The sequence below is a fragment of the Salvelinus fontinalis genome, chromosome 4 (assembly GCF_029448725.1).
Source record: "Salvelinus fontinalis isolate EN_2023a chromosome 4, ASM2944872v1, whole genome shotgun sequence".
NCBI classification, from domain to species: Eukaryota; Metazoa; Chordata; class Actinopteri; order Salmoniformes; family Salmonidae; genus Salvelinus; species Salvelinus fontinalis.
Genome location: NC_074668.1, coordinates 82,256,781 through 82,328,869, shown reverse-complemented (window position 1 = coordinate 82,328,869; position 72,089 = coordinate 82,256,781). Strand labels below are relative to the sequence as shown.

Below are 72,089 nucleotides of genomic sequence, written 5' to 3'. Positions count from 1 at the left end.
GATCTTTTTTAATACTTGACCCCTGACCCAAGATGGCCTCCCTTCACCTCCATGCCCCAGACTGGGGGGGGGGGGGGGGCGCTGATCAGTGCAGCAGCACAACGAGGAAAGTTCACATTTTATCTTTTAATTGAAACATTTTGTCTTCTGATTTGGGTGACCAAGTTCCTCACACAGTACGTGACTGTGTGATTGAGTGGGTAACATTTCCCAAAACATTTACTATTGAATGAAAATCATCATCAATCAACCATTTGATTGTACTGTATGAGAGACAGTCTGACAAAACATTTTTGTTGTGTGTTTTGATGTCGCCTCGTACATGTACTGAAACAACAATGAGTGTTTTCACAACACTCTTCTTGAAAACACAATGAGCCATATTGAAGAACCACTTTGGGTGTTTCAGACGACTTCCCTTCTGTTTAGAAAATCAGAACACTTTTCATTTTGTTTACATTGAACCTCCCTCCCAACACCAGATCTCAGCTGAACCACTTTTCATTGTGTTTACATTGAAACTCTCTCCCAACACCAGATCTCAGCTGAACCACTTTTCATTGTGTTTACATTGAAACTCTCTCCCAACACCAGATCTCAGCTGAACCACTTTTCATTGTGTTTACATCGAAACTCCCAACACCAGATCTCAGCTGAACCACTTTTCATTGTGTTTACATTGAAACTCTCTCCCAACACCAGATCTCAGCTGAACCACTTTTCATTGTGTTTACATCGAAACTCCCAACACCAGATCTCAGCTGAACCACTTTTCATTGTGTTTACATCGAAACTCCCAACACCAGATCTCAGCTGAACCACTTTTCGTTGTGTTTACATTGAAACTCTCTCCCAACACCAGATCTCAGCTGAACCACTTTTCATTGTGTTTACGTTGAAACTCCCAACACCAGATCTCAGGTGAACCCCTTTTCATTGTGTTTGGACTGTTGTCTATTGTAACAGTGTTTCATTGTGTTTGGCCTGTTGTCACTTGTAACAGTGTTTCATTGTGTTTGGACTGTTGTCACTTGTAACAGTGTTTCATTGTGTTTGGCCTGTTGTCTATTGTAACAGTGTTTCATTGTGTTTGGACTGTTGTCACTTGTAACAGTGTTTCATTGTGTTTGGACTGTTGTCACTTGTAACAGTGTTTCATTGTGTTTGGACTGTTGTCACTTGTAACAGTGTTTCAGACTCTTTTTATATTTCAACCCAGACGAGGCCTACAGTCAGTCAGTCTTACTCACGGACACTTGGCAGGGAAGTGGACACCCTCTGTTTTTACATGCAGGAGGAACAGACGGGACCAATCCAGTCTGTGTTCCTCCATCAAAAACACAGTCTTACAGGCAGACAGAGCATCATGCAGAAGACAGAGGAGGAACACACAGGACCAAATCAGGAGGAACACACAGGACCAAATCCAGTCCGCGTCCCAAATGGCACACTCTTGCCTATGTAGTGCACTACTTCTATGGGCTCTGGTCAAAAGTAGTGCACTAAATAGGAAATGGGGTGCATTTCGGAACACCGCCCTAGTTTCTACCTGCGCAGCCGGAGTATCTATGGTAACAACACTCCCCGCCAGGGTTTCCCAAATTGGGGCGGAGCTTCCCGTGAAGACACCCCGCTCACTCCGGTCCTGAGGTGGCGTTTCACTGAGGACGACTCAACATGAGCCCACAAAGCAGCAGCTTCTTTTTCTATTAAAAAGATCTCTCTCTCTCTCTCTCTCCTCTCTCTCTTTCTCTCCTCTTCTCTCTCTCTCTCTCTTTCTCTCCTCCTCTCTCTCTCTCTCTCTCTTTCTCTCCTCTTCTCTCTCTCTCTCTCTCTCTCTCTCTCTCTCTCTCTCTCTCTCTCTCTCTCTCTCTCTCTCTCTCTTTCTCTCTCTTTCTCTCTCTTTCTCTCTCTCTCTCTTTCTCTCTCTCTTTCTCGCTCTCTTTCTCTCTCTCTTTCTCTCTCTCTTTCTCTCTCTCTTTCTCTCTCTCTTTCTCTCTCTCTTTCTCTCTCTCTTTCTTTCTCGCTCTCTCTCTCGCTCTCTCTCTTTCTCTTCTTCTCTCTCAATTCAATTTCAATTCAATTTAAGGGCTTTATTAGCATGGGAAACATATGTTAACATTGCCAAAGCAAGTGAAGTAGATAATATACAAAGGTGAAATAAACAATAAAAATGAACAGTAAACATTACACTCACAGAAGTTCCAAAAGAATAAAGACATTACAAATGTCATATTATGTCTTTATACAGTGTTGTAACAATGTGCAAATAAATATGGGTTGTAATCTCTGCACCAAAGCGACTGAGAAAAACTGTATGTCTGTATACAGTGTTGTAACGATGTACAAATGGTTAAAGTACAAAAGGGGAAATAAATCAACATAAATATGGGTTGTATTTACAATGGTGTTTGTTCTTCACTGGTTGACCTTTTCTTGTGGCAACAGGTCACACATCTTGCTGCTGTGATGGAACACTGTGGTATTTCACCCAGTAGATATGGGAGTTTATCAGAATCGGGTTTGTTTTCAAATTCTTTGTGTATCTGTGTAATCTGAGGGAAATATGTGTCTCTAATAAGGTCATACATTTGGCAGGAGGTTAGGAAGTGCAGCTCAGTTTCCACCTCATTTTGTGGGCAGTGTGCACATAGCCTGTCTTCTCTTGAGAGCCAGGTCTGCCTATGGCGGCCTTTCTCAATAGCAAGGCTATGCTCACTGAGTCTGTACATACTCAAAGCTTTCCTTAAGTTTGGGTAAGTCACAGTGGTCAGGTATTCTACCACTGTGTACTCTCTGTTTAGGGCCAAATAGCATTCTAGTTTGCTCTGTTTTTTATAAAACTCTCTCTCTCTCTCTCTCTCTCTCTCTCTCTCTCTCTCTCTCTCTCTCTCTCTCTCTCTCTCTCTCTCTCTCTCTCTCTCTGTCTCTCTCTGTGTCTCTGTCTGTCTCTGTCTGTCTCTCTTGCTCTCTGTCTCTGTGTGTGTGTGTGTGTGTGTGTGTGTGTGTGTGTGTGTGTGTGTGTGTGTGTGTGTGTGTGTGTGTGTGTGTGTGTGTGTGTGTGTGTGTGTGTGTGTGTGTGTGTGTGTGTGTGTGTCTCTCTGTCTGTCTGTCTCTCTGTCTCTGTGTCTCTGTCTGTCTCTCAATTCAATTCAATTTGATTTATTGGCATGATGTAACAATGCACATATTACCAAAGCTTACTTTGGATATTTCCAATATGAAAATAATTAGAATCAAAATTGTCAACGGGACAACAGTAACAACAATAACCAAGGGTCAAAATAACCATAGATTGAACAATAACAGTAAGCATACAGTAGAGGACATGTGCAGGTTGAAATTTGGGGAAATGACACTCTCTAATTGTTTTATATTTTTTACATTTTGTCAGGAAATGCAGCTCCGTCTCAGGTTCTGCTGTGGTGCAGTGGTTGCACAGCCTTTCCTCTACAGGGAGCCAGGTTTTCCTGTGTCTACCCTTCTCAATGGCAAGGCTGTGCTCACTGAGCCTGTACTTTGTCAAGGTTTTTCTAAGGTTTTGATCAGTAACCATGGTCAAATAGTTAGCCACGGTGTACTGTCAATTTAGGGCCAGATAGCACTGCATTTTGCTTTGTGCTTGTGTTTCCCAATAAGCAATGTAGTTTTGTTTTGACTGTGTTGTAGTTTGGTTTGTTCTGATTGATTGGATGTTCTGGTCCTGAGGTTTCGGTGTTAGTAGAACAGGTTAGTGAACTCAGCCCCAGGACCAGCTGGATAAGGGGACTGAGGCTTCAGTGTGTTAGTAGAACAGGTTAGTGAACTCAGCCCCAGGACCAGCTGGATGAGGGGACTGAGGCTTTTTTTTTATTATTATTATTATTATTTTTTTTTATTTCACCTTTATTTAACCAGGTAGGCTAGTTGAGAACAAGTTCTCATTTGCAACTGCGACCTGGCCAAGATAAAGCATAGCAGTGTGAACAGACAACACAGAGTTACACATGGAGTAAACAATAAACAAGTCAATAACATGGTAGAAAAAAAGAGAATCTATATACAATGTGTGCAAAAGGCATGAGGTAGGCAATAAATCGAATAATTACAATTTAGCAGATTAACACTGGAGTGATAAATCATCAGATGATCATGTGCAAGAAGAGATACTGGTGTGCAAAAGAGCAGAAAAGTAAATAAATAAAAGCAGTATGGGGGGTGAGGTAGGTAAATTGGGTGGGTAGTTTACAGATGGACTATGTACAGCTGCAGCGATCGGTTAGCTGCTCGGATAGCAGATTTTTAAAGTTGTTGAGGGAGATAAAAGTCTCCAACTTCAGAGATTTTTGCAATTCGTTCCAGTCGCAGGCAGCAGAGAACTGGAAGGAAAGGCGTCCAAATTAGGTTTTGGCTTTAGGGATGATCAGTGAGATACACCTGCTGGAGTGCGTGTTGCGGGTGGGTGTAGCCATCGTGACCAGTGAACTGAGATAAGGCGGCACTTTACCTAGCATAGCCTTGTAGATGACCTGGAGCCAGTGGGTCTGACGACGAACATGTAGCGAGGGCCAGCTGACTTGGGCATACAGGTCGCAGTGGTGGGTCGTATAAGGTGCTTTAGTAACAAAACGAATGGCACTGTGATAAACTGCATCCAGTTTGCTGAGTAGAGTATTGGAAGCTATTTTGTAGATGACATCGCCGAAGTCGAGGATCGGTAGGATAGTCAGTTTTACTAGGGTAAGTTTGGCGGCGTGAGTGAAGGAGGCTTTGTTGCGGAATAGAAAGCCGATTCTTGCTTTGATTTTGGATTGGAGATGTTTGATATGAGTCTGGAAGGAGAGTTTGCAGTCTAGCCAGACACCTAGGTACTTATAGATGTCCACATATTCTAGGTCGGAACCGTCCAGGGTGGTGATGCTAGTCGGGCGTGCGGGTGCAGGCAGCGAACGGTTGAAAAGCATGCATTTGGTTTTACTAGCGTTTAAGAGCAGTTGGAGGCCACGGAAGGAGTGTTGTATGGCATTGAAGCTCGTTTGGAGGTTAGATAGCACAGTGTCCAAGGAAGGGCCGGAAGTATATAGAATGGTGTCGTCTGCGTAGAGGTGGATCAGGGAATCGCCCGCAGCAAGAGCAACATCATTGATGTATACAGAGAAAAGAGTCGGCCCGAGAATTGAACCCTGTGGTACCCCCATAGAGACTGCCAGAGGACCGGACAACATGCCCTCCGATTTGACACACTGAACTCTGTCTGCAAAGTAGTTGGTGAACCAGGCAAGGCAGTCATTAGAAAAACCGAGGCTACTGAGTCTGCCGATAAGAATATGGTGATTGACAGAGTCGAAAGCCTTGGCCAGGTCGATGAAGACGGCTGCACAGTAATGTCTTTTATCGATGGCGGTTATGATATCGTTTAGTACCTTGAGCGTGGCTGAGGTGCACCCATGACCGGCTCGGAAACCGGATTGCACAGCGGAGAAGGTACGGTGGGATTCGAGATGGTCAGTGATCTGTTTGTTGACTTGGCTTTCGAAGACCTTAGATAGGCAGGGCAGGATGGATATAGGTCTGTAACAGTTTGGGTCCAGGGTGTCTCCCCCTTTGAAGAGGGGGATGACCGCGGCAGCTTTCCAATCCTTGGGGATCTCAGATGATACGAAGGAGAGGTTGAACAGGCTGGTGATAGGGGGTGCGACAATGGCGGCGGACAGTTTCAGAAATAGGGGGTCCAGATTGTCAAGCCCAGCTGATTTGTATGGGTCCAGGTTTTCCAGCTCTTTCAGAACATCTGCTATCTGGATTTGGGTAAAGGAGAAGCTGGGGAGGCTTGGGCGAGTAGCAGCGGGGGGGGCGGGGCTGTTGGCCAAGGTTGGAGTCGCCAGGAGGAAGGCATGGCCAGCCATTGAGAAATGCTTGTTGAAGTCTTCGATTATCACGGATTTATCGGTGGTGACCGTGTTACCTAGCCTCAGTGCAGTGGGCAGCTGGGAGGAGGTGCTCTTGTTCTCCATGGACTTTACAGTATCCCAGAACTTTTTGGAGTTAGAGCTACAGGATGCAAATTTCTGCTTGAAAAAGCTGGCCTTTGCTTTCCTGACTGACTGCGTGTATTGGTTCCTGACTTCCCTGAACAGTTGCATATCGCGGGGGCTCTTCGATGCTATTGCAGTTCGCCACAGGATGTTTTTGTGCTGGTCGAGGGCAGTCAGGTCTGGAGTGAACCAAGGGCTATATCTGTTCTTGGTTCTGCATTTTTTGAACGGAGCATGCTTGTCTAATATGGTGAGGAAGTAACTTTTAAAGAATGACCAGGCATCCTCAACTGACGGGATGAGGTCAATATCCTTCCAGGGTACCCGGGCCAGGTCGATTAGAAAGGCCTGCTCGCAGAAGTGTTTTAGGGAGCGTTTGACAGTGATGAGGGGTGGTCGTTTGACCGCGGACCCGTGGCGGATACAGGCAATGAGGCAGTGATCGCTGAGATCTTGATTGAAGACAGCAGAGGTGTATTTGGAGGGCAGGTTGGTCAGGATAATGTCTATTAGGGTGCCCATGTTTACGGATTTAGGGTTGTACCTGGTGGGTTCCTTGATGATTTGTGTGAGATTGAGGGCATCAAGCTTGGATTGTAGGACTGCCGGGGTGTTAAGCATATCCCAGTTTAGGTCACCTAACAGAACAAACTCTGAAGCTAGATGGGGAGCGATCAATTCACAGATGGTGTCCAGGGCACAGCTGGGAGCTGAGGGGGGTCGGTAGCAGGCGGCAACAGTGAGAGACTTATTTCTGGAGAGATAAATTTTTAAAATTAGAAGTTCGAACTGTTTGGGCATAGACCTGGAAAGTATGACAGAACTTTGCAGGCTATCTCTGCAGTAGATTCAGTGTGTTAGTAGAACAGGTTAGTGAACTCAGCCCCAGGACCAGCTGGATAAGGGGACTGAGGCTTCAGTGTGTTAGTAGAACAGGTTAGTGAACTCAGGCCCAGGACCAGCTGGATGAGGAGGCTGAGGCTTCAGTGTGTTAGTAGAACAGGTTAGTGAACTCAGCCCCAGGACCAGCTGGATGAGGAGGCTGAGGCTTCAGTGTGTTAGTAGAACAGGTTTGTGAACTCAGCCCCAGGACCAGCTGGATGAGGGGACTGACGCTTCAGTGTGTTAGTAGAACAGGTTAGTGAACTCAGCCCCAGGACCAGCTGGATGAGGGGACTGAGGCTTCAGTGTGTTAGTAGAACAGGTTTGTGAACTCAGCCCCAGGACCAGCTGGATGAGGGGACTGACGCTTCAGTGTGTTAGCAGAACAGGTTTGTGAACTCAGCCCCAGGACCAGCTGGATGAGGGGACTCTTTTCTTTGCTCAACTATTGGCATTGCAGAGCTTGGTAATGATATGAGAGAGGGTCACTGTATTTTAGATGTTTCCAAAACTTAATTGAGTTTTTATTATTAGTGGATATTTGTCACGCCCTGACCTTAGAGATCCTTTTTATGTCTCTATTTGGTTTGGTCAGGGTGTGATTTTGGTGTGGGTATTCTATGTTCTTTAGTTCTATTATTTGTATTTCTATGTTATGGTAGGGTTCCCAATCAGAGGCAGCTGTCTATCGTTGTCTCTGATTGGGAATCATACTTAGGCAGCCCTTTTTCCCACTTTCTGTTGTGGGATCTTGTTTTTGTTAGTTGCTGGTTTAGCGCTACAATACTTTACGTGTCGTTTATCTTTCTTGGTTTTTTTGGTGTTCATTTAATAAATTCAAAATGTACGCCTACCACGCTGCACCTTGGTCTCATTCAGACGACAGCCGTAACACTACCTCATTAAGGTGTCCAGTTGAGCTTATTTTTAAACCTAAGTAATTGTAGTGTGTCCAATTGAGAACTTTGGTCTAATTCCCTGAGATCTGGATCTTCTCTGGAAAATCATTATTTTAGTCTTTTTGGGGTTTACTGCCAGGGCTCAGGTCTGGCAGTACTGCTCTAGCAGGTCCAGGCTCTGCTGTAGGGGTTTACTGCCAGGGCTCAGGTCTGGCAGTACTGCTCTAGCAGGTCCAGGCTCTGCTGTAGGGGTTTACTGCCAGGGCCCAGGTCTGGCAGTACTGCTCTAGCAGGTCCAGGCTCTGCTGTAGGCCATGTGCTGTGGGGGTTTGCTGCCATGGCTCAGGTCTGGCAGTACTGCTCTAGCAGGTCCAGGCTCTGCTGTAGGGGTTTACTGCCAGGGCCCAGGTTTGGCAGTACTGCTCTAGCAGGTCCAGGCTCTGCTGTAGGCCATGTGCTGTGGGTGACAGCAGGCATAGGTCATCTGCGAAGAGCAGGCATTTAACTTCTGAATTGCGGCGACTAACACCAGGGGCTGAGAATTTTTCTAGAATAGCGTCCAATTCGTTGATGTAAATATTGAAGAGTGCAGGGCTCAGATTGCAACCCTGGCGAAGGCCCCGCCCCTGGTTAAAGAATTCTGTTATTTTCTGTTATTTTCTTGCCAATTTTAATGCTGCACGTATTGCCAGTATACATTGATGTAATTATTTAATTAATTACCCCCTACACCACTTTCAATAACTTTGTAGAATAGTTCTGTATGCCAAATTTGGCTTTTACTCAAGACATTGTGCTTATTAAGGAAGTTTAGAACTCTTACATTTATAATACTACAGAAAACCTTCCCCAGGTTACTGTTCACACAAATGCCTCTGTAATTGGTAGGGTCAAATTTGTCTCCGTTCTTAAAAATTTGGGTTATGAGTCCTTGATTCCAGATGTCAGGGAAATAACCTACACTCAGGATCAAATTAAACAGTTTTAATATAGCCAAATGACATTTTGCACTAGTGAGTTTGAGCACTTCATTTAGGATGCCATCAGGTCCGCATGCTTTTTTTTCAATTTAAGGGCCTGAAGTTTCTTATAGAGCTCCTGGTCAGTAATTGGGGAGTCCAGTGGATTTTGATTGTCCTTCATTGCTTTTTCTAATCCATTCAACTTCTCATGAATTTGGCGTTGTTCTGCGTTTGTGTCAGTTTGAACGGTGTTGTAGAGTGTTTTAAAATGGGTTGTCCATATGTCACCATTTTGTATCGCTAATTCCTCTTGTTTTGATTTTGCCAGAAGTTGTTTGTGTTTTATGGACTCCTCAATTGGCGTCAGCTACTTGCTGTTGTACTGGGCTTTTTTGGTTCTGAGTGTTACGTTTATAGAGTTTTAAAGTCTCACAGTAATTAAGGCGCAATTCACCATTATTTGGGTCTCTGTGCTTTTGGTTTGACAGTGTTCTAAGTATTTTACTTATAATTTTACAATCTGCATCAAACCAGTTGTCATCTGTGATCTTTAAAAAAACATGTTTTAATCAATTTCAATTGTGCTTCATTTGCCGTTTGCCTGAATATATAGTTGATGTTTTGTACTGCTAGATTGATGCCTTCTTTACTGTGAGTGAATGTGGTATCCAGAAAGTTATCTAAGAGTGTTTGGATATTTTGGTTACTGGTTGATTTCTGGTATTCTTCTGTGCTGTTTTGGTCCCATCTGTTTGAATGTCTGATATTGTACAGCTTACTGGGCTGTGGATGTCTGGTTGTTTCCATGTCAGTTCTTTTGAGGAACTACGTAATTTGGCTGTGATCAGACAGAGGTGTTAGTGGCTTGACAGTGATTGAGCTGAGAGAGAAAGGGTCAATGTCTGTAATCATACAGTCTATTGTACTGTGGCCAAGAGGTGAGCAGTAGGTGAATCTCCCCCAAAGAGCCCCCACGTAACCTACCATTGACAAAGTACAGACCCAAGCTTCTAAAGACCTGCAACAGATCCCTTCTGTTGTTGTTGACGGTGCTGTCACTGTTGTTTCACCGGGGGAGATTAAGACAGTTAGAAACAGTATGGCCTGTAATAAAGCTGTCGCCTCATGTGGTCGTTAGATCAGGTAGTGTTCCTGTGCGTGCATTTGTGTCCCCACAGATGAGCACATTTCCCTGGGCCTGGAAATGGCACGTCTCTTCCTCAAGGGTGGGGAAGATCTCCTCTGAGTAAAATGGGTATTCTGAGGGGGGGATATAAATTGCGCAAAGGAACACATATTTTTCTGTCAGTACAAGTTATTTTTTCAGTTTTAACCAAATGTGATATTTACCCATTTTGAGGGGATCAATTATATTTTGTAGTTCGGATTTGTACCAAATGATCAATCCTCCAGAGTCTCTGCCTCTATTGACAGAGCTGTGTTTCTGTGATGGCACAGTGACTTCTCTGTAGCCTGTGGGACAGTGAGTGACAACGTCAGCCTTATACCATGTCTCCTGCAGAATGATGACCTCAACATCTTTAAGATGTTTGTTGAATTCCAGTGTTAAACTCTTCAGTCCAAAGGTTGATGAGTTTAGGCCCTGAATGTTCCACATGCTAACTGATAGGATGATGAGTTTAGGCTATATATCTCTCTCTCTCTCTGTGTGTGTGTGTCTGTCTCTCTCTCTGTCTGTCTCTATGTCTATGTCTGTCTCTCTCTCTCTCTGTGTCTCTTTCTCTCTCTCTCAATTCAATTCCTCTCTCTCTCTCTCTCTCTGTCTCTCTCTCTCTCCGTGTTTCTATCTCTCTCTCTCTCTCGGTCTCTATTTCTCTCTCTCTCTCTATTTCTCTCTCTCTCTCTCTGTTTGTGTCTCTATCTCTCTCTCTTCCTTTCTCTTGTAAAGTCTCAAAATAACTCTCTGTGTTTGTTAAAGCCAGTAGCACTACATCATCTCTAAAAAACATTCTGTTTGTAAATCTGAAAGGGGTATTTGAAGAGTGATGATGCATTGCTGTATGAAGGAGTCAAATTGTGGGTTTCTCAGAATCTTATCCATGTGAAGATCTGAGGATGTGCATCATTTGCCCTCCCAGTTTAAGGACTGAAGTTGTCATGTTTTTAAAGGTACAGTAGAGAAGCAGGCATCAAAACCTCTAATGGAGCTCATATGTCATTTCCCCCCAAAAAAAGATTTCACTGAAGGGAACTAGTTATTTTAAAGCTTTGTTTCAAACCAAACGAAGAGATTAATTATTGATTGATTCCCTAATTGAATCCTTCTGTGTAACGATGTGCTCTGAGAGTCAAGACGCAAGTTCAGGGAGTGAGTGTTTTAATCAACAAAACACAATTCTTTTTTTATATATTTTTATTCAACCTTTATTTAACCAGGTAGGGCCAGTTGAGAACAAGTTCTTATTTACAACTGGCCAAGATAAAGCAAAGCAGTGCGACACAAACAACAACACAGAGTTACACATGAAATAAACAAAACATACAGTCAATAACACAATAGAAAAGTCTGTGCGAATGAGGTGAGATTTGGGAGGTAAGGCAATAAATAGGCCGTAGTGGCGAAGGAATTATAATTTAGCCATTAAACACTGATAATACAAAAAGGAACCAGGAACAGAAACAATAACGCCTGGGGCAGGAACCAAAGGGGTTACATATATAGGGAAGGAACCAAAGGGGGTGACATATATAGGGAAGGAACCAAAGGGGGTGACATATATAGGGCAGGAACCAAAGGGAGGGGCATATATAGGGAAGGAACCAAAGGGGTTACATATATAGGGAAGGAACCAAAGGGGGGGACATATATAGGGAAGGAACCAAAGGGGTTACATATATAGGGAAGGAACCAAAGGGAGTGACATATATAGGGAAGGAACCAAAGGGAGTGACATATATAGGGAAGGAACCAAAGGGAGTGACATATATAGGGAAGGAACCAAAGGGGGGACATATATAGGGAAGGAACCAAAGGGAGTGACATATATAGGGAAGGAACCAAAGGGAGTGACATATATAGGGAAGGAACCAAAGGGAGTGACATATATAGGGAAGGAACCAAAGGGAGTGACATATATAGGGAAGGAACCAAAGGGAGTGACATATATAGGGAAGGAACCAAAGGGGGGACATATATAGGGAAGGAACCAAAGGGAGTGACATATATAGGGAAGGAACCAAAGGGAGTGACATATATAGGGAAGGAACCAAAGGGAGTGACATATATAGGGAAGGAACCAAAGGGGGTTACATATATAGGGAAGGAACCAAAGGGGGGGACATATATAGGGAAGGAACCAAAGGGGTTACATATATAGGGCAGAAACCAAAGGGGGTGACATATATAGGGCAGGAACCAAAGGGAGGGGCATATATAGGGAAGGAACCAAAAGGGGTGACATATATAGGGAAGGAACCAAAGGGAGGGGCATATATAGGGAAGGAACCAAAGGGGTTACATATATAGGGAAGGAACCAAAGGGAGTGACATATATAGGGAAGGAACCAAAGGGGGTGACATATATAGGGAAGGAACCAAAGGGAGTGACATATATAGGGAAGGAACCAAAGGGAGTGACATATATAGGGAAGGAACCAAAGGGAGTGACATATATAGGGAAGGAACCAAAGGGAGTGACATATATAGGGAAGGAACCAAAGGGAGTGACATATATAGGGAAGGAACCAAAGGGGGGACATATATAGGGAAGGAACCAAAGGGAGTGACATATATAGGGAAGGAACCAAAGGGAGTGACATATATAGGGAAGGAACCAAAGGGGGTGACATATATAGGGAAGGAACCAAAGGGGGGGACATATATAGGGAAGGAACCAAAGGGGGGACATATATAGGGAAGGAACCAAAGGGAGTGACATATATAGGGAAGGAACCAAAGGGAGTGACATATATAGGGAAGGAACCAAAGGGGGGGACATATATAGGGAAGGAACCAAAGGGGGGGACATATATAGGGAAGGAACCAAAGGGGTTACATATATAGGGCAGGAACCAAAGGGAGGGGCATATATAGGGAAGGAACCAAAGGGAGGGGCATATATAGGGAAGGAACCAAAGGGAGTGACATATATAGGGAAGGAACCAAAGGGGGTGACATATATAGGGAAGGAACCAAAGGGAGTGACATATATAGGGAAGGAACCAAAGGGAGGGGCATATATAGGGAAGGAACCAAAAGGGAGGGGCATATATAGGGAAGGAACCAAAGGGAGTGACATATATAGGGAAGGAACCAAAGGGGGTGACATATATAGGGAAGGAACCAAAGGGAGTGACATATATAGGGAAGGAACCAAAGGGAGTGACATATATAGGGAAGGAACCAAAGGGAGTGACATATATAGGGAAGGAACCAAAGGGGGGACATATATAGGGAAGGAACCAAAGGGAGTGACATATATAGGGAAGGAACCAAAGGGAGTGACATATATAGGGAAGGAACCAAAGGGAGTGACATATATAGGGAAGGAACCAAAGGGGGTTACATATATAGGGAAGGAACCAAAGGGGGGGACATATATAGGGAAGGAACCAAAGGGTGTGACATATATAGGGAAGGAACCAAAGGGGGTGACATATATATAGGGAAGGAACCAAAGGGGGTGACATATATATAGGGAAGGAACCAAAGGGGGTGACATATATAGGGAAGGAACCAAAGGGAGTGACATATATAGGGAAGGAACCAAAGGGAGTGACATATATAGGGAAGGAACCAAAGGGAGGGACATATATAGGGAAGGAACCAAAGGGAGGGACATATATAGGGAAGGAACCAAAGGGAGGGACATATATAGGGAAGGAACCAAAGGGAGGGACATATATAGGGAAGGAACCAAAGGGAGGGACATATATAGGGAAGGAACCAAAGGGAGGGACATATATAGGGAAGGAACCAAAGGGAGTGACATATATAGGGAAGGAACCAAAGGGGGGACATATATAGGGAAGGAACCAAAGGGAGTGACATATATAGGGAAGGAACCAAAGGGAGTGACATATATAGGGAAGGAACCAAAGGGGGTGACATATATAGGGAAGGAACCAAAGGGGGGGACATATATAGGGAAGGAACCAAAGGGGGGACATATATAGGGAAGGAACCAAAGGGAGTGACATATATAGGGAAGGAACCAAAGGGAGTGACATATATAGGGAAGGAACCAAAGGGGGGGACATATATAGGGAAGGAACCAAAGGGGGGGACATATATAGGGAAGGAACCAAAGGGGTTACATATATAGGGCAGGAACCAAAGGGAGGGGCATATATAGGGAAGGAACCAAAGGGAGGGGCATATATAGGGAAGGAACCAAAGGGAGTGACATATATAGGGAAGGAACCAAAGGGGGTGACATATATAGGGAAGGAACCAAAGGGAGTGACATATATAGGGAAGGAACCAAAGGGAGGGGCATATATAGGGAAGGAACCAAAAGGGAGGGGCATATATAGGGAAGGAACCAAAGGGAGTGACATATATAGGGAAGGAACCAAAGGGGGTGACATATATAGGGAAGGAACCAAAGGGAGTGACATATATAGGGAAGGAACCAAAGGGAGTGACATATATAGGGAAGGAACCAAAGGGAGTGACATATATAGGGAAGGAACCAAAGGGGGGACATATATAGGGAAGGAACCAAAGGGAGTGACATATATAGGGAAGGAACCAAAGGGAGTGACATATATAGGGAAGGAACCAAAGGGAGTGACATATATAGGGAAGGAACCAAAGGGGGTTACATATATAGGGAAGGAACCAAAGGGGGGGACATATATAGGGAAGGAACCAAAGGGTGTGACATATATAGGGAAGGAACCAAAGGGGGTGACATATATATAGGGAAGGAACCAAAGGGGGTGACATATATATAGGGAAGGAACCAAAGGGGGTGACATATATAGGGAAGGAACCAAAGGGAGTGACATATATAGGGAAGGAACCAAAGGGAGTGACATATATAGGGAAGGAACCAAAGGGAGGGACATATATAGGGAAGGAACCAAAGGGAGGGACATATATAGGGAAGGAACCAAAGGGAGGGACATATATAGGGAAGGAACCAAAGGGAGGGACATATATAGGGAAGGAACCAAAGGGAGGGACATATATAGGGAAGGAACCAAAGGGAGGGACATATATAGGGAAGGAACCAAAGGGAGGGACATATATAGAGAAGGAACCAAAGGGAGTGACAGATATAGGGATGGAACCAAAGGGAGGGACATATATAGGGAAGGAACCAAAGGGAGTGACATATATATCTTGAAGGCAATCAGGGAGGTGATGAAGTCCAGGTGACACGCGTAACAATGGTGACTGGTGCGCGCCATAACGAGCAGCCTGGTGACCTAGAGAGACCGGAGAGGGAGCACACGTGACATGCAGGGGTTCTTAGAAGACCAAAACTATCCTAGAGGCAGTGATTTTGTTTGTGGGATATCCAACCAAATGATATTTTCGACTTGCCACATTGTATTTTATCCAAGGACTTCTCTCTGTCAAATATTCAAGATTCGAGTTAGCACAAATGTTAATAAAACTTGCTATTGTCAATAAAAAAAAGATTACAAATTAAATGATGTCAGATAATGAAATGAAACATATAAACATTAAAAGCCATGATTGAAATCAGAGACTGCTGCACCAAGGTTGCAGGACGAGGGACTGGTCTAAATCAGAGACTGCTGCAGCCGGTACCAAGGTTACAGGACGAGGGACTGGTCTAAATCAGAGACCGCTGCAGCCGGTACCAAGGTTACAGGACGAGGGACTGGTCTAAATCAGAGACCATTGCAGCTGATACCAAGGTTACAGGACGAGGGACTGGTCTAAATCAGAGATCAGAGACCGCTGCAGCCGGTACCAAGGTTGCAGGACGAGGGACTGGTCTAAATCAGAGACCATTGCAGCTGATACCAAGGTTACAGGACGAGGGACTGGTCTAAATCAGAGATCAGAGACCGCTGCAGCCGGTACCAAGGTTACAGGACGAGGGACTGGTCTAAATCAGAGACTGCTGCAGCCGGTACCAAGGTTACAGGACGAGGGACTGGTATAAATCAGAGACCACTGCAGTCGGTACCAAGGTTACAGGACGAGGGACTGGTCTAAATCAGAGACTGCTGCAGCCGGTACCAAGGTTACAGGACGAGGGACTGGTCTAAATCAGAGATCAGAGACCGCTGCAGCCGGTACCAAGGTTACAGGACGAGGGACTGGTCTAAATCAGAGATCAGAGACCGCTGCAGCCGGTACCAAGGTTACAGGACGAGGGACTGGTATAAATCAGAGACTGCTGCACCAAGGTTACAGGATGAGGGACTGGTCTAAATCAGAGACCGCTGCAGCCGGTACCAAGGTTACAGGACGAGGGACTGGTCTAAATCAGAGATCAGAGACCGCTGCAGCCGGTACCAAGGTTACAGGACGAGGGACTGGTATAAATCAGAGACTGCTGCACCAAGGTTACAGGATGAGGGACTGGTCTAAATCAGAGACTGCTGCAGCCGGTACCAAGGTTACAGGACGAGGGACTGGTCTAAATCAGAGACCGCTTTAGCCGGTACCAAGGTTACAGGACGAGGGACTGGTATAAATCAGAGACCGCTGCAGTCGGTACCAAGGTTACAGGACGAGGGACTGGTATAAATCAGAGACCACTGCAGCCGGTACCAAGGTTACAGGACGAGGGACTGGTATAAATCAGAGATCAGAGACTGCTGCAGCCAGTACCAAGGTTACAGGACGAGGGACTGGTATAAATCAGAGACCGCTGCAGCCGGTACCAAGGTTACAGGACGAGGGACTGGTCTAAATCAGAGACCGCTGCAGCCGGTACCAAGGTTACAGGACGAGGGACTGGTCTAAATCAGAGACCGCTGCAGCCGGTACCAAGGTTACAGGACGAGGGACTGGTCTAAATCAGAGACCGCTGCAGCCGGTACCAAGGTTACAGGGCGAGGGACTGGTCTAAATCAGAGACCGCTGCAGCCGGTACCAAGGTTACAGGACGAGGGACTGGTCTAAATCAGAGACTGCTGCAGCCGGTACCAAGGTTACAGGACGAGGGACTGGTATAAATCAGAGACTGCTGCAGCCGGTACCAAGGTTACAGGACGAGGGACTGGTCTAAATCAGAGACTGCTGCAGCCGGTACCAAGGTTACAGGACGAGGGACTGGTATAAATCAGAGACTGCTGCAGCCGGTACCAAGGTTACAGGACGAGGGACTGGTCTAAATCAGAGACCGCTGCAGCCGGTACCAAGGTTACAGGACGAGGGACTGGTCTAAATCAGAGACCGCTGCAGCCGGTACCAAGGTTACAGGACAAGGGACTGGTCTAAATCAGAGACCGCTCCAGCCGGTACCAAGGTTACAGGACGAGGGACTGGTCTAAATCAGAGACCACTGCAGCCGGTACCAAGGTTACAGGATGAGGGACTGGTCTAAATCAGAGACCGCTGCAGCCGGTACCAAGGTTACAGGGCGAGGGACTGGTCTAAATCAGAGACCGCTGCAGCCGGTACCAAGGTTACAGGATGAGGGACTGGTCTAAATCAGAGACCACTGCAGCCGGTACCAAGGTTACAGGGCGAGGGACTGGTATAAATCAGAGACCGCTGCAGCCGGTACCAAGGTTACAGGACGAGGGACTGGTCTAAATCAGAGATCAGAGACCGTTGCAGCCGGTACCAAGGTTACAGGACGAGGGACTGGTCTAAATCAGAGACCGCTGCAGCCGGTATCAAGGTTACAGGATGAGGGACTGGTCTAAATCAGAGACCGCTGCAGCCGGTACCAAGGTTACAGGACGAGGGACTGGTCTAAATCAGAGACCGCTGCAGCCGGTACCAATGTTACAGGGCGAGGGACTGGTCTAAATCAGAGACCGCTGCAGCCGGTACCAAGGTTACAGGACGAGGGACTGGTCTAAATCAGAGATCAGAGACCGCTGCAGCCGGTACCAAGGTTACAGGACGAGGGACTGGTCTAAATCAGAGATCAGAGACCGCTGCAGCCGGTACCAAGGTTACAGGACGAGGGACTGGTCTAAATCAGAGACCGCTGCAGCCGGTACCAAGGTTACAGGACGAGGGACTGGTCTAAATCAGAGACCACTGCAGCCGGTACCAAGGTTACAGGACGAGGGACTGGTCTAAATCAGAGACCGCTGCAGCCGGTACCAAGGTTACAGGACGAGGGACTGGTATAAATCAGAGACTGCTGCAGCCGGTACCAAGGTTACAGGACGAGGGACTGGTCTAAATCAGAGATCAGAGACCGCTGCAGCCGGTACCAAGGTTACAGGACGAGGGACTGGTCTAAATCAGAGACCGCTGCAGCCGGTACCAAGGTTACAGGACGAGGGACTGGTATAAATCAGAGACCGCTGCAGCCGGTACCAAGGTTACAGGACGAGGGACTGGTATAAATCAGAGACCGCTGCAGCCGGTACCAAGGTTACAGGACGAGGGACTGGTATAAATCAGAGACCGCTGCAGCCGGTACCAAGGTTACAGGACGAGGGACTGGTCTAAATCAGAGACTGCTGCAGCCGGTACCAAGGTTACAGGACGAGGGACTGGTATAAATCAGAGACCGCTACAGCCGGTACCAAGGTTACAGGACGAGGGACTGGTCTAAATCAGAGACCGCTGCAGCCGGTACCAAGGTTACAGGACGAGGGACTGGTCTAAATCAGAGACTGCTGCAGCCGGTACCAAGGTTACAGGACGAGGGACTGGTCTAAATCAGAGACTGCTGCGGCCGGTACCAAGGTTACAGGACGAGGGACTGGTATAAATCAGAGACCGCTGCAGCCGGTACCAAGGTTACAGGACGAGGGACTGGTCTAAATCAGATATAAGAGACCGCTGCAGCCGGTACCAAGGTTACAGGACGAGGGACTGGTCTAAATCAGAGACTGCTGCAGCCGGTACCAAGGTTACAGGATGAGGGACTGGTCTAAATCAGAGACCACTGCAGCCGGTACCAAGGTTACAGGACGAGGGACTGGTATAAATCAGAGACCGCTGCAGCCGGTACCAAGGTTACAGGACGAGGGACTGGTCTAAATCAGAGATCAGAGACCGCTGCAGCTGGTACCAAGGTTACAGGACGAGGGACTGGTCTAAATCAGAGACCGCTGCAGCCGGTACCAAGGTTACAGGACGAGGGACTGGTCTAAATCAGAGATCAGAGACTGCTGCAGCCGGTACCAAGGTTACAGGACGAGGAACTGGTATAAATCAGAGACCGCTGCAGCCGGTATTAAGGTTACAGGACGAGGGACTGGTCTAAATCAGAGACCGCTGCAGCCGGTACCAAGGTTACAGGACGAGGGACTGGTCTAAATCAGAGACCGCTGCAGCCGGTACCAAGGTTACAGGACGAGGGACTGGTATAAATCAGAGACCGCTGAAGCCGGTACCAAGGTTACAGGATGAGGGACTGGTCTAAATCAGAGACCACTGCAGCCGGTACCAAGGTTACAGGACGAGGGACTGGTCTAAATCAGAGATCAGAGACCGCTGCAGTCGGTACCAAGGTTACAGGACGAGGGACTGGTCTAAATCAGAGACCGCTGCAGCCGGTACCAAGGTTACAGGACGAGGGACTGGTCTAAATCAGAGACCGCTGCAGCCGGTACCAAGGTTACAGGACGAGGGACTGGTCTAAATCAGAGACCGCTGCAGCCGGTACCAAGGTTACAGGACGAGGGACTGGTCTAAATCAGAGACCGCTGCAGCCGGTACCAAGGTTACAGGACGAGGGACTGGTCTAAATCAGAGACCACTGCAGCCGGTACCAAGGTTACAGGACGAGGGACTGGTCTAAATCAGAGACCGCTGCAGCCGGTACCAAGGTTACAGGACGAGGGACTGGTCTAAATCAGAGATCAGAGACCGCTGCAGCCGGTACCAAGGTTACAGGACGAGGGACTGGTCTAAATCAGAGACTGCTGCAGCCGGTACCAAGGTTACAGGACGAGGGACTGGTCTAAATCAGAGATCAGAGACCGCTGCAGCCGGTACCAAGGTTACAGGACGAGGGACTGGTCTAAATCAGAGACCGCTGCAGCCGGTACCAAGGTTACAGGACGAGGGACTGGTATAAATCAGAGACCGCTGCAGCCGGTACCAAGGTTACAGGACGAGGGACTGGTATAAATCAGAGACCGCTGCAGCCGGTACCAAGGTTACAGGACGAGGGACTGGTCTAAATCAGAGACCGCTACAGCCGGTACCAAGGTTACAGGACGAGGGACTGGTCTAAATCAGAGACTGCTGCAGCCGGTACCAAGGTTACAGGACGAGGGACTGGTCTAAATCAGAGACTGCTGCGGCCGGTACCAAGGTTACAGGACGAGGGACTGGTATAAATCAGAGACCGCTGCAGCCGGTACCAAGGTTACAGGACAAGGGACTGGTCTAAATCAGATATCAGAGACCGCTGCAGCCGGTACCAAGGTTACAGGACGAGGGACTGGTCTAAATCAGAGACTGCTGCAGCCGGTACCAAGGTTACAGGATGAGGGACTGGTATAAATCAGAGACCACTGCAGCCGGTACCAAGGTTACAGGACGAGGGACTGGTATAAATCAGAGATCAGAGACTGCTGCAGCCAGTACCAAGGTTACAGGACGAGGGACTGGTATGAATCAGAGACCGCTGCAGCCGGTACCAAGGTTACAGGACGAGGGACTGGTCTAAATCAGAGACCGCTGCAGCCGGTACCAAGGTTACAGGACGAGGGACTGGTCTAAATCAGAGACCGCTGCAGTCGGTACCAAGGTTACAGGGCGAGGGACTGGTCTAAATCAGAGACCGCTGCAGCCGGTACCAAGGTTACAGGACGAGGGACTGGTCTAAATCAGAGACCGCTGCAGCCGGTACCAAGGTTACAGGACGCGGGACTGGTATAAATCAGAGACCGCTTTAGCCGGTACCAAGGTTACAGGACGAGGGACTGGTATAAATCAGAGACCGCTTTAGCCGGTACCAAGGTTACAGGACGAGGGACTGGTATAAATCAGCGATCAGAGACCGCTGCAGCCGGTACCAAGGTTACAGGACGCGGGACTGGTATAAATCAGAGACCGCTTTAGCCGGTACCAAGGTTACAGGACGAGGGACTGGTATAAATCAGAGATCAGAGACCGCTGCAGCCGGTACCAAGGTTACAGGACAAGGGACTGGTATAAATCAGAGACCGCTGCAGCCGGTACCAAGGTTACAGGACGAGGGACTGGTCTAAATCAGAGATCAGAGACCGCTGCAGCCGGTACCAAGGTTACAGGACGAGGGACTGGTATAAATCAGAGACCGCTGCAGCCGGTACCAAGGTTACAGGACGAGGGACTGGTATAAATCAGAGACCGCTGCAGCCGGTACCAAGGTTACAGGACGAGGGACTGGTATAAATCAGAGACCGCTGCAGCCGGTACCAAGTTTACAGGACGAGGGACTGGTATAAATCAGAGACCGCTGCAGCCGGTACCAAGGTTACAGGACGAGGGACTGGTATAAATCAGAGACCGCTGCAGCCGGTACCAAGTTTACAGGACGAGGGACTGGTATAAATCAGACACCGCTGCAGCCGGTACCAAGGTTACAGGACAAGGGACTGGTATAAATCAGAGACCGCTGCAGCCGGTACCAAGGTTACAGGACGAGGGACTGGTATAAATCAGAGAACGCTGCAGCCGGTACCAAGATTACAGGACGAGGGACTGGTATAAATCAGAGACCGCTGCAACCGGTACCAAGGTTACAGGACGAGGGACTGGTATAAATCAGAGACTGCTGCAGCCAGTACCAAGGTTACAGGACGAGGGACTGGTGTAAATCAGAGACTGCTGCAGCCGGTACCAAGGTTACAGGACGAGGGACTGGTATAAATCAGAGACTGCTGCAGCCGGTACCAAGGTTACAGGACGAGGGACTGGTATAAATCAGAGATCAGAGACCGCTGCAGCCGGTACCAAGGTTACAGGACGAGGGACTGGTATAAATCAGAGACTGCTGCAGCCGGTACCAAGGTTACAGGACGAGGGACTGGTCTAAATCAGAGACTGCTGCAGCCGGTACCAAGGTTACAGGACGAGGGACTGGTCTAAATCAGAGACTGCTGCAGCCGGTACCAAGGTTACAGGACGAGGGACTGGTCTAAATCAGAGACCGCTGCAGCCGGTACCAAGGTTACAGGGCGAGGGACTGGTCTAAATCAGAGACCGCTGCAGCCGGTACCAAGGTTACAGGGCGAGGGACTGGTCTAAATCAGAGACCGCTGCAGCCGGTACCAAGGTTACAGGATGAGGGACTGGTCTAAATCAGAGACCGCTGCAGCCGGTACCAAGGTTACAGGACGAGGGACTGGTCTAAATCAGAGACCGCTTTAGCCGGTACCAAGGTTACAGGACGAGGGACTGGTATAAATCAGCGATCAGAGACCGCTGCAGCCGGTACCAAGGTTACAGGACGAGGGACTGGTCTAAATCAGAGACCATTGCAGCTGATACCAAGGTTACAGGACGAGGGACTGGTCTAAATCAGAGATCAGAGACCGCTGCAGCCGGTACCAAGGTTAAAGGACGATGGACTGGTCTAAATCAGAGACTGCTGCAGCCGGTACCAAGGTTACAGGACGAGGGACTGGTATAAATCAAAGACTGCTGCAGCCGACAAGGTATAAATAGGTTGTTGTTTTCTTTCCAATCTTCACACCTCACAGTGTTTCACTCAAACCCTTTCAGTTCCATGGTATAATGATCTCCAGACATACTCCACAGTAGAGGTTGTCAACCTGTTGGTAACCTGTTTATAATAGCAATAATGCACCTCGTGGGTTTGTGGTATATGGCCAATATACTACGGCATTGCGTAGTGCGGCATTGCGTAGTGCTTATGAACAGTCCTTAGCCGTGATATATTGGCCATATACCACACCCCCTCGTTTTTTATTGCTTAATTATACCATTAAGGTTTTAGTACGTTTTTTTGTTTGTTTTTTAACAGCAGAAGGAACCAGCACTGGAAGGTCTCCGTGTTCATGTTACTATAAGGAGCTCCGCGAGGTTTTGGACCGCACATGGTTTCATTTTTACCGCTTCATGACTGCCTGGGTTAGCCTATACTGTATCTGTCGTAGCCAGGCTGTCGTCAGTGTGTTCCGTCGAAGACGCGCATCGGGAGACCTAGCCTTCACTTGTTGTAGGCGGAATTTCTCACAAGTGGATAAAAACGCATAACCATTTCCTCTAAACGATGCGTAAAATTAGCCTAAACCCAAAACATCTGGAAGTTGACACAGCGGTGTTACTGGACTGAGTGTGATATACATAGACCTGATTGTCTACCATGCGAGGCTCTGGACAACATCACCACTTTCTCCGGAGATAGCAGCGCTGTTATTTCTTTAAACTCCTGGAACGTCTGGACGAGGACGCCGCGGCTGTGTGAGAGAGAAAACCATGCTGCTGCCAGGCAACGAAACGGGCTACCTCTGGACCGAGTTATTAAACACCGGCAACCTAACGGCGGGTGCAGGTGAAGAAGACCACGGTGGTCCGGAGGCGGTGATTGTTCCGGTGATTTTTGGATGTATATTTTTCCTGGGTGTCGTCGGGAACTCTCTAGTGATGATAGTAATAGGGAAAATCAAGGCCCGGCGCAACAGAAGTACGACAAACATTTTCATCCTTAATTTAAGTATAGCGGATCTATTGTTTTTGCTATTCTGTGTCCCGTTCCAGGCGACTATATACTCTCTACCTGAGTGGATATTTGGAGCCTTTTTATGTAAATGTGTTCACTATTTGGTGATGGTGTGTATGCTGGTGAGCATCTTCACGCTTGTTGCCATGTCAGTGGACAGGTACATAGCTGTTGTACACTCCAAAAAGTCCCCCTGCATTCGCAACAGGAGGAATGCCCTCATAGGGGTCTGCGGTATATGGACGCTATCGTTCATATTCTCAATACCAGTGGCGCAACACCAGATACTTACTGACCATCCGGACGCGCCAAACAGTTCGTTCTGCTGGGAAGCGTGGTACGCAAGAGCTTCCAAACACACCTACAAAGTCGCTATTTTAGTCATTGGCTATCTGTTGCCGTTGGGGTTGATCATATGCTGCTATGCGAAGGTAAGACAACTTTACTTCTGTAGTAGAGAAACTGTCAAACGCTTACCTTTTACGCACAGGTTAGGGTGTACATTAGTGAGGTTGGAACACTCTCCTGTATAATGGAAAATGACACGATGACACATGATGACATTTATTGGGCTATAATGCTAATGTTTTTCATCCAAGCGCGGCAATAAATGCTGTGAGCGAGAACAAAGTGCGAATGTGCGGCACCCCTGCGCTCCGGAAAACCTGCGCGTGTGTCAGTGCTCTTTGTACCCGGCTGTGTGACAGTTTTTTTACCCCGTGCGGTGTTGGGTGCAGAGGGATAGAATTTCTGACAGTCCTATATAGTCCTTCAAATGGTTTACTACAGACTGGGTTACCTCGAGAAATTACTTATATAGTCCTTCATATGGTTGTGTCACGTTCCTGACCAATTTCTGTTAGTTTGTTGTTTGTGTTAGTTGGTCAGGACGTGAGTTTGGGTGAGCATTCTATGTTTTCTGTTTCTATGTTGGTTTATGGGTTGCCTGGTATGGCTCTTAATTAGAGGCAGGTGTTTGGCGTTCCTCTAATTAAGAGTCATATTTAGGTAGGTGTTTTCACAGTGTTCGTTGTGGGTGGTTGTCTCCTGTGTCAGTGTTTGTCGCACCATACGGGACTGTTTCGGTTTGTTTGTTCATTCGTCATTTTATGTGTAGGCTATTTTCCCTGTTCGTGCGTTTTCGTGTTTATGTGAGTTCGTCGTCCAGGTCTGTCTACACCGTTTGTTATTTTGTTTATTAGTCAAGTGTATTTCGTTTTCGTGTTTTTCCGTCTTGTTTAATAAATTATGTGTTCACAATCCGCTGCGCCTTGGTTCCATCACTCCTTTTCAACCGAAAAGGAGGAGGACCACCGTAACAGGTTGATTCCAGGCTGAACTACTTCGACAAACTACTTGGGTTGTTATTTGTTACCATACACATATTGTCGCTTAACCCACAACTAAAATACTGTCACTTAACCCAGAACTAAAATAGTGTCACTTTGCCCAGAACTAAAATACTGTCACTTAACCCAGAACTAAAATACTGTTGTTTAACCCAGGACTAAAATACTGTCACTTAACCCAGAACTAAAATACTGTTGTTTAACCCAGAACTAAAATACTGTTGTTTAACCCAGAACTAAAATACTGTTGTTTAACCCAGAACTAAAATACTGTTGTTTAACCCAAAACTAAAATACTGTTGTTTTTAACCCAGATCTAAAATACTGTCACTTAACCCAGAACTAAAATACTGTTGTTTAACCCAGAACTAAAATACTGTTGTTTTTAACCCAGAACTAAAATACTGTCACTTAACCCAGAACTAAAATACTGTTGTTTAACCCAGAACTAAAATACTGTTTTTAACCCAGATCTAAAATACTGTTGTTTTTAACCCAGAACTAAAATACTGTTGTTTAACCCAGAACTAAAATACTGTCACTTACCCAGAACTAAAATACTGTTGTTTAACCCAGAACTAAAATACTGTCACTTAACCCAGAACTAAAATACTGTCACTTACCCAGAACTAAAATACTGTTGTTTAACCCAGAACTAAAATACTGTCACTTAACCCAGAACTAAAATACTGTCACTTAACCCAGGACTAAAATACTGTTGTTTTTAACCCAGAACTAAAATACTGTCACTAACCCAGAACTAAAATACTGTTGTTTCTAACCCAGAACTAAAATCTTGCATAATTTGGTCAGATTCTATGTAATCATTGTCTGTCCAGATAGATTACCATAGAAATGACAACCAGAGCTTTTATAATAGTAGACCGAATGGCAGCAGCATACAGTACATGGTGTGTGTGTGTGTGTGTGAGTTAGTGGGTGTGTGTGTGTGTGTGTGTGAGTTAGTGTGAGTGGGAGTTAGCAGGTGTGTGAGTGGGAGTTAGCAGGTGTGTGTGTGTGAGTTAGCAGGTGTGTGTGTGTGTGTGAGTGTGTGTGTGTGTGTGAGTTAGTGTGAGTGGGAGTTAGCAGGTGAATGTGTGTGTGTGTGTGTGTGTGTGTGTAGGCGTGATAGGACGGTACACATAGCCATAAAACACATGTTTTTCCAGCAGCAGACTATGATCGATAATGTCAAAAGCCGTCCAACAAAACAGCCCTCTTTTCATTATCAATTTAACTCAGCCAATCGTCAGTCAAACAGGGCTGAAAAGTGACTGGTAGCAGAAATATATAAATACTTCTAGTAATATACTGATGGTAATATATACATGTAAACAGGGCTGAAAAGTGACTGGCAGCAGAAATATATAAATACTTCTGGTAATATACTGATGGTAATATATATGTAAACAGGGCTGAAAAGTGACTGGCAGCAGGAATATATAAATACTTCTGGTAATATACTGATGGTAATATATATGTAAACAGGGCTGAAAAGTGACTGGCAGCAGGAATAAACACTGAATGTACAAAACATTAGGAACACCTTCCAAAATATTGTGTTGCTCCCCGTTTCTGCCTCAGAACAGCCTCAATTCATCGGGTCATGGACTCTACAAGGTGTTGAAAGCGTTTCCACAGTGATGCTGACCCATGTTGACTCCAATGCTTCCCACAGTTGTGTCAAATTGGCTGGATGTCCTTTGGGTGGCGAACCAATCTTGATACTCACAGGGTAACTGTTGAGTTTTAAAAAACCCAGCGGAGTTGTCGTTCTTGACACACTCAAACCTGGCACCTACTACCATACTGTCACGCTCTGACCTTAGTTCCTTTGTTATGTCTTTATTTTAGTTCGGTCAGGGGGTGAGTTGGGGTGGGCATTCTATGTTGTTTTTTCTATGTTTTGTTCTATTGTTCTATTTCTATGTGTTTGGCCTAGTGTGGTTCCCAATCAGAGGCAGGTGTCAGTCGTTGTCTCTGATTGGGAGCCATATTTAGGTAGCCTGTTTTTCGTTGTGTTTTGGTGGGTGATTATTTTCTGTTATGTGTCTGTCACCTTACAGAACTGTTTCGTTGCGTTCTCCTTTGTTATTTTGTTTAGTGTTTAATAAATTGAATATGGACACTTACCACGCTGCGCTTTGGTCCTCCTCTTCTCATTCCAACGACGAGCGTTACACTTACTTTATTGATTCATCCTGAATCCTCATCTTGGGGTCCGGCAAAATTAAGGCAGTTATTTAAACAATTGTCAAAAATATTACAATATATTCATTACAGAATTCACAACACACTGAGTGTGCGATCTCAGGCCCATACTCCACTACCACATATCTACAACGCAAAATCCATTTGTACGTGTGTGTGTGTATGTTATCATGTGTTTCTACATTGTGTCTGTGCCCATGTTTTAATATATATTTTTTATTTTATTTAACCTTTATTTAACCAGGTAGGCCAGATCACCTTTATTTAACCAGGTAGGCCAGTTGAGAACAAGTTGTCATTTACAACTGCGACCTGGACAAGATAGAGCAAAGCAGTGCGACACAAACAACAACACAGAGTTACACATGGGATAAACAAACGTACAGTCAATAACACAATAGAAAAGTATATATACAGTGTGTGCAAATGTAGTAAGATTAGGGAGGTAAGGCAATCAATAGGCCGTAGTGGTGAAATAATTACAATTTTGCAATTAACATTGGAGTGATAGATGTGCAGAAGATGAATGTGCAAGTAGAGATACTGGGGTGCAAAGGAGCATAAAAATAAATAACAATATGGGGATGAGGTAGTTGGGTGGGCTATTTATAGATGGGCTGTGTACAGGTGCAATGATTATTTTACACAGACAGCTCGGTACATTCATTTTGTCAACACCTCTTACAAAAACATGTAATGAGGAAGTCAATCTCTCTTCCACTTTGAGCCATGAGAGATTGACATGCATGTCATTAATGTTAGCTCGCCATGTACTTTTAAGGGCCAGCCATGCTACCCTGTTCTGAGACAATTGCAATTTTCCCAAGTCCCTCTTTGTGGCACCTGACCACACGACTGAACAGTAGTCCAGGTGTGACAAAACCAGGGCCTGTAGGACCTGCCCTGTTGATAGTGTTGTTAAGAGGGCAGAGCAACACTTTATTATGGACAGACTTCCCCCCCGTCTTAGCTACTGTTGTATCAATGTGTTTTGACCATGACAGTTTACAATCCAGGGTTACTCCAAACAGTTTAGTCATCTCAACTTGCTCAATTTCCACATGATTTATTACGAGATGTAGTTGAGGTTTAGGGTTTAGTGCTTTTAGTTTAAAAAATATTTAGGGCTAACTTTTTCCTTGCCACCCACTCTGAAACTAACTGCAGCTCTTTGTTGAGTGTTGCAGTCATTTCAGTCTCTGTAGTAGCTGACGTGTATAGTGTTGAGTCAATCCACATACATAGAAACTCTGGCTTTACTCAAAGTCAGTGGCATGTCGTTAGCAAAGATTGAAAAAAGTCAAGGGGCCTAAACAGCTACCCTGGGGAATTCCTGATTCTAACTGGATTATATTTGATAGGCTTCCATTAAAGAACACCCTCTGTGTTCTTTTTGACAGGTACCTCTTCATCCACATTATAGCAGGGGGTGTAAAGCCATAACACATATGTTTTTCCAGCAGCAGACTATGATCGATAATGTCAAAAATCTGCACTGAAGTCTAACAAGACAGCCCCCCACAATCCTTTTATCATCAATTTCTCTCAGCCAATCATCAGTCATTAGTGTAAGTGCCGTACTTGCTGAGTGTCCTTCCCTATAAGCGTACTGAAAGTCCGTCGTCAACTTGTTTACTGTGAAATAGCATTGTATCTGGTCAAACACAATTTGTCCGCAGAAGTTTACTAAGGGTTGGTAACAGACTGATTGGTCGGCTATTTGAGCCAGTAAAGGGGGCTTTACTGTTCTTGGGTAGCGGAATGACTTTAGCTTCCCGCCAGGCTTGAGGGCACACACTGTCACGTCCTGACCATAGAAAGCTTTCTATGGTAGAGTAGGTCAGGGCGTGACTGGGGGGGTTGTTCTAGTTTATATTTTCTATGTGGGGGTTCTAGGTTGTTTTTTCTATGTTGGGGTTTTTGGTATGATTCCCAATTAGAGGCAGCTGGTTATCATTGTCTCTAATTGGGGATCATTACTTAAGTAGCATTTTTTTCCAACCTGTGAGTTATGGGATATTGTTTATGCTTAGTTGCCTGTTAGCATTGCATTGTCGTCACGGTTCGTTTATTCTTTATTGTTTTGTTTTTTTCTAAGTTTCACTTTCTGTAATAAAATATGTGGAACTCTACGTACGCTGTGCCTTGGTCCGTCCGTCATTATTACGAACAGCATGACACACGCTTCGGCTTAAATTGGCTTAAATTGGGCCTAGTGGGCTTAAATTGAAGATGTGGCAAATAGTTGTGGCAATACCGTCCGCCATTATACTCAGTCATTTTCCATCCAGATTGTCAGACCCCGGTGGCTTGTCATTGTTGACTTTACGGAATTTCTTCCGCACTGACTTTGCGGAATTCGAAAGTACAATTCCTGTCTTTTATAAATAGGTCAGATATACTTGGATGTGTAGTGTCAGCGTTTGTTGCTGGCATGTCATCCCTAAGTTCCTTAAGTTTGTTTATCTTGCCAATGAAAAAAATCATTAATTGTGTTGGCAATATCAGTGGGTTTTGTGATAAATGAGCCGTCTGACTCAATGAATGATGAAGCCGAGTTGGCTTTTTTCCCCAAAACTTTTCATTCAAGGTGATTTTTCATTCTTCATATTATTTATCTTTGTTTCATAGTATAGTGTCTAAGAGGTCATACAAGTAGTTTTGTAGTGATTCATATGTTGATGACGTAAAGAATATTTGTTGGTCCGTGGTGTCTAATGAGGAGCAACCAGACGCTGCACACATTTATGGAATTGCTTATTCCAGTTACTAATAAGCACACAGCCATTAAGAAAATGACTGGAAAAACTGTTAAATCCCCTTGGATTGATGAGGAAGTGAAAAAATTGGTATGGTTGAGAGGGATGAGGCAAAATGTCACGGCATTCATCGGAAGAAGAAGAGGAATCGTCAGACCAAAATGCAGCGGGGTACGTGTTCATCTTTATCCGCGTAACTGACTGAACACTGAATACAAAATAACAAAAAGAATAGCGTGAAAACAGTCCTGCAAGGTGCAACCAACACTAAACAGAAAATAACCACCCACAACTAACAGTGGGAAAACAGGCTACCTAAGTATGGTTCTCAATCAGAGACAACGAAAGACAGCTGTCCCTGATTAAGAACCATACCCGGCCAAAACAAAGAAATACAAAACCTAGACATACAAACATAGAATGCCCACCCACATCACACCCTAACCAAACAAAAAATAGAAACATACAAAGCAATCTACGGTCAGGGGGCGTGACACAAAAGGTACGGCAAATAAGTCTGGCAGCCCAACTGATTGGTCAACGTACTGCAAATTAAGAAATCATGTGACTAAACAAAATAAAAAATAAACTATATAAGGCCCAGCCTTTGGAACTGTGGTTTTCCTAGATATGGCTACAATATTGTGATCAATACATCCTATGGATCTGGATACCGCTTCAAAGCAAATATCTGCAGCGTTAGTAAAGATGTGATCAATACATGTTGATGATTTCATTCCTGTGCTATTTGTAAATACCCTGGTAGGTTGACTGACCACCTGAACCAGGTTGCAGGCACCGGTTACAGTTTGACGTTTTTGTCCTGAGTGGACAGGTTGATGAAAGCCAGTCAGTATTTAAATCACCCAGAAAATATACCTCTCTGTTGATATCACATACATTATCAAGCATTTCACACACATATTATCCAGATACTGACTGTTATCACTTGGTGGTCAATAGCAGCTTCCCACCAGAATGGGCTTTAGGCGAGGCAGATGAACCTGTAGCCATATTACTTCAACAGTATTTAACATGAGATCCTCTCTAAGCTTTACAGGAATGTGGTTCTGAATATAGACCACAACACTGCCAACGAGGGCGTTTCTGTCTTTTCTGTAAATGTTATACCCATTTATTGCTACCACTGTATCATCAAAAGGTATTATCTAAGCGAGTTTCAGAGATATTCAGAATATGAATGTCGTCTGTTACAAGTTATTGGCTTCATGGACTTTGTTTCTCAGGCGGCATATGTTAATGTGGGATATTTTTAGCACTTTTCTGGGTTGCTTGATTGCTTTCCCTGCTTTACTGGGAAGCTAATCGGAATTAGACTTGATAGTTCAGGGTGAGCTGCACAGTGGTCTTCCTGCTAGGACACACCGTCTCAGTGTTAACAGTGGTCTTCCTACTGGGACACACCACCTCAGTGCTAACAGTGGTCTTCCTACTAGGACACACCACCTCAGTGTTAACAGTGGTCTTCCTACTAGGACACACCACCTCAGTGTTAACAGTGGTCTTCCTACTAGGACACACCACCTCAGTGCTAACAGTGGTCTTCCTACTAGGACACACCACCTCAGTGTTGACAGTGGTCTTCCTACTAGGACACACCACCTCAGTGCTAACAGTGGTCTTCCTACTAGGGCACACCACCTCAGTGCTAACAGTGGTCTTCCTACTAGGACACACCACCTCAGTGTTAAGTGGTCTTCCTACTAGGACACACCACCTCAGTGTTAAGTGGTCTTCCTACTAGGACACACCACCTCAGTGTTAACAGTGGTCTTCCTACTAGGACACACCACCTCAGTGGTAACAGTGGTCTTCCTACTAGGACACACCACCTCAGTGTTAACAGTGGTCTTCCTACTAGGACACACCACCTCAGTGTTGACAGTGGTCTTCCTACTAGGGCACACCACCTCAGTGTTGACAGTGGTCTTCCTACTAGGACACACCGTCTCAGTGTTAACAGTGGTCTTCCTACTAGGACACACCGTCTCAGTGTTAACAGTGGTCTTCCTACTGGGACACACCACCTCAGTGTTAACAGTGGTCTTCCTACTAGGGCACACCACCTCAGTGTTAACAGTGGTCTTCCTACTAGGGCACACCACCTCAGTGTTAACAGTGGTCTTCCTACTAGGACACACCGCCTCAGTGTTAACAGTGGTCTTCTTACTAGGACACACCGTCTCAGTGTTAACAGTGGTCTTCCTACTAGGACACACCACCTCAGTGTTAACAGTGGTCTTCCTACTAGGACACACCACCTCAGTGTTAACAGTGGTCTTCCTACTAGGACACACCGTCTCAGTGTTAACAGTGGTCTTCCTAATAGGACACACCACCTCAGTGTTAACAGTGGTCTTCCTACTAGGACACACCACCTCAGTGTTAACAGTGGTCTTCCTACTAGGACACACCGCCTCAGTGTTAACAGTGGTCTTCCTAATAGGACACACCACCTCAGTGTTAACAGTGGTCTTCCTACTAGGACACACCGCCTCAGTGTTAACAGTGGTCTTCCTACTACGACACACCGCCTCAGTGTTAACAGTGGTCTTCCTACTAGGACACACCACCTCAGTGTTAACAGTGGTCTTCCTACTAGGACACACCGTCTCAGTGTTAACAGTGGTCTTCCTACTAGGACACACCACCTCAGTGCTAACAGTGGTCTTCCTACTAGGACACACCACCTCAGTGTTAACAGTGGTCTTCCTACTAGGACACACCGCCTCAGTGTTAACAGTGGTCTTCCTACTAGGACACACCGTCTCAGTGTTAACAGTGGTCTTCCTACTAGGACACACCGTCTCAGTGTTAACAGTGGTCTTCCTACTAGGACACACCGTCTCAGTGTTAACAGTGGTCTTCCTACTAGGACACACCGCCTCAGTGTTAACAGTGGTCTTCCAACTGGGACACACCACCTCAGTGTTAACAGTGGTCTTCCTAGTAGGACACACCGCCTCAGTGTTAACAGTGGTCTTCCAACTGGGACACACCGTCTCAGTGTTAACAGTGGTCTTCCTAATAGGACACACCGCCTCAGTGTTAACAGTGGTCTTCCTACTAGGACACACCGCCTCAGTGTTAACAGTGGTCTTCCTACTAGGACACGCCACCTCAGTGTTAACAGTGGTCTTCCTACTAGGACACACCGCCTCAGTGTTAACAGTGGTCTTCCTACTGGGACACACCACCTCAGTGTTAACAGTGGTCTTCCTACTAGGACACACCACCTCAGTGTTAACGGTGGTCTTCCTCCTAGGACACACCACCTCAGTGTTAACAGTGGTCTTCCTACTGGGACACACCACCTCAGTGTTAACAGTGGTCTTCCAACTGGGACACACCGTCTCAGTGTTAACAGTGGTCTTCCTACTAGGACACACCGTCTCAGTGTTAACAGTGATCTTCCTACTAGGACACACCGTCTCAGTGTTAACAGTGGTCTTCCTACTAGGACACATCGTCTCAGTGTTAATAGTGGTCTTCCTACTAGGACACACCGCCTCAGTGTTAACAGGGGTCTTCCTACTAGGACACACCGCCTCAGTGTTAACAGTGGTCTTCCTACTAGGACACACCGCCTCAGTGTTAACAGTGGTCTTCCTACTAGGACACACCGTCTCAGTGTTAACAGTGGTCTTCCTACTAGGACACACCACCTCAGTGTTAACAGTGGTCTTCCTACTAGGGCACACCACCTCAGTGTTAACAGTGGTCTTCCTACTAGGACACACCGTCTCAGTGTTAACAGTGGTCTTCCTACTAGGACACACCGTCTCAGTGTTAACAGTGGTCTTCCTACTAGGACACACCGTCTCAGTGTTAACAGTGGTCTTCCTACTAGGACACACCGTCTCAGTGTTAACAGTGGTCTTCCTACTAGGACACATCGTCTCAGTGTTAATAGTGGTCTTCCTACTAGGACACACCGCCTCAGTGTTAACAGTGGTCTTCCTACTAGGGCACACCACCTCAGTGCTAACAGTATAACTCTGGTTCATAGGCTCATGAATACTGCATCCAATAGCTGTAGTATTAACAAAGATATTCAGGGCAATTATAGGGACATACATTAAGTTACTTACATTGTGTCTGCCAACGCTCCCAGGATAATGTACATTTGATGCAGCATTATGACTACTCATTGTCACAATGGGAGGGATTATCTGAGCTGGTCTTGGGTCATTGATAAGTCATTGTTTCAACGCAGCCTTGAAATGCGTGGACAGAGTCCAGGAGTCAAGATGATTTGGATGGACTCCCTCATTCCTGTAGAGCATCTTCTGTTTCCAGAAGGTGTCAAAGTTATCTATAAAAGTGACTCCAGCAGAGCTACAGTCTTTTAGCCAGATGTGTAATGCCAGCAGTCTGCTGAATCTTTCACACCCGCGGCCCAACGATGGTACTGGACCTGAAATGATGGGCTGTTTTTTAGAGGCTTTTAATGTTAAAATCAGTTCTTTAAAATGAATTTTCATATGTTCCGAGCTCCTGATGTTGTTTGACCCCACGTGGGCTATGACATTGTCAGCTCCCGGCATCTGTCGTAGAACAGTCGGAAGCAGCCTTTTGGTGTCCTGTACTCGTACGTCTAGGTAGAACAGGGTTTATGCCTTGAGAACCAAGATGTTTCTCACCATAGAGCTGCGTATGATGACAGCTGGTGATGTTAAATGGGCCGGTCTCTCAGGCAGCCTCACGGTCTGATGAGGCTGGGAGCTCCGAGGATCTGAACCCGAGATAGAAGCCACCGGAGAGGGAGACAGAACAGAGGACGAAGACGCAGGCACCTCTGGATCTGATCTTGAATGGGAAGCCACCAAGGAAGGCGGCCTTGGAACCTCTGGATCCAGGGCGGCAAAGCTGTTTCTGGTCGGTGTCAGGTCCGGGCTCAACATCTCCAAGGAGACCCCCGTTGCCAGAGGACGCTGTCTTCGAACTTCCACGGCGAGTGACGTATCTCCATGGCTGGTTGGTTGGGTCGAGAACCGCTCTGTTCTCCAGGGAAGAGGGAGACCCCTTCGGGGATGGAATCCTGCTGAGCCACGGCCAGCCGGCTGTGGACAGCCAACACGGCGGCGAAACTTCCACCAGACCAGAGCGGCGTCCGGCTACTGGGGTGGAAGAAAACGAAAACAGTAGGCGGGCGTTGATTCCCCTGTAGCTTGTGTAGGTTTGCCACTTCCCCCTCTGCGGAACCTGGAGGGATCCCGGGACCGACAGCAGCGCTCACAGGGAACTAAGCCCAACAGAACCACAGGATCCAAAATAAAAATACAAGTATATAGAAACACTGTCAGCTTTACAAAAACAATCAACCCGAAGTCTCTCGTTCAGCTTTCGGCGTTCAACAGCGTTCGACAACAAACATGCGGCACTTGAATATTTTGTCTTGCCCATTTACCCTCTGAATGGCACACAATCCTCAAGGCTTAAAAATCATTATTTTGAACCTGTCTCCTCCCCTACATCTACACTGATTGAAGTGGATTTAACAAGTGACATCAATAAGGGATCATAACTTTCACCTGGATTCACCTGGTCTGTCAATGTCATGGAAAGAGCACGTGTTCCTAATGTTTTGTACGCTCAGTGTATAAATACTGATGGTAATATATACATGTACACAGGAGTACTAGTGACCAGTAGCAGGATGAATAGATGGATACTAATAGTAATGGCAATCAGCTCTCAATGAACTGCAGTATATCAGAAGCAATACATCTAATCAGTAATCATTTTAGCAGCAGCGTAGGTGTGAGGGGGAGAAGCAGTTGTTGGCCATTTAAAAGTCTTATAGCTAGGAGATAGAAGTTCTCCAAGTCCTCTATTCTCCAAGTCCTCTATTCTCCAAGTCCTCTATTCTCCAAGTCCTCTATTCTCCAAGTCCTCTATACTCCAAGTCCTCTATTCTCCAAGTCCTCTATTCTCCAAATCCTCTATTATCCAAGTCCTCTATACTCCAAGTCCTCTATTCTCCAAGTCCTCTATTCTCCAAGTCCTCTATTCTCCAAGTCCTCTATTCTCCAAGTCCTCTATTCTCCAAGTCCTCTATACTCCAAGTCCTCTATTCTCCAAGTCCTCTATACTCCAAGTCCTCTATTCTCCAAGTCCTCTATTCTCCAAGTCCTCTATTCTCCAAGTCCTCTATTCTCCAAGTCCTCTATACTCCAAGTCCTCTATTCTCCAAGTCCTCTATACTCCAAGTCCTCTATTCTCCAAGTCCTCTATACTCCAAGTCCTCTATACTCCAAGTCCTCTATACTCCAAGTCCTCTATTCTCCAAGTCCTCTATACTCCAAGTCCTCTATTCTCCAAGTCCTCTATACTCCAAGTCCTCTATACTCCAAGTCCTCTATTCTCCAAGTCCTCTATACTCCAAGTCCTCTATACTCCAAGTCCTCTATTCTCCAAGTCCTCTATACTCCAAGTCCTCTATTCTCCAAGTCCTCTATTCTCCAAGTCCTCTATTCTCCAAGCCCTCTATACTCCAAGTCCTGTATTCTCCAAGACATCTTTACCAGTGGAATAGTTTGAGCCTGAATTTGTAAAATGTTTAAATGGAACATATTTATATCTCAGGGGACTGTGACATTTCCTCATTAGTGTTGCTAGAGGTCCTCTTTCTGGTTTGTATCTGAAATATGTTGATGGATTATTCCACTGTGTATTTATTCCACTGTGTATATATTCCCGTGTGTATTCATTTCACTGTGTATTTATTCCACTGTGTATTCATTCCACTGTGTATGTATTCCACTGTGTATATATTCCACTGTGTATTCATTCCACTGTGTATATATTCCACTGTGTATTCATTCCACTGTGTATTTATTCCACTGTGTATTTATTCCACTGTGTATTCATTCCACTGTGTATATATTCCACTGTGTATTCATTCCACTGTGTATTCATTCCACTGTGTATTCATTCTACTGTGTATTTATTCCACTGTGTATATATTCCACTGTGTATTCATTCCACTGTGTATTTATTCTACTGTGTATTTATTCCACTGTGTACTCATTCCACTGTGTATATATTCCACTGTGTATTCATTCCACTGTGTATTCATTCCACTGTGTATTTATTCTACTGTGTATTTATTCCACTGTGTATTCATTCCACTGTGTATATATTCCACTGTGTATTTATTCTACTGTGTATTTATTCCACTGTGTATTCATTCCACTGTGTATTTATTCCACTGTGTATTCATTCCACTGTGTATATATTCCACTGTGTATTCATTCCACTGTGTATTTATTCCACTGTGTATTTATTCCACTGTGTATTCATTCCACTGTGTATATATTCCACTGTGTATTCATAACACTGTGTATTTATTCCACTGTGTATTTATTCCACTGTGTATTCATTCTACTGTGTATTTATTCCACTGTGTATTCATTCCACTGTGTATTTATCCCACTGTGTATTCATTCCACTGTGTATTCATGCCACTGTGTATTCATTTCACTGTGTATTTATTCCACTGTGTATTTATTCCACTGTGTATTTATTCCACTGTGTATTTATTCCACTGTGTATTTATCCCACTGTGTATTCATTCCACTGTGTATTCATTCCACTGTGTATTCATTCCACTGTGTATGTATTCCACTGTGTATTCATTCCACTGTGTATTTATTCCACTGTGTATTTATTCCACTGTGTATCCATTTCACTGTGTATTTATTCCACTGTGTATATATTCCACTGTGTATCCATTTCACTGTGTATTTATTCCACTGTGTATATATTCCACTGTGTATTCATTTCACTGTGTATTTATTCCACTGTGTATTTATTCCACTGTGTATTCATTCCACTGTGTATATATTCCGCTGTGCATTTATTCCACTGTGTATTTAATCCACTGTGTATTCATTCCACTGTGTATTCATTCCACTGTGTATTCATTCCACTGTGTATTTATTCCACTGTGTATTCATTCCACTGTGTATTTATTCCACTGTGTATTTATTCCACTGTGTATCCATTTCACTGTGTATTTATTCCACTGTGTATATATTCCACTGTGTATCCATTTCACTGTGTATTTATTCCACTGTGTATATATTCCAATGTGTATCCATTTCACTGTGTATTTATTCCACTGTGTATTTATTCCACTGTGTATCCATTTCACTGTGTATTTATTCCACTGTGTATTCATTCCACTGTGTATTCATTTCACTGTGTATTTATTCCTCATGTCCCTATTTCCATGTATTTTTCATCTTTAGCTCTGCGTTGTTGGACAAGGACCCGCTAGTCAGCATTTCACTGTTATTCTACACGTGTTGTTTACCAAGCAAGTGGCGAATAACGTTAGATTGGATTTGTCCTCTGTATAACCTCTCTTCTTGCTCATTCTGGGTCTGCGGTCCCAGATGACACTCTATTTACTTTATAGTGCACTACTATGAGAAAGGCTTATTGGGCTCTGGTCAACAGTAGTGCACTATGTAAGGAATAGGGTTCCATAGGGCTCTGGTCAAAAGTAGGGCACTATATAGGGAATATGGTTCCATAGGGCTCTGGTCAAAAGTAGTGCACTATATAGGGAATAGGGTTCCATAGGGCTCTGGTCAAAAGTAGTGCACTATATAGGGAATAGGGTGCCATTTGGAATGCATTCTGGGTAAAACATTTAAAGCACAGTTGGCGCACCAATTCATCCCAAGAGGTGTTTGATGGGGTTGAGGTCAGGATTCTTTGCAGGCCAGTCAAGTTCTTCCACACCGATCTTGACAAACCATTTTTTGCATGGATCTCGGCTTTGTGCACGGTGGCAATGTCATGCTGAAACAGGAAAGGGCCTTCCCCCAAACTGTTGCCACAAAGTTGGAAGCACAGAATGGTCTAGAATGTAATTGTACGCTGTAGCGTTAAGATTTCCCTTCACTGTAACTAAAGGAATCCGAACCATGAAAAACAGCCCCGCCAAACTTTACGGTTGGTATGCATCGGGGCAGGTAGCGTTCTCCTGGCATCTGCCAAACCCAGATTCGTCCGTCAGACTGGCAGATGGTGAAGCGTGATTCATCCCTCCAGAGAACATTATTCTCCCACTCTACAGTCTTAAGCATTATGCTTTTCTCCTCCAACCTAGAATAGATGTTTGATAAGATGTCATTTCAGACAAACACACTCTGTATTTCATTTCTGACCCATTTCATGTTCCTCTGAGATGGGCTTTTAACCCCATAGCCTGGTCCCAGATTCTGCTGTCTTGCCAAATGCTGAGGCTTCCTGGAGTGCTACTAAGCTAGCTGATGGGCTGGTGCTTGTGTGTCAATACCCATGTACACATAGAGCAGTGATTGGACATAGAACAGTGACGGGACATAGAGCAGTGATGGGACATAGAGCAGTGATGGGACATAGAACAGTGACGGGACATAGAGCAGTGATGGGACATAGAGCAGTGATGGGACATAGAACAGTGATGGGACATAGAACAGTGATGGGACATAGAACAGTGATGGGACATAGAGCAGTGATGGGACATAGAGCAGTAATGGGACATAGAACAGTGATGGGACATAGAGCAGTGATGGGACATAGAGCAGTGATGGGACATAGAGCAGTGATGGGACATAGAGCAGTGATGGGACATAGAGCAGTGATGGGACATAGAGCAGTGATGGGACATAGAGCAGTGATGGGACATAGAGCAGTGATGGGACATAGAACAGTGATGGGACATAGAACAGTGATGGGACATAGAGCAGTGATGGGACATAGAGCAGTGATGGGACATAGAGCAGTGATGGGACATAGAACAGTGATGGGACATAGAACAGTGATGGGACATAGAACAGTGACGGGACATAGAGCAGTGATGGGACATGTGTACATGAGGAATGTTGACGACGTCATCCCGAGACCGTGTATGTTACGGTAACGGATTAGACAGGGATGTGCTGTATGTTACGGTAACGGATTAGACAGGGATGTGCTGTTTGTTACAGTAACGGATTAGACAGGGATGTGCTGTATGTTACGGTAACGGATTAGACAGGGATGTGCTGTATGTTACAGTAACGGATTAGACAGGGATGTGCTGTATGTTACGGTAACGGATTAGACAGGGATGTGCTGTATGTTACGGTAACGGATTAGACAGGGATGTGCTGTATGTTACGGTAACGGATTAGACAGGGATGTGCTGTATGTTACGGTAACGGATTAGACAGGGATGTGCTGTATGTTACGGTAACGGATTAGACAGGGATGTGCTGTATGTTACGGTAACGGATTAGACAGGGATGTGCTGTATGTTACGGTAACGGATTAGACGGGGATGTGCTGTATGTTACGGTAACGGATTAGACAGGGATGTGCTGTATGTTACGGTAACGGATTAGACAGGGATGTGCTGTATGTTACGGTAACGGATTAGACGGGGATGTGCTGTATGTTACGGTAACGGATTAGACAGGGATGTGCTGTATGTTACGGTAACGGATTAGACAGGGATGTGCTGTTATTAAGGCCGATTGACTGTCCAAGAGGAAGGACCTCTAGTTCATCTTCACATTTGATCTGTTATGATGCTAAATGGCTAAATTGTAATTATTTTTGCCACTGTGGCCTATTTATTGCCTTACCTCTCTTATCTTACCTCATTTGCACACACTGTATATAGATTTTTTTTTCCATTGTGTTATTGACTGTACGCTTGTTTATTCCATGTGTAACTCTGTGTTGTTGTTTGTGTCGCACTGCTATGCTTCATCTTGGCCAGGTCGCAGTTGTAAATGACAACTTGTTCTCCACTAGCCTACGTGGTTAAATAAAGGTGAAATAAAATAAAATAAATAAAAATGAAACGTTTATACATTCATCCGCATAACCGCTAACTGTTTATTACAATTTCATTGTTACAATTTATTTTAGTTTATTACAATTTATTTTAGTTTATTACAATTTATTTTAGTTTATTACAATTTATTTTAGTTTATTACAACTTATTTTAGTTTATTACAATTTATTTTAGTTTATTACAATTTATTTTAATTTATTACAATTTATTTTTTATTTTATTACAATTTATTTTTTATTTTATTACAATTTATTTTTTATTTATTACAATTTATTTTATTTTATTACAATTTATTTTAATTTATTACAATTTATTTTAGTTTATTACAACTTATTTTAGTTTATTACAATTTATTTTAGTTTATTACAATTTATTTTAATTTATTACAATTTATTTTTTATTTTATTACAATTTATTTTTTATTTATTACAATTTATTTTATTTTATTACGATTTCGAGTATAAAGAGAACTGAATGTGTTCCGCCTGGTATGTTCACGATGCGTTTCCTTTCCCCCTCAGGTGTTATTCCATCTCCATAAGAAGATGAAGAATATGTCCAAGAAATCTGACCGATCAAAAAGAAAGGTAGGCATGTTTCTCTACTGATACACCTGTGACCTCAACGTAACACCTGTTTCTCTGTTGTTACACCTGTGACTCCAACGTAACACCTGTTTCTCTACTGATTCACCTGTGACTCCAACGTAACACCTGTTTCTCTACTGATACACCTGTGACCTCAACGTAACACCTGTTTCTCTGTTGTTACACCTGTGACTCCAACGTAACACCTGTTTCTCTACTGATACACCTGTGACCTCAACGTAACACCTGTTTCTCTGTTGTTACACCTGTGACTCCAACGTAACACCTGTTTCTCTACTGATACACCTGTGACCTCAACGTAACACCTGTTTCTCTGTTGTTACACCTGTGACTCCAACGTAACACCTGTTTCTCTACTGATACACCTGTGACCTCAACGTAACACCTGTTTCTCTGTTGTTACACCTGTGGCTCCAACGTAACACCTGTTTCTCTACTGATACACCTGTGACTCCACATAACACCTGTTTCTCTATTGTTACACCTGTTTCTCTACTGATACACCTGTGACTCCAACGTAACACCTGTGACTCCAACGTAACACCTGTTTCTCTATTGTTACACCTGTTTCTCTATTGTTACACCTGTGACTCCAACGTAACACCTGTTTCTCTATTGTGACACCTGTGACTCCACATAACACCTGTTTCTCTATTGTTACACCTGTGACTCCACATAACACCTGTTTCTCTATTGTGACACCTGTGACTCCACATAACACCTGTTTCTCTATTGTGACACCTGTGACTCCAACGTAACACCTGTTTCTCTATTGTTACACCTGTGACTCCACATAACACCTGCTTCTCTATTGTGACACCTGTGACTCCACATAACACCTGTTTCTCTATTGTGACACCTGTGACTCCACATAACACCTGTTTCTCTATTGTGACACCTGTGACTCCAACGTAACACCTGTTTCTCTATTGTTACACCTGTGACTCCAACATAACACCTGTTTCTCTGTTGATACACCTGTGACTCCAACGTAACACCTGTTTCTCTACTGATACACCTGTGACTCCAACGTAACTTTCAGTGTAGATTGTGTGTAATCGAGGCTTAAATATTGTCCTCTTCTGAATGAGCTTGATACCAATGTTAACGTTCTCCGTTTTGTGGTGATCGGTACGAACGAACTCGGGTTTGGAAGAAGCTTTTTTAGTTTACCTTTATATTTACAAGCACTTCTTGTAAGTGACACGTTCTGGGGTAAAAGCATCTGCTAACTGACTAGTACAAGTTAATTGCACCTTTTACAATATTAAGCGTTTGGACATACTCAACCAAAATATGAATTATATTGACCTCACCTCATTGGCAGCTAAAAGCTTCAAACACCAACACAGAGGTCACAGAGGTTGGCTGACACAGATACACACACACACACACACACACACACACACACACACACACACACACACACACACACACACACACACACACACACACACACACACACACACACACACACACACTGCTTTGGACAAGTTCATGTTTTACCTCCAACCAACTGTTGGTAATAGTGACTACTGACTGTTGGTAATACTGACTACTGACTGTTGGTAATACTGACTACTGACTGTTGGTAATACTGACTACTGACTGTTGGTAATACTAACTACTGACTGTTGGTAATACTGACTACTGACTGTTGGTAATACTGACTACTGACTGTTGGTAATACTGACTACTGACTGTTGGTAATACTGACTACTGACTGTTGGTAATACTAACTACTGACTGTTGGTAATACTGACTACTGACTGTTGGTAATACTGATTACTGACTGTTGGTAATACTGACTACTGACTGTTGGTAATACTGACTACTGACTGTTGGTAATACTGACTACTGACTGTTGGTAATACTGACTGTTGGTAATACTGACTGTTGGTAATACTGACTACTGACTGTTGGTAATACTGACTACTGACTGTTGGTAATACTGACTACTGACTGTTGGTAATACTGATTACTGACTGTTGGTAATACTGACTACTGACTGTTGGTAATACTGACTACTGACTGTTGGTAATACTGACTACTGACTGTTGGTAATACTGACTACTGACTGTTGGTAATACTGACTACTGACTGTTGGTAATACTGACTACTGACTGTTGGTAATACTGACTACTGACTGTTGGTAATACTGACTACTGACTGTTGGTAATACTGACTACTGACTGTTGGTAATACTGACTACTGACTGTTGGTAATACTGACTACTGACTGTTGGTAATACTGACTACTGACTGTTGGTAATATTGACTGTTGGTAATACTGACTACTGACTGTTGGTAATACTGACTACTGACTGTTGGTAATACTGACTACTGACTGTTGGTAATACTAACTACTGACTGTTGGTAATACTGACTACTGACTGTTGGTAATACTAACTACTAACTGTTGGTAATACTGACTACTATCTATCTGTTCCCCTGACGCCACAGCTCTCAGCTCCCATCCATCCGCCTGCCTGCCTGCCTGCCTGCCTGCCTGCCTGCCTGCCTGCCTGCCTCCCTCCCTCCCTCCCCCCCTCCCTCCCTCCCTCCCTCCCTCCCTCCCTCCCTCCCTCCCTCCCCTCTCCTCCCTCCCTCCCTCCTGATATCAGAGTTAGTGAGGACAGTGATGTGAGAGAGTGCAACACAGCTGCTCAGTAGAGTAACCTGTAAGAAAGAGCCTGATACCCTCCTCCCTCCCTCCCTCCCTCCCTCCCTCCCTCCCTCCCTCCCTCCCTCCCTCCCTCCCTCCCTCCCTCCCTCCCTCCCTCCTGATATCCCCACTCCCTCCCTCCCTCCCTCTTGATATCCCCCCTCCCCCTCCCTCCCTCGTCTCTCCTGATATCCCTCCCCCCCTCCCTCCCTCCCTCCTGATATCCCTCCCTCCCTCCCTCCTGATATCCCCACTCCCTCCCTCCCTCTTGATATCCCCCCTCCCCCCTCACTCCCTCGTCTCTCCTGATATCCCTCCCTCCCCCCTCCCTCCCTCCCTCCTGATATCCCCCCCTCCCTCCTCCCTCCCTCCCCCCTCCTGATATGACACATGGTATAACGACAACACAACACACACCTCGTCTCTCCTCTACACGTGGTGTACCGACAACCGGAGACAGACAGTAACTATAGCAACACATGTACCTTCAACCTTGGGACTCTGTTGGTTGCGTCTCAAATGGCCCCTAATTCTCTAGAGTGCACTACTTTTCACCACAGCCCTGTGCAACAGTAGTGCACTATATAGGGAATAGGGTGTCAGTTGGGATGCAGACTTTATCTTCAATCTAGCTACCTCTCAATTGGTCAGTAGCGTATGTGGAGGAAGTCTATGAGAAGAGCTGCAGAGATAATTCAGGGTTGAACATCACAGACAGATTCCAGGAAAAGGGTGCAGAAATAAACCGTATTGCTTAAGGGACGGTGGAGGGTTGTCAAACTGATTTTACAGGACAGGGGAGGGTTGTCAAACTGATTTTACAGGACAGGGGAGGGTTGTCAAACTGATTTTACAGGACAGGGGAGGGTTGTCAAACTGATTTACAGGACAGGGGAGGGTTGTCAAACTGATTTACAGGACAGGGGAGGGTTGTCAAACTGATTTACAGGACAGGGGAGGGTTGTCAAACTAATTTTACAGGACAGGGGAGGGTTGTCAAACTGATTTTACAGGACAGGGGAGGGGAGGGTTGTCAAACTGATTTTACAGGACAGGGGAGGGTTATCAAACTGATTTACAGGACAGGGGAGGGGAGGGTTGTCAAACTGATTTTACAGGACAGGGGAGGGGAGGGTTATCAAACTGATTTTACAGGACAGGGGAGGGTTGTCAAACTGATTTTACAGGACAGGGGAGGGTTATCAAACTGATTTTACAGGACAGGGGAGGGTTGTCAAACTGATTTACAGGACAGGGGAGGGTTGTCAAACTGATTTTACAGGACAGGGGAGGGTTATCAAACTGATTTACAGGACAGGGGAGGGTTGTCAAACTGATTTACAGGACAGGGGAGGGTTGTCAAACTGATTTTACAGGACAGGGGAGGGTTATCAAACTGATTTACAGGACAGGGGAGGGTTGTCAAACTGATTTACAGGACAGGGGAGGGTTGTCAAACTGATTTTACAGGACAGGGGAGGGTTATCAAACTGATTTACAGGACAGGGGAGGGGAGGGTTGTCAAACTGATTATACAGGACAGGGGAGGGTTATCAAACTGATTTTACAGGACAGGGGAGGGTTGTCAAACTGATTTACAGGACAGGGGAGGGGAGGGTTATCAAACTGATTTTACAGGACAGGGGAGGGTTATCAAACTGATTTACAGGACGGTGGAGGGTTATCAAACTGATTTTACAGGACAGGGGAGGGGAGGGTTATCAAACTGATTTACAGGACAGGGGAGGGTTATCAAACTGATTTTACAGGACAGGGGAGGGGAGGGTTATCAAACTGATTTACAGGACAGGGGAGGGGAGGGTTGTCAAACTGATTTTACAGGACAGGGGAGGGTTGTCAAACTGATTTTACAGGACAGGGGAGGGTTGTCAAACTGATTTACAGGACAGGGGAGGGGAGGGTTATCAAACTGATTTACAGGACAGGGGAGGGGAGGGTTATCAAACTGATTTACAGGACAGGGGAGGGTTATCACACTGATTTACAGGACAGGGGAGGGTTATCAAACTGATTTACAGGACAGGGGAGGGTTATCACACTGATTTACAGGACAGCGGAGGGGAGGGTTATCAAACTGATTTACAGGACAGGGGAGGGTTATCACACTGATTTACAGGACAGGGGAGGGTTATCAAACTGATTTACAGGACAGGGGAGGGTTATCACACTGATTTACAGGACAGGGGAGGGTTATCACACTGATTTACAGGACAGGGGAGGATTATCAAACTGATTTTACAGGACAGGGGAGGGGAGGGTTATCAACCTGATTTACAGGACAGGGGAGGGTTATCACACTGATTTACAGGACAGGGGAGGGTTGTCAAACTGATTTACAGGACAGGGGAGGGGAGGGTTATCAAACTGATTTACAGGACAGGGGAGGGTTATCAAACTGATTTTACAGGACAGGGGAGGGGAGGGTTGTCAAACTGATTTTACAGGGGAGGGGAGGGTTATCAAACTGATTTTACAGGACAGGGGAGGGGAGGGTTATCAAACTGATTTTACAGGACAGGGGAGGGGAGGGTTATCAAACTGATTTTACAGGACAGGGGAGGGGAGGGTTATCAAACTGATTTTACAGGACAGGGGAGGGGAGGGTTATCACACTGATTTACAGGACAGGGGAGGGGAGGGTTATCACACTGATTTACAGGACAGGGGAGGGTTGTCAAACTGATTTATAGGACAGGGGAGGGGAGGGTTATCAAACTGATTTACAGGACAGGGGAGGGTTGTCAAACTGATTTACAGGACAGGGGAGGGCAGGGTTATCACACTGATTTACAGGACAGGGGAGGGTTGTCAAACTGATTTACAGGACAGGGGAGGGGAGGGTTATCAAACTGATTTACAGGACAGGGGAGGGGAGGGTTATCAAACTGATTTACAGGACAGGGGAGGGGAGGGTTGTCAACCTGATTTACAGGACAGGGGAGGGGAGGGTTGTCAACCTGATTTACAGGACAGGGGAGGGGAGGGTTATCAAACTGATTTTACAGGACAGGGGAGGGGAGGGTTGTCAAACTGATTTACAGGACAGGGGAGGGGAGGGTTGTCAACCTGATTTACAGGACAGGGGAGGGGAGGGTTATCAAACTGATTTTACAGGACAGGGGAGGGTTATCAAACTGATTTACAGGACAGGGGAGGGGAGGGTTGTCAAACTGATTTACAGGACAGGGGAGGGTTATCAAACTGATTTACAGGACAGGGGAGGGTTATCAAACTGATTTACAGGACAGGGGAGGGTTGTCAAACTGATTTACAGGACAGGGGAGGGGAGGGTTATCAAACTGATTTACAGGACAGGGGAGGGTTATCAAACTGATTTACAGGACAGTGGAGGGTTATCAAACTGATTTACAGGACAGGGGAGGGGAGGGTTATCAAACTGATTTACAGGACAGGGGAGGGTTATCAAACTGATTTACAGGACAGGGGAGGGGAGGGTTGTCAAACTGATTTACAGGACAGGGGAGGGGAGGGTTGTCAAACTGATTTACAGGACAGGGGAGGGGAGGGTTATCAAACTGATTTACAGGACAGGGGAGGGGAGGGTTATCAAACTGATTTACAGGACAGGGGAGGGGAGGGTTATCAAACTGATTTTACAGGACAGGGGAGGGGAGGGTTATCAAACTGATTTTACAGGACAGGGGAGGGGAGGGTTATCAAACTGATTTTACAGGACAGGGGAGGGGAGGGTTATCAAACTGATTTTACAGGACAGGGGAGGGGAGGGTTATCAAACTGATTTACAGGACAGGGGAGGGGAGGGTTATCAAACTGATTTTACAGGACAGGACAGGGGAGGGTTATCACACTGATTTACAGGACAGGGGAGGGGAGGGTTATCAAACTGATTTACAGGACAGGGGAGGGGAGGGTTATCACACTGATTTACAGGACAGGGGAGGGGAGGGGAGGGTTATCAAACTGATTTACAGGACAGGGGAGGGGAGGGTTGTCAAACTGATTTACAGGACAGTGGAGGGTTATCACACTGATTTACAGGACAGGGGAGGGGAGGGTTATCAAACTGATTTACAGGACAGGGGAGGGGAGGGTTATCAAACTGATTTACAGGACAGGGGAGGGGAGGGTTATCAAACTGATTTACAGGACATGGGAGGGGAGGGTTGTCAAACTGATTTACAGGACAGGGGAGGGGAGGATTATCAAACTGATTTACAGGACAGGGGAGGGTTGTCAAACTGATTTACAGGACAGGGGAGGGTTGTCAACCTGATTTACAGGACAGGGGAGGGGAAGGTTGTCAAACTGATTTACAGGGCAGGGGAGGGGAGGGTTATCAAACTGATTTACAGGGCAGGGGAGGGTTATCAAACTGATTTACAGGACAGCGGAGGGGAGGGTTATCAAACTGATTTACAGGACAGGGGAGGGTTGTCAAACTGATTTACAGGACAGGGGAGGGGAGGGTTATCAAACTGATTTACAGGACAGGGGAGGGTTGTCAAACTGATTTACAGGACAGGGGAGGGGAGGGTTATCAAACTGATTTACAGGACAGGGGAGGGGAGGGTTATCAAACTGATTTACAGGACAGGGGAGGGTTATCACACTGATTTACAGGACAGGGGGGGGAGGGTTATCAAACTGATTTACAGGACAGGGGAGGGTTGTCAACCTGATTTACAGGACAGGGGAGGGTTATCAAACTGATTTACAGGACAGGGGAGGGGAGGGTTATCAAACTGATTTACAGGACAGCGGAGGGGAGGGTTATCAAACTGATTTACAGGACAGGGGAGGGGAGGGTTATCAAACTGATTTACAGGACAGGGGAGGGTTGTCAAACTGATTTACAGGACAGGACAGGGGAGGGTTGTCAAACTGATTTACAGGACAGGGGAGGGGAGGGTTATCAAACTGATTTACAGGACAGCGGAGGGGAGGGTTATCAAACTGATTTACAGGACAGGGGAGGGGAGGGTTGTCAAACTGATTTACAGGACAGGACAGGGGAGGGTTGTCAAACTGATTTACAGGACAGGGGAGGGTTATCAAACTGATTTTACAGGACAGGGGAGGGTTGTCAAACTGATTTACAGGACAGGGGAGGGTTATCAAACTGATTTACAGGACAGGGGAGGGTTGTCAAACTGATTTACAGGACAGGGGAGGGTTGTCAAACTGATTTACAGGACAGGGGAGGGTTGTCAAACTGATTTTACAGGACAGGGGAGGGTTGTCAAACTGATTTACAGGACAGGGGAGGGGAGGGTTGTCAAACTGATTTACAGGACAGGGGAGGGGAGGGTTATCAAACTGATTTTACAGGACAGGGGAGGGTTATCAAACTGATTTACAGGACAGGGGAGGGTTGTCAAACTGATTTACAGGACAGGGGAGGGTTGTCAAACTGATTTACAGGACAGGGGAGGGGAGGGTTATCAAACTGATTTTACAGGACAGGGGAGGGTTATCAAACTGATTTACAGGACAGGGGAGGGGAGGGTTGTCAAACTGATTTACAGGACAGGGGAGGGTTGTCAAACTGATTTACAGGACAGGGGAGGGTTGTCAAACTGATTTACAGGACAGGGGAGGGTTGTCAAACTGATTTTACAGGACAGGGGAGGGTTATCAAACTGATTTACAGGACAGGGGAGGGTTATCAAACTGATTTACAGGACAGGGGAGGGGAGGGTTATCAAACTGATTTACAGGACAGGGGAGGGGAGGGTTATCACACTGATTTTACAGGACAGGGGAGGGTTGTCAAACTGATTTACAGGACAGGGGAGGGGAGGGTTGTCAAACTGATTTTACAGGACAGGGGAGGGGAGGGTTATCAAACTGATTTACAGGACAGGGGAGGGTTATCACACTGATTTACAGGACAGGGGAGGGTTATCAAACTGATTTTACAGGACAGGGGAGGGTTGTCAAACTGATTTACAGGACAGGGGAGGGGAGGGTTGTCAAACTGTTTTTACAGGACAGGGGAGGGGAGGGTTATCAAACTGATTTACAGGACAGGGGGGGGGTTATCACACTGATTTACAGGACAGGGGAGGGTTGTCAAAACTGATTTACAGGACAGGGGAGGGGAGGGTTATCAAACGGATTTACAGGACAGGGGAGGGGAGGGTTATCAAACTGATTTACAGGACAGGGGAGGGGAGGGTTATCAAACTGATTTTACAGGACAGGGGAAGGTTATCAAACTGATTTACAGGACAGGGGAGAGTTATCAAACTGATTTTACAGGACAGGGGAGGGTTATCAAACTGATTTTACAGGACAGGGGAGGGGAGGGTTATCAAACTGATTTTACAGGACAGGGGAGAGTTATCAAACTGATTTTACAGGACAGGGGAGAGTTATCAAACTGATTTACAGGACAGGGGAGGGTTATCAAACTGATTTACAGGACAGGGGAGGGGAGGGTTATCAAACTGATTTTACAGGACAGGGGAGGGTTATCAAACTGATTTTACAGGACAGGGGAGGGGAGGGTTGTCAAACTGATTTTACAGGACAGGGGAGGGTTATCAAACTGATTTTACAGGACAGGGGAGGGGAGGGTTATCAAACTGATTTTACAGGACAGGGGAGGGGAGGGTTATCAAACTGATTTTACAGGACAGGGGAGGGTTATCAAACTGATTTTACAGGACAGGGGAGGGTTATCAAACTGATTTTACAGGACAGGGGAGGGGAGGGTTATCAAACTGATTTACAGGACAGGGGAGGGGAGGGTTATCAAACTGATTTACAGGACAGGGGAGGGGAGGGTTATCACACTGATTTACAGGACAGGGGAGGGTTATCAAACTGATTTACAGGACAGGGGAGGGGAGGGTTATCAAACTGATTTTACAGGACAGGGGAGGGGAGGGTTATCAAACTGATTTTACAGGACAGGGGAGGGGAGGGTTATCAAACTGATTTACAGGACAGGGGAGGGGAGGGTTATCAAACTGATTTTACAGGACAAGGGAGGGTTATCAAACTGATTTTACAGGACAGGGGAGGGTTGTAAGATCAAATCCCTGAGCTGACAAGGTAAAACTCTGTCGTTCTGCCCCCTGAACAAGGCAGTTAAACCCACTGTTCCCCGGTAGGCCGTCATTGAAAATAAGAATGTGTACTTAACTGACTTGGCCAGTTAAATAAAATAAAGTTATTGATCGTGGATCTGAATGCATATGCATGTCCATAAAATGTCTCACAAGTAAATTAAAATCCTCCCTGTCCTGTTGTCCTAAAGGAAACTATATGTCTCACAAGTCCGGTAAATTAAAATCCTCCCTGTCCTGTTGTCCTAAAGGAAACTATATGTCTCACAAGTCCGGTAAATTAAAATCCTCCCTGTCCTGTTGTCCTAAAGGAAACTATATGTCTCACAAGTCCGGTAAATTAAAATCCTCCCTGTCCTGTTGTACTAAAGGAAACTATATGTCTCACAAGTCCGGTAAATTAAAATCCTCCCTGTCCTGTTGTCCTAAAGGAAACTATATGTCTCACAAGTCCGGTAAATTAAAATCCTCCCTGTCCTGTTGTCCTAAAGGAAACTATATGTCTCACAAGTCCGGTAAATTAAAATCCTCCCTGTCCTGTTGTCCTAAAGGAAACTATATGTCTCACAAGTAAATTAAAATCCTCCCTGTCCTGTTGTCCTAAAGGAAACTATATGTCTCACAAGTCCGGTAAATTAAAATCCTCCCTGTCCTGTTGTCCTAAAGGAAACTATATGTCTCACAAGTCCGGTAAATTAAAATCCTCCCTGTCCTGTTGTCCTAAAGGAAACTATATGTCTCACAAGTCCGGTAAATTAAAATCCTCCCTGTCGTGTTGTCCTAAAGGAAACTATATGTCTCACAAGTCCGGTAAATTAAAATCCTCCCTGTCGTGTTGTCCTAAAGGAAACTATATGTCTCACAAGTAAATTAAAATCCTCCCTGTCCTGTTGTACTAAAGGAAACTATATGTCTCACAAGTCCGGTAAATTAAAATCCTCCCTGTCCTGTTGTCCTAAAGGAAACTATATGTCTCACAAGTCCGGTAAATTAAAATCCTCCCTGTCCTGTTGTCCTAAAGGAAACTATATGTCTCACAAGTCCGGTAAATTAAAATCCTCCCTGTCCTGTTGTCCTAAAGGAAACTATATGTCTCACAAGTCCGGTAAATTAAAATCCTCCCTGTCGTGTTGTCCTAAAGGAAACTATATGTCTCACAAGTCCGGTAAATTAAAATCCTCCCTGTCGTGTTGTCCTAAAGGAAACTATATGTCTCACAAGTCCGGTAAATTAAAATCCTCCCTGTCCTGTTGTCCTAAAGGAAACTATATGTCTCACAAGTAAATTAAAATCCTCCCTGTCCTGTTGTCCTAAAGGAAACTATATGTCTCACAAGTCCGGTAAATTAAAATCCTCCCTGTCGTGTTGTCCTAAAGGAAACTATATGTCTCACAAGTCCGGTAAATTAAAATCCTCCCTGTCCTGTTGTCCTAAAGGAAACTATATGTCTCACAAGTAAATTAAAATCCTCCCTGTCCTGTTGTCCTAAAGGAAACTATATGTCTCACAAGTCCGGTAAATTAAAATCCTCCCTGTCGTGTTGTCCTAAAGGAAACTATATGTCTCACAAGTCCGGTAAATTAAAATCCTCCCTGTCCTGTTGTCCTAAAGGAAACTATATGTCTCACAAGTAAATTAAAATCCTCCCTGTCCTGTTGTCCTAAAGGAAACTATATGTCTCACAAGTCCGGTAAATTAAAATCCTCCCTGTCGTGTTGTCCTAAAGGAAACTATATGTCTCACAAGTCCGGTAAATTAAAATCCTCCCTGTCGTGTTGTCCTAAAGGAAACTATATGTCTCACAAGTCCGGTAAATTAAAATCCTCCCTGTCGTGTTGTCCTAAAGGAAACTATATGTCTCACAAGTCCGGTAAATTAAAATCCTCCCTGTCCTGTTGTCCTAAAGGAAACTATATGTCTCACAAGTCCGGTAAATTAAAATCCTCCCTGTCCTGTTGTCCTAAAGGAAACTATATGTCTCACAAGTCCGGTAAATTAAAATCCTCCCTGTCCTGTTGTCCTAAAGGAAACTATATGTCTCACAAGTCCGGTAAATTAAAATCCTCCCTGTCGTGTTGTCCTAAAGGAAACTATATGTCTCACAAGTCCGGTAAATTAAAATCCTCCCTGTCGTGTTGTCCTAAAGGAAACTATATGTCTCACAAGTCCGGTAAATTAAAATCCTCCCTGTCCTGTTGTCCTAAAGGAAACTATATGTCTCACAAGTAAATTAAAATCCTCCCTGTCCTGTTGTCCTAAAGGAAACTATATGTCTCACAAGTCCGGTAAATTAAAATCCTCCCTGTCGTGTTGTCCTAAAGGAAACTATATGTCTCACAAGTCCGGTAAATTAAAATCCTCCCTGTCCTGTTGTCCTAAAGGAAACTATATGTCTCACAAGTAAATTAAAATCCTCCCTGTCCTGTTGTCCTAAAGGAAACTATATGTCTCACAAGTCCGGTAAATTAAAATCCTCCCTGTCGTGTTGTCCTAAAGGAAACTATATGTCTCACAAGTCCGGTAAATTAAAATCCTCCCTGTCCTGTTGTCCTAAAGGAAACTATATGTCTCACAAGTAAATTAAAATCCTCCCTGTCCTGTTGTCCTAAAGGAAACTATATGTCTCACAAGTCCGGTAAATTAAAATCCTCCCTGTCGTGTTGTCCTAAAGGAAACTATATGTCTCACAAGTCCGGTAAATTAAAATCCTCCCTGTCGTGTTGTCCTAAAGGAAACTATATGTCTCACAAGTCCGGTAAATTAAAATCCTCCCTGTCGTGTTGTCCTAAAGGAAACTATATGTCTCACAAGTCCGGTAAATTAAAATCCTCCCTGTCCTGTTGTCCTAAAGGAAACTATATGTCTCACAAGTCCGGTAAATTAAAATCCTCCCTGTCCTGTTGTCCTAAAGGAAACTATATGTCTCACAAGTAAATTAAAATCCTCCCTGTCCTGTTGTCCTAAAGGAAACTATATGTCTCACAAGTCCGGTAAATTAAAATCCTCCCTGTCCTGTTGTCCTAAAGGAAACTAAATGTCTCACAAGTCCGGTAAATTAAAATCCTCCCTGTCGTGTTGTCCTAAAGGAAACTATATGTCTCACAAGTCCGGTAAATTAAAATCCTCCCTGTCCTGTTGTACTAAAGGAAACTATATGTCTCACAAGTCCGGTAAATTAAAATCCTCCCTGTCCTGTTGTCCTAAAGGAAACTATATGTCTCACAAGTAAATTAAAATCCTCCCTGTCCTGTTGTCCTAAAGGAAACTAAATGTCTCACAAGTCCGGTAAATTAAAATCCTCCCTGTCGTGTTGTCCTAAAGGAAACTATATGTCTCACAAGTCCGGTAAATTAAAATCCTCCCTGTCCTGTTGTACTAAAGGAAACTATATGTCTCACAAGTCCGGTAAATTAAAATCCTCCCTGTCCTGTTGTCCTAAAGGAAACTATATGTCTCACAAGTAAATTAAAATCCTCCCTGTCCTGTTGTACTAAAGGAAACTATATGTCTCACAAGTCCGGTAAATTAAAATCCTCCCTGTCCTGTTGTCCTAAAGGAAACTATATGTCTCACAAGTAAATTAAAATCCTCCCTGTCGTGTTGTACTAAAGGAAACTATATGTCTCACAAGTCCTGTAAATTAAAATCCTCCCTGTCCTGTTGTACTAAAGGAAACTATATGTCTCACAAGTCCGGTAAATTAAAATCCTCCCTGTCCTGTTGTCCTAAAGGAAACTATATGTCTCACAAGTAAATTAAAATCCTCCCTGTCCTGTTGTACTAAAGGAAACTATATGTCTCACAAGTCCGGTAAATTAAAATCCTCCCTGTCCTGTTGTCCTAAAGGAAACTATATGTCTCACAAGTAAATTAAAATCCTCCCTGTCGTGTTGTACTAAAGGAAACTATATGTCTCACAAGTCCGGTAAATTAAAATCCTCCCTGTCGTGTTGTCCTAAAGGAAACTATATGTCTCACAAGTCCGGTAAATTAAAATCCTCCCTGTCGTGTTGTCCTAAAGGAAACTATATGTCTCACAAGTCCGGTAAATTAAAATCCTCCCTGTCCTGTTGTACTAAAGGAAACTATATGTCTCACAAGTCCGGTAAATTAAAATCCTCCCTGTCGTGTTGTCCTAAAGGAAACTATATGTCTCACAAGTCCGGTAAATTAAAATCCTCCCTGTCCTGTTGTCCTAAAGGAAACTATATGTCTCACAAGTAAATTAAAATCCTCCCTGTCCTGTTGTCCTAAAGGAAACTATATGTCTCACAAGTAAATTAAAATCCTCCCTGTCCTGTTGTCCTAAAGGAAACTATATGTCTCACAAGTCCGGTAAATTAAAATCCTCCCTGTCCTGTTGTCCTAAAGGAAACTATATGTCTCACAAGTCCGGTAAATTAAAATCCTCCCTGTCCTGTTGTACTAAAGGAAACTATATGTCTCACAAGTCCGGTAAATTAAAATCCTCCCTGTCCTGTTGTCCTAAAGGAAACTATATGTCTCACAAGTAAATTAAAATCCTCCCTGTCCTGTTGTACTAAAGGAAACTATATGTCTCACAAGTCCGGTAAATTAAAATCCTCCCTGTCCTGTTGTCCTAAAGGAAACTATATGTCTCACAAGTAAATTAAAATCCTCCCTGTCGTGTTGTACTAAAGGAAACTATATGTCTCACAAGTCCGGTAAATTAAAATCCTCCCTGTCCTGTTGTACTAAAGGAAACTATATGTCTCACAAGTCCGGTAAATTAAAATCCTCCCTGTCCTGTTGTCCTAAAGGAAACTATATGTCTCACAAGTAAATTAAAATCCTCCCTGTCCTGTTGTACTAAAGGAAACTATATGTCTCACAAGTCCGGTAAATTAAAATCCTCCCTGTCCTGTTGTCCTAAAGGAAACTATATGTCTCACAAGTAAATTAAAATCCTCCCTGTCGTGTTGTACTAAAGGAAACTATATGTCTCACAAGTCCGGTAAATTAAAATCCTCCCTGTCGTGTTGTCCTAAAGGAAACTATATGTCTCACAAGTCCGGTAAATTAAAATCCTCCCTGTCGTGTTGTCCTAAAGGAAACTATATGTCTCACAAGTCCGGTAAATTAAAATCCTCCCTGTCCTGTTGTACTAAAGGAAACTATATGTCTCACAAGTCCGGTAAATTAAAATCCTCCCTGTCGTGTTGTCCTAAAGGAAACTATATGTCTCACAAGTCCGGTAAATTAAAATCCTCCCTGTCCTGTTGTCCTAAAGGAAACTATATGTCTCACAAGTAAATTAAAATCCTCCCTGTCCTGTTGTCCTAAAGGAAACTATATGTCTCACAAGTAAATTAAAATCCTCCCTGTCCTGTTGTCCTAAAGGAAACTATATGTCTCACAAGTCCGGTAAATTAAAATCCTCCCTGTCCTGTTGTCCTAAAGGAAACTATATGTCTCACAAGTCCGGTAAATTAAAATCCTCCCTGTCGTGTTGTCATAAAGGAAACTATATGTCTCACAAGTCCGGTAAATTAAAATCCTCCCTGTCCTGTTGTCCTAAAGGAAACTATATGTCTCACAAGTCCGGTAAATTAAAATCCTCCCTGTCGTGTTGTCCTAAAGGAAACTATATGTCTCACAAGTCCGGTAAATTAAAATCCTCCCTGTCGTGTTGTCCTAAAGGAAACTATATGTCTCACAAGTCCGGTAAATTAAAATCCTCCCTGTCGTGTTGTCCTAAAGGAAACTATATGTCTCACAAGTCCGGTAAATTAAAATCCTCCCTGTCCTGTTGTCCTAAAGGAAACTATATGTCTCACAAGTCCGGTAAATTAAAATCCTCCCTGTCGTGTTGTCCTAAAGGAAACTATATGTCTCACAAGTCCGGTAAATTAAAATCCTCCCTGTCGTGTTGTCCTAAAGGAAACTATATGTCTCACAAGTCCGGTAAATTAAAATCCTCCCTGTCGTGTTGTACTAAAGGAAACTATATGTCTCACAAGTCCGGTAAATTAAAATCCTCCCTGTCCTGTTGTACTAAAGGAAACTATATGTCTCACAAGTCCGGTAAATTAAAATCCTCCCTGTCCTGTTGTCCTAAAGGAAACTATATGTCTCACAAGTAAATTAAAATCCTCCCTGTCCTGTTGTACTAAAGGAAACTATATGTCTCACAAGTCCGGTAAATTAAAATCCTCCCTGTCCTGTTGTCCTAAAGGAAACTATATGTCTCACAAGTAAATTAAAATCCTCCCTGTCGTGTTGTACTAAAGGAAACTATATGTCTCACAAGTCCGGTAAATTAAAATCCTCCCTGTCGTGTTGTCCTAAAGGAAACTATATGTCTCACAAGTCCGGTAAATTAAAATCCTCCCTGTCGTGTTGTCCTAAAGGAAACTATATGTCTCACAAGTCCGGTAAATTAAAATCCTCCCTGTCCTGTTGTACTAAAGGAAACTATATGTCTCACAAGTCCGGTAAATTAAAATCCTCCCTGTCGTGTTGTCCTAAAGGAAACTATATGTCTCACAAGTCCGGTAAATTAAAATCCTCCCTGTCCTGTTGTCCTAAAGGAAACTATATGTCTCACAAGTAAATTAAAATCCTCCCTGTCCTGTTGTCCTAAAGGAAACTATATGTCTCACAAGTAAATTAAAATCCTCCCTGTCCTGTTGTCCTAAAGGAAACTATATGTCTCACAAGTCCGGTAAATTAAAATCCTCCCTGTCCTGTTGTCCTAAAGGAAACTATATGTCTCACAAGTCCGGTAAATTAAAATCCTCCCTGTCGTGTTGTCATAAAGGAAACTATATGTCTCACAAGTCCGGTAAATTAAAATCCTCCCTGTCCTGTTGTCCTAAAGGAAACTATATGTCTCACAAGTCCGGTAAATTAAAATCCTCCCTGTCGTGTTGTCCTAAAGGAAACTATATGTCTCACAAGTCCGGTAAATTAAAATCCTCCCTGTCGTGTTGTCCTAAAGGAAACTATATGTCTCACAAGTCCGGTAAATTAAAATCCTCCCTGTCGTGTTGTCCTAAAGGAAACTATATGTCTCACAAGTCCGGTAAATTAAAATCCTCCCTGTCCTGTTGTCCTAAAGGAAACTATATGTCTCACAAGTCCGGTAAATTAAAATCCTCCCTGTCCTGTTGTCCTAAAGGAAACTATATGTCTCACAAGTCCGGTAAATTAAAATCCTCCCTGTCGTGTTGTCCTAAAGGAAACTATATGTCTCACAAGTCCGGTAAATTAAAATCCTCCCTGTCCTGTTGTACTAAAGGAAACTCTGGTCGCCAATTGGATGGAAACCTAGAAGCTTCAGACACACTAAAGACTCTGACAAGTGTGCTAGTCCAGTGTCACTTTGATTATGCTGCACATTAAGGTTCACCAGCAACCCCAAACATCTAAACATCAGAGAGAGAGAGAGAGAGAGAGAGAGAGAGCGAGAGAGAGAGAGAGAGAGAGAGAGAGAGAGAGAGAGAGAGAGAGAGAGAGAGAGACACAGAGAGAGAGAGAGAGAGAGAGAGAGAGAGACAGAGAGAGAGAGAGAGAGAGAGAGAGAGAGAGAGAGAGAGATTATCAGAATTGTACCTTAAAACCTGTTTGGGATTGGGGGCGGCATTTTCACTTTTGGATGAATAGCATGCCCGGAGTGAACTGCCTCCTGCTCTGTCCCAGATGCTAATATATGTATAGTATTATTCGTATTGGATAGAAAACACTCTGAAGTTTCTAAAACTGTTTGAATCATGTCTGTGAGTATAACAGAACTCATATGGCAGGCAAAAACCTGAGAAAAAATCCAAACAGGATCCTTTATAAACATAGGGTCGCTACAGTTATTGTTATTTGTGGTCGTAATCATTATTTTGAGTTCATTCTATGACGGGTGTTCAATAGATTTTACAGTAGAAGGGACGGGGGGGGGCGATATGGATGTGGAAATATATTTGAGGAGGGGGGGGGTCATGTGGAAATATATTTTACTTTGAGGAGGGGGAGGTCATGTGGAAAAATATTTTACTTTGAGGAGGGGGGTGCATTTATTTTTATGACACCTTGAGTTGGACCAGCCCCAGTAAATGTCCTTCTGTCCCTTACAAATAGTATTTAAATCATATTGCTTTCTTACAGACAGACAGACGGACAGACAGACAGACAGACAGACAGACAGACAGACAGACAGACAGACAGACAGACAGACAGACAGACAGACAGACAGACAGACAGACAGACAGACAGACAGAAAGACAGAGAGACAGAGAGAGACAGAGAGAGACAGAGAATGCTTCTCCTGTCTTTGTGTGGAATCATCAGAAGATTGTGTTTTCAAAAGCATCGCCCCTGAAATAGAATCTCATATAAACGTTATCATCAAAATATGATTGCCTGTTTCGGATCATCGTTCAGTATTCTTCCTGAATCGTTCAGTCCCTGTCAAGTGGGTCTTTGTGTGACACCGCAGACTGATCACGTTAATCAATGCCTTCAATTACTCAGTCTGCCGTCTGATAGGACTCCAATTCAGACAGCAAACGACGTGTGGCGTCTCTTACAATGTGTAGAGGGGTTGACGTGTGGTGTCTCTAATGATGTGTAGAGGGTTGACGTGTGGTGTCTCTAATGATGTGTAGAGGGTTGACGTGTGGTGTCTCTAATGATGTGTAGAGGGTTGACGTGTGGTGTCTCTAATGATGTGTAGAGGGTTGACGTGTGGTGTCTCTAATGATGTGTAGAGGGTTGACGTGTGGTGTCTCTAATGATGTGTAGAGGGTTGACGTGTGGTGTCTCTAATGATGTGTAGAGGGTTGTAGTTCTTTGTGTCAGCAGTGTTGTAGTGGTTTGTGTCAGCAGTGTTGTAGTTCTTTGTGTCAGCAGTGTTGTAGTTCTTTATGTCAGCAGTGTTGTAGTTCTTTGTGTCAGCAGTGTTGTAGTTCTTTGTGTCAGCAGTGTTGTAGTTCTTTGTGTCAGCAGTGTTGTAGTTCTTTGTGTCAGCAGTGTTGTAGTTCTTTGTGTCAGCAGTGTTGTAGTTCTTTTTGTCAGCGGTGTTGTAGTTCTTAGTGTCAGCAGTGTTGTAGTTCTTAGTGTCAGCAGTGTTGTAGTTCTTCGTGTCAACAGTGTTGTAGTTCTTTGTGTCAGCAGTGTTGTAGTTCTTTGTGTCAGCAGTGTTGTAGTTCTTTTTGTCAGCGGTGTTGTAGTTCTTAGTGTCAGCAGTGTTGTAGTTCTTAGTGTCAGCAGTGTTGTAGTTCTTCGTGTCAACAGTGTTGTAGTTCTTTGTGTCAGCAGTGTTGTAGTTCTTTGTGTCAGCAGTGTTGTAATTCTTCGTGTCAACAGTGTTGTAGTTCTTTGTGTCAGCAGTATTGTAGTGATTTGAGCTGCTTAGTGCCAGAGGAAGATCCCCAGTGTCACGTTCTGACCATAGTTCTTTTGTGTTTTCGTTGTTTTAGTGTTGGTCAGGACGTGAGCTGGATGGGCATTCTATGTTGTGTGTCTAGTTTTCCCGTTTCTATGTTTGGCCTGATATGGTTCTCAATCAGAGGCAGGTGTTAGTTATTGTCCCTGATTGGGATCCATATTTAGGTAGCCTGTTTTGTGTTGGGTTTTGTGGGTGGTTGTTTTCTGTCTCTGTGTCTATGCACCAGATAGGACTGTTTCGGTTTTTCACATTTGTTGTTTTTGTATTTTGTAGTGTTCTCGTTTTTTGTCGTTATTAAACATGATGAACACTAACCACGCTGCGCTTTGGTCCTTCTTCAGACGAAGAGGAGGAAATCTGCCGTCACAACCAGTCAATTAGCCCGGCAGTAGCAGCGTTGCCCAGGACTAGCAGTAATTGCAGTGTTAGCTGTGTTATGTTTGCTACAGAGTGAACCTGTGATGTAGACTGAACCCATCTGTAATCCCGTCGCTGCTCTAACGTGTGTCTACGGAGGGAATGGGCGCTGGACGAGTGCGAGAGCAGAATCTAACATTGTTGCTGGTACTACCAGTTACCCTGACTACAGTGAGTACTGTAGAGTCCAATTATTGTCGTGACCTTAACTTAGCACCTAGCAACCTTACAAAGGGGTTTGGACCTCTTGGCGTAATGGTTGAGGTGTTGGCTGGACAGTCGCTGGACCTGGGTTCCGGTCAAGGCTACCCCTGGAATACGTTACAATATGCAAAGCACCAGTTCCAATACACTCCTAGAGAAAAAGGTGCTATCTAGAACCCAAAAGGGTTCTTTGGCTGTCCCCCATAGGAGAACCCTGTTTGGTTCTATGTAGAACCCTTTTGGTGTCCAGGTAGAACCCTTTTATGTTCTATGTAGAACCCTTTTAGGTTCTATGTAGAACCCTTATAGGTTCTATGTAGATCCCTTTTTGGTTCTATGTAGATCCCTTTTTGGTTCTATGTAGAACCCTTTCCACAGAGGGTTCTACTTGGACGCCAAAAACCCATTTGGAACCGTTTTTTTCTAAGAGTGTATTGTTCATATCAGATGTGTGGGATTATGACTTGGTTGAAAGCCTCTGGCCCCTAGGCATTACTTATACACTGTTAATATTGAAGTGAATTTGAGTGGCTCACTAGAAATTAAACAAATACATCTCACCAGCAAACTTCCCTGGCTGAGACACCAAGCCATTGAAGCAGATACATCCTTTACAGATACAGAGCGCCCGTAACTTCAAAAATGATGAGGACACCAAGCCATTGAAGCAGATGTGTCCTTTACAGATACAGAGAGCTCATACCTTCTCAAATGATGAGGACACCAAGCCATTGAAGCAGATGTGTCCTTTACAGATACAGAGCGCCCATACCTTCTCAAATGATGAGGACACCAAGCCATTGAAGCAGATGTGTCCTTTACAGATAGAGAGCGCCCGTACCTTCTCAAATGATGAGTTTGCGGAGGTTGTCAGGCAGCTTTCCTATTGGTTGATGAGGAACATTTTTGCCAGTTCTCTCCTGATCAGACTCTCTCCAATATCACTTACTGTGTGTCCCCCCGGTGATGCAGGACTCTGTAATCAGTCTCGGCTTGTAGTTAACCCTCGTCGTATTACTTCTAACGTCGGCCTCGGGATAACAGTCTTCATCGGAGAACATTAAACATTCCCGGGGGGGGGGGGGGGGGGGGTGACATCATGTAGTGTCTCATACAGTATCACGACTTATAGAGGTAGATCATGTATCAACAGTAACACCACGGTAGATATAAGACTATTCCCTCATACATCAGAGACTGTAAAGACATGTTGTTACTGGTCATCAGAGACTGTAAAGACATGTTGTTAATGGTCATTTTGTCTCTCTCTCTCTTCCCTTTCTCCCCTCTCCCCCCTCCTCCCCCTCTCCCCCCTCCTCCCCCCTCCCCCCTCCCCTCTCCCCCCTCCTCCCTGTGCCCCCCCCTCCCCCCTCCCTCTCTCCTCCCCCTCCCTCTCTCCCCCTCCCTCTCTCCCCCCCTCCTCCTCTCCCCCCTCCCCCCTCCCCCTCTTCTCCCCTCCTCCCCCCTACCCCCATCCTCCTCCTCCCCCTCCCCCTCTCCCCTCCCCCCTCCTCCAACCTCCTCCTCCAGACAGCCCAGACGGTCCTCCTGGTGGTCGCAGCCTTCCTGACCTGTTGGATGCCTCATCACATCGTCGCCATGTGGGTGGAGTTTGGAGTGTTCCCGCTCAACGACGCCTCCTTCGCGTTGCGGATCATCTCCCACTGCCTGGCGTACGGGAACTCCTGCATCAACCCCATCCTGTACGCCTTCCTGTCAGAGAACTTCCGGAAGGCCTGTCGCCAGGTGTTCACCTGCCGGTTCCTCTACCCTCCACCCCCACAGGAGAAGGTGGTGCGCATCCGTATGGAGAACTTCTCAACTACACACTCTAATACCACTAATATCTGACACCACACACTCTAATACCACTAATATCTGACACCACACATTCTATTACCACTAATATCTGACACCACACACTCTATTACCACTAATATCTGACACCACACATTCTAATACCACTAATATCTGACACCACACACTCTATTACCACTAATATCTGACACCACACACTCTATTACCACTCATATCTGACACCACACACCCTATTACCACTAATATCTGACACCACACTCTCTATTACCACTAATATCTGACACCACACACTCTATTACCACTAATATCTGACACCACACTCTCTATTACCACTAATATCTGACACCACACATTCTATTACCACTAAAATCTGACACCACACACTCTATTACCACTAATATCTGACACCACACACTCTATTACCACTAATATCTGACACCACACATTCTATTACCACTCATATCTGACACCACACACTCTATTACCACTCATATCTGACACCACACACTCTATTACCACTCATATCTGACACCACACACTCTATTACCACTAACATCTGACACCACATATTCTATTACCACTAATATCTGACACCACACACTCTATTACCACTCATATCTGACACCACACACTCTATTACCACTAACATCTGACACCACATATTCTATTACCACTAATATCTGACACCACACACTCTATTACCACTCATATCTGACACCACACACTCTATTACCACTAATATCTGACACCACACACTCTATTACCACTCATATCTGACACCACACTCTCTATTACCACTAATATCTGACACCACACACTCTATTACCACTAATATCTGACACCACACACTCTATTACCACTAATATCTGACACCACATATTCTATTACCACTCTTATCTGACACTACACACTCTATTACCACTAATATCTGACACCACACACTCTATTACCACTAACATCTGACACCACACATTCTATTACCACTCATATCTGACACCACACACTCTATTACCACTAATAGCTGACACCACACATTCTGTTACCACTCATATCTGACACCACACACCCTATTACCACTAATATCTGACACCACACACTCTATTACCACTACTATCTGACACCACACATTCTATTACCACTCATATCTGACACTACACACTCTATTACCACTCATATCTGACACCACACACTCTATTACCACTCTTATCTGACACCACACTCTCTATTACCACTAATATCTGACACCACACTCTCTATTACCACTCATATCTGACACCACACACTCTATTACCACTAAAATCTGACACCACACACTCTATTACCACTAATATCTGACACCACACATTCTATTACCACTCATATCTGACACTACACACTCTATTACCACTCATATCTGACACCACACACTCTATTACCACTAATATCTGACACCACACACACTTACGCACAAACACACACATACTTACGCACAAACACACACATACTTACACACGCACACACACACACACACACACACACACACACACACACACACACACACACACACACACACACACACACACACACACACACACACACACACACACACACACACACACACACACACACACACAGTCCACCACCAATATCTGAGCTGAGGGAAGGGGAGGACAGGACGTGGACTGGGATTGGAACTAACCAGCTCATTTGGATTTTAAACACATTAATCTCTTCATGAAGCAGCCAAAATGAATCTCTTCATGAAGCAGACAAAATGAATCTCTTCATGAAGCAGACAAGGACAAGACTGGGACAATACTGGGACAATACTGGGACAAGACTGGGACTGGGTCTGGGACAAGACTGGGACTGGGACAAAACTGGGACAAGACTGGGACTGGGACAAGACTGGGACAAGACTGGGACTGGGACAAGACTGGGACTGGGACAAGACTGGGACAAGACTGGGACAAGACTGGAACTGGGACAAGACTGGAACTGGGACAAGACTGGGGCTGGGACAAGACTGGGACTGGGACAAGACTGGGACTGGGACAAGACTGGGACTGGGACAAGACTGGGACTGGGACTGGGACTGGGACAAGACTGGGACTGGGACAAGACTGGGACTGGAACAAGACTGGGACTGGGACAAGACTGGGGCTGGAACAAGACTGGGACAAGACTGGGACAAGACTGGGACAAGACTGGGACAAGACTGGGACAAGACTGGGACTGGGACAAGACTGGAACTCTGACAAGACTGCGACTGGGACAAGGCCGGGACAGGGACAAGACTGGAACTGGGGGTGTGACTGGGACTGGGGACTGGGGATGGTACTGGGGATGGGACTGGGGACTGGGGATGGGACTGGGACTGGGGCCTGGGGATGGTACTGGGGATGGGACTGGGGCCTGGGGATGGGACTGGGGACTGGGGATAGTACTGGGACTGGGGCCTGGGGATGGTACTGGGGATGGGACTGGGGCCTGGGGATGGGACTGGGGATGGGACTGGGGCCTGGGGATGGGACTGGGGATGGTACTGGGACTGGGGATGGGACTGGGGATGGTACTGGGGATGGGACTGGGGCCTGGGGATGGTACTGGGGATGGGACTGGGGCCTGGGGATGGTACTGGGGATGGGACTGGGGATGGGACTGGGGCCTGGGGATGGTACTGGGGATGGGACTGGGGCCTGGGGATGGTACTGGGGATGGGACTGGGGATGGGACTGGGACTGGGGCCTGGGGATGGGACTGGGGCCTGGGGATGGTACTGGGGATGGGACTGGGGATGGTACTGGGGATGGGACTGGGGCCTGGGGATGGGACTGGGGATGGTACTGGGGATGGGACTGGGGCCTGGGGATGGTACTGGGGATGGGACTGGGGATGGGACTGGGGATGGTACTGGGGCCTGGGGATGGTACTGGGGATGGGACTGGGACTGGGGCCTGGGGATGGGACTGGGGATGGGACTGGGGATGGAACCCAGCAGATTGCGACCCCCAACAGATAAAACAGCCAAACTGCAAGTCTACACTCTTCAAATGCTGGATTTGTTTCATTTTGGTTTGGTGACGAGGCTTTTAAACACACAGACCTGAAACAGCCAATGCAGACACACTCTTCAACCGAGGCCTGTGATTGGTGATAGTGTTAATGAGGGTGATGTCGGAGAACTGAGACATGGCACTGACTTAGATGGGGAGATTGACTAATTTATTGGATTCAGATTGGATTAGGCCTCACGATCAATTGATACTGATCAACTGTGAGAGCAGATGATCTTGATTAAAAAAAAAATGAATTACAGCCAGTGTTTCAGCAAGGCGCTTAAAATATTCCAAACACACAAGACCTGGCAACCGCAGACAAACTCTTCAGCTTCAGAAACCTCTGATTGATGGAACTGTCCGTCAGGCTTACCTGGCTGCTTACCTGGCTGCTTACCTGGCTGCTTACCTGGATGCTTACCTGGCGGCTTACCTGGCTGCTTACCTGGCTGCTTACCTGGCTGCCTACCTGGCTGCCTACCTGGCTGCTTACCTGGCTGCTTACCTGGCTGCTTACCTGGCTGCTTACCTGGCTGCTTACCTGGCTGCCTACCTGGCTGCTTACCTGGCTGCCTACCTGGCTGCCTACCTGGCTGCTTACCTGGCTGCCTACCTGGCTGCCTACCTGGCTGCTTACCTGGCTGCTTACCTGGCTGCTTACCTGGCTGCCACTGACTTATGACTGATGACCTTTTTGATTGAATAAATGTGGAAGGAGGTGAGCCTGAAACATTAACGGAACTAACACCAGTATTCCTGCAAGGCTTTTTTTTTATTTAAAATGATCTATTTTTTAGGTTAGAGATAACAGAACAAAACATTTATAATAACTGTAGCTAGTGGGGGAAAGTGGAGGAGGCGTTGAAAGGATCTACTTGACTTGTCCCTTTTGTTGAAAACTGAACTCTGAACTGATCTCTCTGAAAAGTACAAATGAATTTAATTTTAAACTTGTCAACTCTCCAGTGATTACTACTTTATAGAAGTCCCAAATGGCACCCTATTCACTATGTAGTGCACTACTTTGATATAAGTCTTGTCAAAAGTAGTGCACTATATAGGGAAGAGTGTGCCGTTTTGAACACAACTCACATTTGCATGAAATATTATACATTTAAGACTCTGTGGAATAGTTTTATCGTCAGTAGAGATGTTAAATGTTTGTAATATTTTACCCCTGTGTAATTAATGTACTGTGTATGAGTACTTTTCTACATTCTCAGCATGTCTTATATACATCAGCTATGGTCACCACTGGTTCTGTAATGGTAAAACAAAATGGAGGACAACATGTCTTATATTCATCAGGTATGGTCACCACTGGTTCTGTAATGGTAAAACAAAATGGAGGACACATGTCTTATATTCATCAGCTATGGTCACCACTGGTTCTGTAATGGTAAAACAAAATGGAGGACAACATGTCTTATATTCATCAGCTATGGTCACCACTGGTTCTGTAATGGTAAAACAAAATGGAGGACAACATGTCTTACATTCATCAGCTATGGTCACCACTGGTTCTGTAATGGTAAAACAAAATGGAGGACAACATGTCTTATATTCATCAGCTATGGTCACCACTGGTTCTGTAATGGTAAAACAAAATGGAGGACAACATGTCTTATATTCATCAGCTATGGTCACCACTGGTTCTGTAATGGTAAAACAAAATGGAGGACAACATGTCTTATATTCATCAGGTATGGTCACCACTGGTCCTGTATTGGTAAAACAAAATGGAGGACAACATGTCTTACATTCATCAGCTATGGTCACCACTGGTTCTGTATTGGTAAAACAAAATGGAGGACAACATGTCTTATATTCATCAGCTATGGTCACCACTGGTTCTGTAATGGTAAAACAAAATGGAGGACAACATGTCTTATATTCATCAGCTATGGTCACCACTGGTTCTGTAATGGTAAAACAAAATGGAGGACAACATGTCTTATATTCATCAGCTATGGTCACCACTGGTTCTGTATTGGTAAAACAAAATGGAGGACAACATGTCTTATATTCATCAGGTATGGTCACCACTGGTCCTGTAATGGTAAAACAAAATGGAGGACAACATGTCGTATATTCATCAGCTATGGTCACCACTGGTTCTGTAATGGTAAAACAAAATGGAGGACAACATGTCTTATATTCATCAGCTATGGTCACCACTGGTTCTGTAATGGTAAAACAAAATGGAGGACAACATGTCTTATATTCATCAGCTATGGTCACCACTGGTCCTGTAATGGTAAAACAAAATGGAGGACAACATGTCTTATATTCATCAGGTATGGTCACCACTGGTTCTGTAATGGTAAAACAAAATGGAGGACAACATGTCTTATATTCATCAGGTATGGTCACCACTGGTTCTGTAATGGTAAAACAAAATGGAGGACAACATGTCTTATATTCATCAGCTATGGTCACCACTGGTTCTGTAATGGTAAAACAAAATGGAGGACAACATGTCTTATATTCATCAGGTATGGTCACCACTGGTTCTGTAATGGTAAAACAAAATGGAGGACAACATGTCTTATATTCATCAGGTATGGTCACCACTGGTCCTGTATTGGTAAAACAAAATGGAGGACAACATGTCTGATATTCATCAGCTATGGTCACCACTGGTTCTGTAATGGTAAAACAAAATGGAGGACAACATGTCTTATATTCATCAGCTATGGTCACCACTGGTTCTGTAATGGTAAAACAAAATGGAGGACAACATGTCTTATATTCATCAGCTATGGTCACCACTGGTCCTGTAATGGTAAAACAAAATGGAGGACAACATGTCTTATATTCATCAGGTATGGTCACCACTGGTCCTGTAATGGTAAAACAAAATGGAGGACAACATGTCTTATATTCATCAGCTATGGTCACCACTGGTTCTGTAATGGTAAAACAAAATGGAGGACAACATGTCTTATATTCATCAGGTATGGTCACCACTGGTCCTGTAATGGTAAAACAAAATGGAGGACAACATGTCTTATATTCATCAGGTATGGTCACCACTGGTTCTGTAATGGTAAAACAAAATGGAGGACAACATGTCTTATATTCATCAGCTATGGTCACCACTGGTTCTGTAATGGTAAAACAAAATGGAGGACAACATGTCTTATATTCATCAGCTATGGTCACCACTGGTTCTGTAATGGTAAAACAAAATGGAGGACAACATGTCTTATATTCATCAGGTATGGTCACCACTGGTCCTGTAATGGTAAAACAAAATGGAGGACAACATGTCTTATATTCATCAGCTATGGTCACCACTGGTTCTGTAATGGTAAAACAAAATGGAGGTCAACATGTCTTATATACATCAGCTATGGTCACCACTGGTTCTGTAATGGTAAAACAAAATGGAGGACAACATGTCTTATATTCATCAGCTATGGTCACCACTGGTCCTGTAATGGTAAAACAAAATGGAGGACAACATGTCTTATATTCATCAGCTATGGTCACCACTGGTTCTGTAATGGTAAAACAAAATGGAGGACAACATGTCTTATATTCATCAGGTATGGTCACCACTGGTCCTGTAATGGTAAAACAAAATGGAGGACAACATGTCTTATATTCATCAGGTATGGTCACCACTGGTTCTGTAATGGTAAAACAAAATGGAGGACAACATGTCTTATTCATCAGGTATGGTCACCACTGGTCCTGTAATGGTAAAACAAAATGGAGGACAACATGTCTTACATTCATCAGCTATGGTCACCACTGGTTCTGTAATGGTAAAACAAAATGGAGGACAACATGTCTTATATTCATCAGCTATGGTCACCACTGGTCCTGTAATGGTAAAACAAAATGGAGGACAACATGAGCACCTCCATATCTGCGTTCCAAATGGCACCCTATTCCCTATATAGTGCACTACTTTTAAACAGAGCCCTATGACACCCTATTATCTATATATAGTGCACTACTTTGAAACAGTGCCCATAGGGCTTTATATAGAGAATAGGATGCTATTTGTTGGCCACAGCACATGACTTCATTCCCCAATGTGAAGAGTCTAAAACCTTGCAGGAGGGTAGCTCTCCAGGAACAGGGTTGGCGAGCAATTGCAAATGAGTCTGTTTACATCATTGCCACCTCTGTGGGTAGCTTGTAGCAAGCGTATTGTCTGCCGCTGTGGTCTGTTGGAATGAGCTGCCGTCAGTGTTATTATTCAGAGTTCAATGTTTATGTATTTCATGTTTATAGAAGACGTTCATGCAGAATAATTATCCTGCTCTGTTTATTAAAACCCTGCGACACTGCACTCCCACTACGTCACAAATGCCACCCTATTCCCTATATAGTGGTACTACTATAGACCAGAGCCGTATTCCCTATATAGTGGTACTACTATAGACCAGAGCCCTATTCCCTATATAGTGGTACTACTATAGACCAGAGCCCTATTCCCTATATAGTGGTACTACTATAGACCAGAGCCCTATTCCCTATATAGTGGTATTACTATAGACCAGAGCCCTATTCCCTATATAGAGGTACTACTATAGACCAGGGCCCTATTCCCTATATAGTGGTACTACTATAGACCAGAGCCCTATTCCCTATATAGTGGTACTACTATAGACCAGGGCCCTATTCCCTATATAGTGGTACTACTATAGACCAGAGTCCTATTCCCTATATAGTGGTACTACTATAGACCAGAGCCTTATTCCCTATATAGTGGTACTACTATAGACCAGAGCCCTATTCCCTATATAGTGGTACTACTATAGACCAGAGCCCTATTCCCTATATAGTGCACTACTTTTGATCAGGGCCCTATTCCCTATATAGTGCACTACTTTTGACCTGGGCCTGTCACAGGTTAGGTTTTCAGAAGTCTGAGGTAGGTTTTCCTCTCTTTTTACCTGGGCTTTGCTCCTTTTCATATTTATTTTTATCCTGACAAACTCCCCAGTCCCTGCGGATGACAAGCATACCCATAACATGATGCTGCCACCACAATACTTGAAAATACACAGGGTTTCACTCTGTGGTTTCACCTTCCACCTCAATATATTTACACACTGCAGATCACCTTCCACCTCAATATATTTACACACTGCAGGGCACCTTCCACCTCAATATATTTACACACTGCAGGTCAGCTTCCACCTCAATATATTTACACACTGCAGGTCACCTTCCACCGCAATATATTTACAAACTGCAGGTCACCTTCCACCTCAATATATTTACACACTGCAGGGGACGTTCCACCTCAATATATTTACAGACTGCAGGTCAGCTTCCACCTCAATATATTTACACACTGCAGGTCACCTTCCACCTCAATATATTTACACACTGCAGGTCAGCTTCCAACTCAATATATTTACAAACTGCAGGTCACCTTCCACCTCAATATATTTACACACTGCAGGTCACCTTCCACCTCAATATATTTACAGACTGCAGGTCAGCTTCCACCTCAATATATTTACACACTGCAGGTCACCTTCCACCTCAATATATTCAGAAACATTAATCTATAAACTAGATCAGCTATGTGTTGGGCCCAGCAACATTAATCTATAAACTAGATCAGCTATGTGTTGGGCCCAGCAACATTAATCTATAAACTAGATCAGCTATGTGTTGGGTCCAGAAACATTAATCTATAAACTAGATCAGCTATGTGTTGGGCCCAGCAACATTAATCTATAAACTAGATCAGCTATGTGATGTGTTTACAGCATGTGTTTGTGGTACATGTTCGTTAGCTACGAGGACAAGTCCACGTCACCTCGGCCAGAGCAGAGCAACCTACTCCTCCCATCACTCATCATCGCCCTGAGAGCTGTAAGGGGTGCGTGCTGGTGGCAGGGCAGTCAGGCGCAGGAGAGAGAACTTGGTATAAACGGGAGCAGTTTAATGAATATACAAAAAAACTCAGAAAACCACAATATACTAAATAAGTGGGTGTCAAACCCGTCGCACACCAGAACATAACTTACACCAATACATACAACAAACAATCACCGACAAGGACATGAGGGGGAAACAGAGGGTTAAATACACAACGTGTAATTGATGAGATTGGAACCAGGTGTGATACAAGACAAAACCAATGGAAAATGAAAAGAGGATCAGCGATGGCTAGAAGGCCGGTGACGT

The 72,089-nt window shown here is 44.7% G+C and overlaps 2 protein-coding genes across 2 annotated transcripts; both read left to right on the top strand.

Annotated features, from left to right (window-relative positions):
- The first annotated feature begins 23,275 nt into the window (after nt 1–23,275).
- On the top strand, nt 23,276–63,785 carry LOC129852814 (galanin receptor type 1-like). Its single transcript, XM_055918463.1, has 3 exons — nt 23,276–23,953; nt 41,224–41,289; nt 62,602–63,785. Exons 1-3 carry the CDS (start codon nt 23,279–23,281, stop codon nt 62,920–62,922), a joined length of 1,062 nt encoding a protein of 353 aa, XP_055774438.1. The 5' UTR covers nt 23,276–23,278; the 3' UTR covers nt 62,923–63,785.
- A 1,757-nt stretch (nt 63,786–65,542) lies between these two features.
- Nucleotides 65,543–66,609, top strand: LOC129852936 (keratin-associated protein 6-2-like). Its single transcript, XM_055918535.1, has 2 exons — nt 65,543–65,644; nt 66,295–66,609. Exons 1-2 carry the CDS (start codon nt 65,543–65,545, stop codon nt 66,607–66,609), a joined length of 417 nt encoding a protein of 138 aa, XP_055774510.1.
- The last annotated feature ends 5,480 nt before the right edge of the window (nt 66,610–72,089 follow it).

What these genes read in the sequence shown, in the direction of transcription:
- LOC129852814 (XM_055918463.1), top strand. Translation starts at nt 23,279, where the DNA reads ATGCTGCTGCCAGGCAACGAAACGGGCTACCTCTGGACCGAGTTATTA. An exon ending in TCATATGCTGCTATGCGAAG is followed by an intron (nt 23,954 to 41,223) that starts GTAAGACAACTT and finishes TTTCCCCCTCAG; the next exon opens with GTGTTATTCCATCTCCATAA. An exon ending in CTGACCGATCAAAAAGAAAG is followed by an intron (nt 41,290 to 62,601) that starts GTAGGCATGTTT and finishes CTCCTCCTCCAG; the next exon opens with ACAGCCCAGACGGTCCTCCT.
- LOC129852936 (XM_055918535.1), top strand. Translation starts at nt 65,543, where the DNA reads ATGGTACTGGGGATGGGACTGGGGCCTGGGGATGGTACTGGGGATGGG. An exon ending in GGGACTGGGGCCTGGGGATG is followed by an intron (nt 65,645 to 66,294) that starts GTACTGGGGATG and finishes ACTGTCCGTCAG; the next exon opens with GCTTACCTGGCTGCTTACCT.